The 68,534-nt window shown below is 44.6% G+C and overlaps 6 protein-coding genes and 1 non-coding gene across 19 annotated transcripts in view; 3 read left to right on the forward strand and 4 right to left on the reverse strand.

Moving 5' to 3' along the window:
* Positions 1-884: 884 nt before the first annotated feature.
* LOC119796884 (suppressor of cytokine signaling 7-like) lies at positions 885-16,264 on the reverse strand. 3 transcript variants are annotated; one of them, XR_005282526.1, is made up of 11 exons: positions 14,459-16,264; positions 13,533-13,594; positions 9,924-10,028; positions 8,194-8,331; positions 7,791-7,930; positions 7,545-7,713; positions 7,335-7,463; positions 4,795-4,930; positions 4,403-4,564; positions 2,119-2,865; positions 885-2,074 (listed from the first exon to the last, which is right to left on the reverse strand). XR_005282526.1 is itself a non-coding variant. In XM_038305649.1 (10 exons), the coding sequence occupies exons 1-9, from the start codon at positions 16,021-16,023 to the stop codon at positions 4,438-4,440; spliced, it is 2,571 nt and encodes an 856-aa protein (XP_038161577.1). In that variant the 5' UTR covers positions 16,024-16,264; the 3' UTR covers positions 885-2,865; positions 4,403-4,437. The 3 variants fall into 3 exon arrangements, 2 of the variants coding, with proteins under 2 accessions (XP_038161577.1, XP_038161578.1); XM_038305649.1 differs by having other exon boundaries at positions 885-2,865; XM_038305650.1 differs by lacking the exon at positions 9,924-10,028 and having other exon boundaries at positions 885-2,865.
* A 2,528-nt stretch (positions 16,265-18,792) lies between these two features.
* trnas-uga lies at positions 18,793-18,874 on the reverse strand. Its single transcript has one exon. It is a non-coding gene; the product is annotated as a tRNA-Ser (tRNA).
* A 1,063-nt stretch (positions 18,875-19,937) lies between these two features.
* On the forward strand, positions 19,938-25,279 carry thoc6 (THO complex 6). The gene is made up of 13 exons (XM_038305612.1): positions 19,938-20,096; positions 21,115-21,206; positions 21,288-21,352; positions 23,547-23,650; positions 23,906-23,943; positions 24,023-24,071; positions 24,154-24,225; positions 24,291-24,393; positions 24,467-24,516; positions 24,593-24,655; positions 24,722-24,832; positions 24,902-25,030; positions 25,109-25,279. Exons 1-13 carry the CDS (start codon positions 20,082-20,084, stop codon positions 25,187-25,189), a joined length of 972 nt encoding a protein of 323 aa, XP_038161540.1. The 5' UTR covers positions 19,938-20,081; the 3' UTR covers positions 25,190-25,279.
* Positions 25,280-29,067: 3,788 nt separating this feature from the next.
* Positions 29,068-40,062, reverse strand: med15 (mediator complex subunit 15). 4 transcript variants are annotated; one of them, XM_038305683.1, is made up of 19 exons: positions 39,892-40,062; positions 38,757-38,850; positions 38,545-38,596; positions 38,433-38,456; positions 38,128-38,292; positions 37,755-37,972; positions 34,635-34,706; positions 34,407-34,586; positions 34,210-34,308; positions 34,016-34,129; positions 33,752-33,867; positions 33,547-33,677; positions 33,324-33,458; positions 32,559-32,622; positions 32,411-32,477; positions 30,926-31,083; positions 30,683-30,849; positions 30,466-30,564; positions 29,068-29,429 (listed from the first exon to the last, which is right to left on the reverse strand). In XM_038305683.1, exons 1-19 carry the CDS (start codon positions 39,957-39,959, stop codon positions 29,293-29,295), a joined length of 2,160 nt encoding a protein of 719 aa, XP_038161611.1. In that variant the 5' UTR covers positions 39,960-40,062; the 3' UTR covers positions 29,068-29,292. The 4 variants fall into 4 exon arrangements, with proteins under 4 accessions (XP_038161611.1, XP_038161608.1, XP_038161609.1 ...); XM_038305680.1 differs by lacking the exon at positions 34,635-34,706 and having other exon boundaries at positions 34,407-34,565; positions 37,929-37,972; XM_038305681.1 differs by lacking the exon at positions 34,635-34,706 and having other exon boundaries at positions 29,293-29,429; positions 34,407-34,562; positions 37,929-37,972.
* A 7,790-nt stretch (positions 40,063-47,852) lies between these two features.
* Positions 47,853-59,426, forward strand: nr1d1 (nuclear receptor subfamily 1, group d, member 1). Of its 2 annotated transcripts, none has more exons than XM_038305671.1 (8): positions 47,853-48,118; positions 52,037-52,324; positions 52,506-52,594; positions 52,709-52,853; positions 53,704-54,392; positions 54,482-54,667; positions 56,117-56,327; positions 58,153-59,426. In XM_038305671.1, the coding sequence occupies exons 1-8, from the start codon at positions 48,091-48,093 to the stop codon at positions 58,371-58,373; spliced, it is 1,857 nt and encodes a 618-aa protein (XP_038161599.1). In that variant the 5' UTR covers positions 47,853-48,090; the 3' UTR covers positions 58,374-59,426. The 2 variants fall into 2 exon arrangements, with proteins under 2 accessions (XP_038161599.1, XP_038161600.1); XM_038305672.1 differs by having other exon boundaries at positions 52,040-52,324.
* Positions 59,427-60,078: 652 nt separating this feature from the next.
* Positions 60,079-66,277, reverse strand: si:dkey-225f5.4. 2 transcript variants are annotated; one of them, XM_038305673.1, is made up of 9 exons: positions 66,134-66,277; positions 65,906-65,999; positions 64,386-64,509; positions 61,506-61,663; positions 61,192-61,334; positions 60,939-61,116; positions 60,714-60,853; positions 60,442-60,604; positions 60,079-60,301 (listed from the first exon to the last, which is right to left on the reverse strand). In XM_038305673.1, the coding sequence occupies exons 1-9, from the start codon at positions 66,217-66,219 to the stop codon at positions 60,236-60,238; spliced, it is 1,152 nt and encodes a 383-aa protein (XP_038161601.1). In that variant the 5' UTR covers positions 66,220-66,277; the 3' UTR covers positions 60,079-60,235. The 2 variants fall into 2 exon arrangements, with proteins under 2 accessions (XP_038161601.1, XP_038161602.1); XM_038305674.1 differs by having other exon boundaries at positions 66,142-66,160.
* Positions 66,278-67,585: 1,308 nt separating this feature from the next.
* Positions 67,586-68,534, forward strand: part of wipf2b (WAS/WASL interacting protein family, member 2b) — a 12,283-nt gene continuing 11,334 nt past the window's right edge. For 5 of the 6 annotated variants that reach the window (XM_038305652.1, XM_038305654.1, XM_038305655.1 and 2 more), the window contains exon 1: positions 67,586-67,749. The gene's annotated coding sequence lies outside the window, so the exon portion shown is untranslated. Of the gene's footprint in view, positions 67,750-67,809; positions 68,271-68,534 lie in introns of those variants that run through there. The other variant, XM_038305653.1, reaches the window with a different exon arrangement.

Below are 68,534 nucleotides of genomic sequence, written 5' to 3' on the forward strand. Positions count from 1 at the left end.
CCTATTGGTTAAATGTTACAGTGCTGCAGTAAAGCTGAAGTTATTTTCTATTCTAATTTTAACAGAATCGTTTAGGTTAAAGTGTCATAAACAGTCATATTTGATTTCCTCAAATCTGTTGATTAGTGTGAAATAAAATGCTGGATTTTGAAGCAGCTCCCGGTCGCCTCTAGAACCAGGTTCACCTACAGAGAACCGTGGCTTGGATCCAGGATCTGGTTCTTCCAAACAGGATCCAGATGTTAGAACCAAAGGGAAGGTCTGATGGAACTTCATCATCCCAGAATGAACATCTTCATCACTGCGGACCAAGCTCAGGTCCATCTCCTGCTGCATGGAGACCAGACCAACCCAATTAAGGGAGAGACTGACCTCTGACCTGCAGGATTTGAAATCTGAAATCATTGGCTTCGTTCAAATTCCTGGGCTGCGTCCTCTGAAGGCCAGATTCAAAGGCAGATGATGTCATAGCGGCGCCAAGGTCTTTCAGACACCAAGACTTGTTATGCGGCCGACAAATGCAGTTTGGAAAAGTTGGTATTGATTCTTTTTCTGCTTTGTGTGTCAACTGACACGGTTGCTAGGCGACAGAGCATATGGCGGTAAAAGCTGCAGAAGGATAGAGCTGTTTGAATTCACAGCCAAAACTCTTCTGGTCTCCTTATTTTCACGAACTTCCAAGGATCCAGTCCAGGAAGAGCGCGTCTTTGGAGGATGCAGCCCAGGAATTCAAACTCAGCCATTGTTTGTCTGCATTGATGCTAGAAGTTAAACTGGATTAAATATTAGAAACCAAATGAAATCAAATTAATTAGGAAAAACTTTGGTCTCTTTTAAATTTGTTTTATGGCTCCTAGAAATAAAAACTTTTCTGATGCTCAGACTTGAGTTCCACCATGTTTTATTAACAGGTGATTTCACAACGACACGTTACTGCTCCCCCACTCCCACAGCAGCTCCCCCACAGTCCACATTTACAGCCTCTGACATCATGGAAGCATCCAGCCTCCAGTTCCCCCAGAGTTCGCAGTGTCTGAGTCGGGCTCATTCCAGTGAAACATAAGGATGGCGACATGGTTCTAGCCCAGTAGTCGTCATGGTAACCCTGCTCTAAGGTTTTTGGTAATGTTGCCATGGTGGCGCAGAGGTCACCTCCAGGACCCGGAGCAGAAATGTTCTGGAGAGCAGGACATCGTTCTTCCGGGTCATTTGGCGAAACTTTGCTTCCAGGCTCCACTGGTCCAACGTTCCCTCAGAACTCTGTCTAGAACAGAAGAACCGATCCACCATGGAACCGGGTCCAAACCCGAAGCTGGCGACCAGAGCAGCGGGAAACAAATTCAATCTAAAACTGGGAAAACTTCCTGCCAGAACCAGTTTCCTTTTATCAGTAAAATTCAAATCAAAACGTGAAACTTAAACGTTTTCAAATGTGCCGTCAGAATCAGTGCTGAACAGAAAGCAGCTAAAGTGCTGAAAAATGCATCCGATCCGTTTGGAGAGAATGAGCAGAAACTGCCGAAAAAAAAGCAAGGCTGGAGGTTCTGATCCCCAGTGCCCATTCACCCCGCCCACACAGAGGCTCCGCCTCCTTCGCAGTCGTACCTGAACAGATGAGGGATCAGCACCGAGGCGGTCCGTTCCAGCCTTTCACCCAAACGTTTAGGAGCATCAACAAGAATCCAGTGTGAAGACGAACAGCAGGACCGGCCGACGCCATCAGAACCTCTTCAAACCCAGACTCCTCATCACCTCAGGTTCTGGTTCATCAGGGAGACCCGAGGAGATTTTGCTAAATGGATCTGTTTCTTCTTCTGAGGTTTCTGGTTCTGTTGGTGTTCTGCCACCAGATCCAGACTGAACTATTTCATCAGGTCTGAATGAATCTGAGCGTAGAACCGGTTCTCCGGTTCTCTTTGCAGGCTGGTTCTGAACAACAACCAGCCCTTTGCTGCAGGCTCAGCTTCAGATGGACCGGGTCAGTCAGGAACGGTGAGCAGAACACCAGAGAAGGTCCAGAGATGGTTCTGGCCTGACCCAATCAGCTTCCGGAGTGGATGGTTGCCATGGCGACCTGAGGGTGTGTGTGTGAATCATTATGACCGGTTGGAGACCGACCAGAGTGAGGAGGAGACGTCGTGTCAGAACCGTTTACAGGCAGAACTCCACATGTGATCAAACGCCAGCGGTTCTGGACATTTTAAAGCCCACAAATTCAGAACCAGCAACTTTATGTCATAAAAGTCAGAGCGACGGTTCTGAAGACAAGCGACCCGTTCTGGCAGGGATTCGGACTAAATGGACCCGATCCAGAACCCTTTCGGATCTGGATCCATCAGAACCAAAGAAATAAAACATTCTGAACATCGTTCTGATTATCAGAGCTTCATCCATCCACCACGCTCTTCATCAGTAGCATGAACACGTACCGCCAAACGGCGCCCCCTGCTGATGCTCAGCAGAGGCTCCAGCAGAAAGGAAAAGTAAACATGATGGGAAACTCCGAGGTTCCCGTAGGAACGCCAGATTCCGCAGCAATCTTCCGTCTCTGGGTTTTTGGAAGTTTAAGGATCCTGGAGGCGACCGATGCGTTCTTCCTCGCCGAGCTCCCAGGAACGTCCCGACGGCGACGTACCGCCCGCTCCAGTCCGGCTGATCGGTGATGACATCAAAAAGGAGGCGGAGTCTCCTCATCCCCTGTCCCTCCGCCGTCGACTCCACATGAGCCAATCAGAAGAGGGAGGATCATCTGAAACTCGCCTGGATAGACTGAGCAGAGGGAGCCCATTGGCTGCAGTCTGAGTCCGGTTTGAATCTTTGAACGTCCTTCAGTGATCGAGTCCAGAAAACAGAGAAAGAAAAGATCTGCAGGAGGAAACCACAAAAAACCGTTAAAGGCAACGACTCAGTTCTGATACATTAAATACAATCAATTCATTTCCTTTTTCATTAAATAAGGCATAAATTTATTGATCATTGTGAGATTTAAAGCTGAAGATTCAGGTTTTATACTGTGAATCGAATATATCTGTTATATATCTGCTCCGGCTGTGATGTCACAGAGGGAGAGCTGATGTGATTGGCTGCTTTTATACTCTGTATTTTGCTGGTGAAGATCCTCAGTCAATCAGGTCAGAGTAATTCCAAAAAAGTTACAATCAATCCTCTGGACTTTGTTTCCAAGTCTGAAGACGTTTCTCTTCCATCCAGGAAGACTTTTAAATTCAAAATAGCAGAAATAGCGTTTAGTTCCAGGTTTTATCCAGCAGCCCAACAAAGCCTGGTTTAGGATTAGAAATCAAACTAAATGATTGAGTTGATCCTTTCCTGCTATCATTGCAACAGAGCACCTCCCCTATTCAGCCAGGCCAACAATTCCCTCTAACGACCCCCCTTTCAGAGACATAGACAGGTATGGGGCATTGCAGGCTAACAAAGAAGCTGAACGACCCCCATTCCAAACGGGGGGACCCGTTCATCCGTTTCTATTTGCATGTTTTCTAAACTAAAACCAGGCTTTGTTGGGCTGCTGGATAAAACCTGGAACTAAACGCTATTTCTGACATTTTGAATTGAAAAAACTTCCTGGATGGAAGAGAAACGTCTTCAAACTTGGAAACAAAGTCCAGAGGATTGATTTTAACTCTGTATTTTCCCACCGAACACGGACGTTTACCACAAAGTTTACCTGCCTTTGATCACTTGACCATTAGGTCCCTGCTGCAAACCGTCTGTGGATATGGCAAGCACTTTAACATTTAATCAGGAAATGTAACTTTTTGGAATCCAGAAGGACAAAACTACAGTTAAAGATATTAGTTCAGATCTGACTGGGGAAAGTTATGCTGCAGATATCTATAATGAATATCTGGTTTAGAGATTTTATATTTACATGGCTTGCAGTACTAATCTAGACAATCAAGTAGAGGCTAAATAGAATGTTCTAGAACTGACAGAGACTCCTGGACAGAACAGCCCAGAACTTATGGAGCAGATTTGGCCCCAAACATTGAAACCATTAAAACCATAATCGGCTACATTCAACTGGAACAAGGACAGAAGATTAGAGCTCAGCGTTCTCCTGATCTCCACCGCCAAAAAACATCGACATCAGCTGGTTCCTGGCTGGACTGATGATCCATGCTGAGAAAAACATTTTGTGTTTTTTGCCAAACTAAGATTTTCTTTGACTATTGAAAAATAATAAATAGAAATGAAGGTTTGCTGATAACAGACTGCCAGGGACCAGTGCTTGCCAAATGTTCCCAGGTCTCCCCTGGATGTTTTATAACCGTCACGGTGGGAATACAGACGCCATCTTGGCTGGTTGGATGTATATTTTAAACAATTGACATGGAAGTCGATGTCCATCATGTTGTGGGGTCGTGCAGCTGGGTCCTACCCGCGAATGGACTCCTGCGCGGGCCAGCTCCAGTGCTACGTTTGGGACTCGACTCCCGGCTGGCTGCTGGGCTCCTTGGCCTCCTTCCCGTCCCGCAGCGGGGGGCTGATCTCCTCCTCAGGGTCGTAGTAATAAAACTTCCTCAGGTAGGCGATCAGAGGCCTGCAAGACAGAGCAGGAAGCAGAGGTTAATTCGCAGCCCAGATGGTGCTGGGAGTCAGACAGCAGAAACTGAAGCTGCCTCGGCCACCGCAGCAACCTAAACGCTAAAGCTAACTATAACAGCTCAGGTTTGGATCATTTCACTTCTGTCTCTGCTCTAATTCACTTCTCCCTGGAGTCCTTCAGCAGAATGGAGGTGCCAGGGGGCGGGGCTTGCAGCGGGTACGTACGTGGGCAGCGGCAGCTCCTGGATATGGTCGATCCGGACCAGCTGTCTGATGCAGAAGCGACACAGATGCTGCAGAGACTTGACGCTGCTGAACCTGGAGACCGGGTACAGGAGCTGGACTGGAGTCGGAGGCAGACCTGAAACACAGACGCACAGTGATGGACCAGAACCTGGCAGGAAGCGGGAAGACGTGTCCTATGCTACCAGTCATCTCAATAACGTTTCTATGGTAACCGGGGTCCAAAACATGCAGTTCAGGACAGATCTTCTCTGTCCGCTCGGTGCTGACACCCCGGCTCACCCCTCATTCAGCCACAGGTTGGAAATATCTGAGAAAAAAAGCTCTGATTCTAGAGAAGCGTTAATCCAACCCTTTTATGAACATCTCAGTCATCTGGATCCAAGAGAGAGAGAAACAGATCTCAAGGTTTTAAACAGGGATAAAAATTAGAAGTTCATGATCATCAGATAGCATTCAGCCACCAGATGGCGCCATGCGCCACCTTCCATGGAAAGGCTGTCATCTAAAAACAAAGTTGCCAATGAAACATGCGGCCCCTCATCAAACCTTGACCCATCTGGAATGCCAATCTGAAATGCCTCACTAGATGCTTCATGAAAAAAACCTCACTAAAGGCCTTGTGAAATGCCTCATGAAATGCCTCACTAAAGGCCTCATGAAATGCCTCATGAAATGCCTCACTAAAGGCCTCACTAAAGGCCTCATGAAATGCCTCATGAAATGCCTCACTAAAGGCCTCACTAAAGGCCCCATGAAATGCCTCATGAAATGCCTCACTAAAGGCCTCACTAAAGGCCCCATGAAATGCCTCATGAAATGCCTCATGAAATGCCTCACTAAAGGCCTCACTAAAGGCCTCACTAAAGGCCTCTGAAATGCCTCAATAAAGGCCCATAAAATGCCTCAATAACGGCCTCAAGAAAGATCTCACTAAATGCCTCGTGAAATGCATCATGAAATGCCTCATGAAATGCCTCACTAAAGGCCTCATGAAATGCCTCATGAAATGCCTCACTAAAGGCCCCATGAAATGCCTCATGAAATGCCTCATGAAATGCCTCACTAAATGCCTCACTAAAAGCCTCACTAAAGGCCTCACTAAAGGCCTCATGAAATGCCTCATGAAATGCCTCACTAATGGCCTCATTAAAGGCCCCATGAAATGCCTCATGAAATGCCTCACTAAATGCCTCACTAAAGGCCTCACTAAAGGCCTCACTAAAGGCCTCATGAAATGCCACACTAAAGGCCTCACTAAAGGCCTCATGAAATGCCTCACTAAAGGCCTCATGAAATGCCACACTAAAGGCCTCACTAAAGGCCTCATGAAATGCCTCATGAAATGCCTCACTAAAGGCCTCATGAAATGCCTCATGAAATGCCTCACTAAAGGCCTCATGAAATGCCTCACTAAAGGCCTCATGAAATGCCTCATGAAATGCCTCATGAAATGCCTCACTAAAGGCCTCACTAAAGGCCTCTGAAATGCCTCAATAAAGGCCCATAAAATGCCTCAATAACGGCTACAAGAAATATCTCACTAAATGCCTCGTGAAATGCATCATGAAATGCCTCAGTAAGGGCCTCGTGAAATGCCTCACTAAAGGCCTCATGAAATGCCTCATGAAATGCCTCACTAAAGGCCTCACTAAAGGCCTCTGAAATGCCTCAATAAAGGCCCATAAAATGCCTCAATAACGGCCTCAAGAAATATCTCACTAAATGCCTCGTGAAATGCACCATGAAATGCCTCAGTAAGGGCCTCTGAAATGCCTCACTAAATGCCTCATTAAAATGCCTCAATAACGGCCTCAAGAAATATCTCACTAAACGCCTCAGTAAGGCCTGATGAAATGCCTCACTAAAGGCGTCGTGAAATGCCTCACTAAAGGCCTTGTGAAATATCTCGCTACATGGCTTCTGAAACGCTGCACTAAATGCCGAAGGAAATGCCTCATTAAATGCCTCTGGTAATGCTGCGCTGTGTTGCTGTTCAAACTATCCTAGATTTGTCACAGCTGTGTTTGCTGAAATGCACTGGCTTGAATTTCAAGCTCAGCTAAGATTAAAAACAAGTAAGCTTTACAAAACTTAAGATTGTTACACAAATAAAAATGACATCTGGAGATGTTCTGTAAGATGAGAGCCAATCTGACTTCCTACATTTAGACACATTCAGCAAAGCAGATTTCCAGATGTTCTGCAGCTGCGGTTCTACTGATAGAAAGGGGGCGGTTCAATTCTATTTAGTTTATTTCTATAGCTCCGATTCACATCATGTCATGTCAGGTCACTTTCCAGTTGACCAGATCATCCAGTCAGATTGATTCAAAGTTTTCTATCTAAGGAAAACCAGCTGATTGCATCGACTCATTGACTCTTCAGCAATCCCTCACACTAAGCATGCTTGTAGCGACAGTGGAGAGAAAAAACTCCCTTTGACCAGGAAGAAACCTCCAGCAGAACCAGGCTCAGTGTGAGCGGCCATCTGCCGGCTGGGCCGATCGGTGGGTTCCTACCTGGGACTCTGGAGCGAAGGAAGTAGAGGAACTTTCCATTCTTGGAGTGCATGATAGCTCTTTCGATGAACTCCACCACAGAGTGGCAGCGGTCCTCGAACTTTGGGTGGCACCACAGACTGAAGGTCCCTGCAGGACGGAACAGGACAGAGAGGTCAGGGCTGCAGTGGGCCGGCCTGGACAGCCCGGTTCTGCTGGTGTGTGACTTACCTCTGTAGTGCTCCATGCGTGTGTGGTGCGTCACCCCCTGCGACCGGAAGCTCAGGCTCAGGATGTACCGAGGGTCTGAACTGTCCCGGACCAAAAACGATCCGTCCGGCTTCCCTTTCAACTTCATCTCAGCGTCTTCCCAGTTCATGGGGCCCCAGTACCAGCCGCACTGGGAACACACACACACACCCCAATGTTAGGCCCCGCCCCTTCCCTCACTGCTCACATCTAATCAGACATACCCACCTTCTCCAGCTCTCTGAGGCTGGTGGCGAAGCTGCCAGCGTCGGGTCGACTCAGGGGGCAGCGGGGGGCAAGCCGTGGGGGTGGGTTCTGGCCGTCGGGCCGCAGCGGTACCGGGCGGGGTAAACCTCGCAGGAAGGTGTCTGGGCAGAAGAATCATAGTCAGAACTCGGTTTTGGCCAATAATCGAGTTTCCCTGATATTTTTTAAATGACCTCCAGCCCTGAGATCACTTCTCTGCTTCAGTTAAACACCCACAATCCTTTGCTGCAGCATTATCACTGTCACATGACCAACCAACCCCCCCCACCCCCCTCCCAGAACTAAACAGCAACAACCATGGGCTAGTCATAGCAGCTGTTCTGGTGTCCCTGCTCGCCCGGCCTCTGGAACCGGGACCGCTTACCGTTGAGGCTCAGGCTGTGCTGGATGGTGCTCAGGGTGGGGGGCAGGGCCATGGTTCGGGGGGGCAGAGACTGCATTGATGCTCCGGTGCTGTGCTCCATGAAGGGCCCCTGATGCTGAGGAGGGCCCCCAAAATCATCTGCAAAGCATCACAGACACAAACACAGCTGAGAGGAGGTCCAGGACCACATCTCTACATCCTGTAGCTTCATCATAGAAGCATAAAGGAAGAACTTCTCCACTTTCATCTTGATTAAGATTCAAGAACTCCTACGCTTCAGGTTGAAACCATCAGAAACGCGTTTTGAACAAACAAAAAAGACAAAACGAAACAAAAAAGAAGAAAAAAACGACTGTAAAATATTTCTTCCTCCATCAGAGCAAAGCTTCGTCTCAGAGGAACTGGGAGGATCCATCCAAGAAACAAACCATCAAGGAACCTGGAGGAACATCGGGGCGCAGCTTCAGCAATAGCCTCTGATCCATCACAGGGTTCTCTATCCAGAACCATTATCCATCACCACCAGATAGAACCTCTGGATAACCTTCATCCAGCTCTACATCCAGAGGGATAAAGGCTGATGTTCTCCTCAGAGTCAGCTTATCTGGGCTCAGAGGCTTCTATGGTGGTAGAAGGCTGCACCATGGTCTGGGTTTGGATCGTCTCCTCTGGGATGGTAGGAGGTGGTACCATGGTCTGGGTTTGGATCGTCTCCTCTGGGATGGTAGGAGGTGGTACCATGGTCTGGGTTTGGATCGTCTCCTCTGGGACTGTAGGAGGTGGTACAATGGTCTGGGTTTGGATCGTCTCCTCTGGGACGGTAGGAGGTGGCACAATGGTCTGGGTTTGGATCGTCTCCTCTGGACGGTAGGAGGTGGTACCATGGTCTGGGTTTGGATCGTCTCCTCTGGACGGTAGGAGGTGGTACTATGGTCTGGGTTTGGATCGTCTCCTCTGGGACGGTAGGAGGTGGTACCATGGTCTGGGTTTGGATCGTCTCCTCTGGGACGGTAGGAGGTGGTACCATGGTCTGGGTTTGGATCGTCTCCTCCAAGATGGTAGGAGGTGGTACCATGGTCTGGGTTTGGATCGTCTCCTGTGGGACGGTAGAAGGCGGTACCATGGTCTGGGTTTGGATCGTCTCCTCTGGGATGGTAGGAGGTGGTACCATGGTCTGGGTTTGGATCGTCTCCTCTGAGACGGTAGGAGGCGGCACCATTGGAGAGACGTTTGGAGGAGAAATGGGACAGAAGAACATCTGGAAGCCTGTGAGCCTCCAGTTCCTGAACAACAGGGACTCTAAGGGTCGGTAGAAGGAACCGGACCGTCACAGAGCTGCAGAACCTTGTCCAGAACATCAGGTACAGTAATGAGTCCATGTTCTTATAAATGGGGGAAAACTGACCGAGTTTAAAACTGAAAGAAGCAAAGAACATAAACTTCCAGATAAAACTTTCGGTTCTTCAGCTACTGTCCGAGTCTGCTGGTTGGGTTCTTCTTTAACCTAGAGAACAGGAAGCAGATCCTTACGAATGTGACTCGGTTCCATAGCGACTAAACCCAAAATATCACATCTGAACCAAACCAGATCAGTAATCAGAACCGGACCGGGACGGAAAAGAACCAAGTTACAAAGGAATCCTACCTGAGAGCGAAGATCCCACAACACAAACACAAAGAGCAGAGGACAAAACAGGAAGTGAGAGAAAAAGAGGAAGAAGAGGAAGTACCGAGCAGGCTGAGGCTCCGTCTGGGAGGGGGGGGAGGGGTAGGGGGGTGCTGAGAGGCCCCCCCCCTGCGAGAAATGTCCACATCGACCAGAGAGACCGTCTCACCTGGACAGAGCAGAGGAGGGGTTAGAGGAGGGAGGGGTTAGTGAGCAGAGGGAGGAGCTTGAGGATGAAGATGGGGATGAGGAGGCACATCTTCATCAGCTGCTGTTGGTCCTTAACAACTAAACCTCCTAACCTGAACCTCTGAACCCAAAAAAACCTGCTAGGTAACGGATCCATAACCGACCCGCTCAATTAACCGACCCGTTCAATTACAGAACCGTTCAATTATTGGACAAGTTTAATTAATGGACCCGTTCAATTAACGGACCCGTTCAATTAATGGACAAGTTTAATTAATGTACGCGTTCAATTATTGGACCCGTTTAATTAACGGACCCGTTCAATTAACGGACCCGTTCAATTAACGTACCCGTTCAATTAATGGACCCGTTCAATTATTGGACCCCTTTAATTAACGGACCCGTTCAATTAACGGACCCGTTCAATTAATGGACCCGTTCAATTACAGAACCATTCAATTATTGGACAAGTTTAATTAATGGACCTGTTCAATTAACGGACGAGTTTAATTAATGGACCCGTTCAATTAACGGACCCGTTCAATTAACGGACCCGTTCAATTAATGGACCTGTTTAATTAACGGACGAGTTTAATTAATGGGCCCGTTCAATTAACGGACCCGTTCAATTAACGGACGAGTTTAATTAATGGACCCGTTAATTAACGGACCCGTTCAATTAATGGACGAGTTTAATCAATGGACCCGTTCAATTAATGGACCCGTTCAATTATTGGACCCGTTCAATTATTGGACCCGTTCAATTAATGGACCCGTTCAATTATTGGACCAGTTCAATTAACGGACCCGTTCAATTAACGGACCCGTTCAATTATTGGACCCGTTCAATTAACGGACCCGTTCAATTAACGGACCCGTTCAATTATTGGACCCGTTCAATTAACGGACCCGTTCAATTATTGGACCCGTTCAATTAATGGACCCGTTCAATTATTGGAGCCGTTCAATTAACGGACCCGTTCAATTAACGGAGCCGTTCAATTAACGGACAAGTTCAATTAACGGACCCGTTCAATTATTGGACCCGTTCAATTATCTGATCTGCTCAATAAATGGACCCGTTCAATAACAGAACCGTTCAATTAACAGACCCGTTCAATTAACAGACCCGTTCAATTAATGGACCAGTTCAATTAATGGACCTGTTCAATTATTGGAGCCGTTCAATTAACGGACCCGTTCAATTATTGGACCCGTTCAATTAATGCACCCGTTCAATTAACGGACCCGTTCAATTATTGGACCCGTTCAATTAACGGACCCGTTCAATTATCTGATCTGCTCAATAAATGGACCCGTTCAATAACAGAACCGTTCAATTAACGGACCCGTTCAATTAATGGACCCGTTCAATTAACGGACCCGTTCAATTATTGGACCCGTTTAATTAATGGACCCGTTCCATTAACGGACCCGTTCAATTATTGGACCCGTTCAATTAACGGACCCGTTCAATTATTGGACCCGTTCAATTAATGGACCCCTTCAATTAATGGACCCGTTCAATTATTGGACCTGTTCAATTAATGGACCCGTTCAATTAACGGACCCGTTCAATTATTGGACCCGTTCAATTAACGGACCCGTTCAATTATTGGACCCGTTCAATTAACGGACCCGTTCAATTATCTGATCCGCTCAATAAATGGACCCGTTCAATAACAGAACCGTTCAATTAACAGACCCGTTCAATTAATGGACCCGTTCAATTATTGGACCCGTTTAATTAACGGACCCGTTCAATTATTGGACCCGTTCAATTAATGGACCCGTTCAATTAATGGACCCGTTCAATTATCTGATCCGCTCAATAAATGGACCCGTTTAATTAACGGACCCCTTCAATTATTGGACCCGTTTAATTAATGGACCCGTTCAATTAATGGACCCGTTCAATTATCTGATCCGCTCAATAAATGGACACGTTCAATTAACGGACCCGTTCAATTATTGGACCCGTTTAATTAATGGACCCGTTCAATTATCTGATCCGCTCAATTAACGGCCCCGTTCAATTAATGGACCCGTTCAATTAACGGACCCGTTCAATTACTGGACCCGTTCAATTAATGGACCCGTTCAATTATTGGACCCGTTCAATTAACGAAATTAAAGGACCCTTTTAATGAACAAATAAATGATGGATTTACTTTAATGGATCCATAGTTCTAATGGGTCCATTTTTCTACTTCAATGTTCTGAGGGACTGAGAATGACCAGAACTGGAACCAAACTGATAGTGATGTCATCTATGGATGGGGCCACGCCCACCGACCCAGGCCGTATGATGTCATTGGTCCCAGAGGCCATTTTCTAACAGATTCTACTGCGAGTTAAAAAGTTCTGGTTCTGTCCTGACAACATGGAGGGCGCTGAGCTCAGATGACTTATCTCAGCTAGTCCAAGGGGGGTCCGGTTCTTCTGCTGGGTTCCAGGATCCGATTCTTTTGGCCTGGATCTAAACTGCAGAACCAGGGGTGAAGCTCTACCTCCTGAGCAGACTGGATCAGGTGAAACCCGACCCATTCTGTAGGTCCAGAACTACAGCAGAACCTTCATTCTACTGATTGAACCAGAAACTATGCAGCAGGTGATGTTCTATACGGCCCATCCCTTATCAAAGTGATGAACTGGACCTCAAACTTTGTCCTTCTCTTCATAAAGGTTCTGGACCTAGATCCATGTCTTTCAGTTATTTCCCTCATAAACACCACTGGCTTCCATTAGAAGAACCTCACTGTCCGGTTCTGATGGGTAGAACTCCTCCTGGGTAGGAGGAGAATCCTGTCAGGCTGGGTTCTGTCCAGGATTAAACCTCCTTCATCGACCCGTTTGCCCGTCGTCCAACCGGAGACGTTATTCCTTCCAAGGTGAGATTATTAGTTCTGTCCACTACAATCAGTGGCCGTTATTAAAAGTGTGGAAAACATTTTTAAATCATCGGATAAACAGATGCTAAGAAAATGATGATCTTCAGAAAGCAGTGGGTTCTATTGATCATCCAGTTCTAGAACTAGAACCTGTTAGAACCAGGCCGGTTCTGACCTGGTCTACATCCCAGATGAACAGATCCACCTGAACACGCCTGGTTCTGTCAGCGCAGAAATCTGAACCCGTCCAACATCAGACGCTAATCTGAACTCAGAACCTCAGAGTTCTGAAGCTGTATTCAGAACCCAAGTCTGATTTATGGTACCAGCAGAACCTCTGTGGCCAACGGCATCAAGTGAGGCAGCCGCTGTTTGTGAGATGGAGCTAGCGCTGCGGTTACTTCCTGTTTCCTGTTCAGTTACGTCTGTGAGCTTAGCAACCGCTAACCGATCTTCACCCAAAGATCCGGTCCAACAGAAACAGAACCGTGAAGATGTGACTGGTTAGGAGCAGGATGTTAGATGAGGACAGAGAGTGAAAGCTGCCAGCCCGGGTCGGCCTGGTTCGGCCCGGTTCGGCCCGGCGGACTCACCGGTGAAAGCAGGAGTGAACGGCACCGGGGAGAAGGCACTGTGGGGTCTGGACACCTGCAGCCTGGGGAGTCAAACAGAAACACTCGTCAGGTTATGATCGCTGGGAGGGAAATCATTCAGTCACAAACAGGAAGTGTGAACAGTCAGAACAGGAAGTAGAAAACAGTCGGCTTAAAATAGAACCAGAGGAGCTGGTTCTGGAGCTCAGCAGGTTCTGAAGAAGAAGCAGAACTTTCTGCCCAGTCTGTTCCAGGTCCAGGTTCTGGTCCTTCAGTCACCAGCAGAACCTTCTTCTCCTCTATCAGGTCCAGATTTCAGCGAGAAGCAGAGGATACAGCGCCATGGCAACCAGGATGTGACATCACCGTCTCACCTGGCATGCACCTGAGGCCCCCCCCCACCTCCGCCCACTGTAAGGGAGCCAAAAACTGCTGCCATGGAGACGAGCTTCACCAGAGAAAGGGATGCTGTCGCCATGGTAACAGCAGTCTCTCTGCTGAGCAGTCAGAGAGCCGATCGCCATGGCAACAGCTGCAGGGAAAGTTGAGCGGCAGTGAAGTTTGATGGGATCCAGGCAGCAGCCGATCCTGCCCTCAGAACCAGAACCGGACCCTGACGTCAGCAGGTCCAGGTCTGAAGGCTCCAGAGTCGGACCGGGGACGACAGGGCCTACCAGGCCATCAGAACCAGAACCTGGATGCTTCAGACCCGGATGCAGCAGTCTGTAGAACCTTCTGCAGTTTGGACAGAACTTTGAATCCTCATCCTGCCACCACCGTGCTTCAGTGTTGGTTCTGATCTCCACCTCGGGCCCAGGCGCCTCCTCCCATCCTCCGACCAGCAGGACCGGTTCTGGGTGGCGACCTTTGACCTGTAGAGGAAGGTTTAGATTAAACCCCATTAGAAGTTCTTCAGAGCTCCTTACCTGCTGCTGTCCTGGTCCGTACTGCTGCAGGTGGACCCCCACACGTCCAGCAGGCTCCCGCCTGATGAGGTGGACGACGCCAGAGACGGACGCTTGTCCAGTAGCCCCCCCGACCCGCCGCTGGAGCTCTTGGTTCTGAACAACTTGCTGAGCCGGACCTTGAGGGACCCCCCCTTCCTGGACTTTCTCCGCGGGGTCTTCTCCCCCTCCAGGACCACCAGGGGGGAGGCGGGCCGCCCGGCCCCCCCGGCCGCTACGCCCAGCTTTGGGGTGGCGGCGCGGCTCTGGGGCTGGGATCTGGACTGGTGCTGATGCTGCGGGCGGGGGCCCTGTTCTGGAGGGACGCGGGTGCTGCCCGTGGCTGCTGCGGGTGGGGGGGCCTGTGGGGGTGCGGGGGAGTGGGGGGGCACGGCAGATCGGCAGGTCTGCTCCGTGCAGACCCCCGCCTCCTCGGCCAGCCGGTGGACCTGCCGCATCAGACCGCTGAGAGTCCCGGCACAGATGACGGGTCCGACTCCCCCAGGCGTCCCTCCAGTACCGCCCCCCTCCCCATCCTCTTCTGTCTTGGTGTCCTCTTCACCCCTCCCTCCCCCCTGAGCCAGTTCCCCTACCTGCTCCGAACCCAGACCCTCCAGAACCAGCAGGGCATCGCTGGTGTCACTGGGGTCCTCCCCGGGCCCCCCGGGTCCGGTACCCAGGATACTGTGACAGGAGCAGCGAGGGAGGGGGGGCACCACCTCCTCCCCACCAACTCCCACCCCCTCTCTGCCCTCACCCAGCTGACCCAGCTTCTGGGCCAGAACCAGGACTGGATCTTCACCCCCAGAGGAGCAGGACTTCCTGTGCTCCAACAGTCCCAGGCGCAGAGCCTGCTGCAGGAGGCCCGGGGGCCACTTGGCCAGGCGGTGTCTGTGACACAGGATGGGGATGGACTCAGGGTCCAGAGGCGGGACCTGCGGGGGGTTCTGTGGGCCCTCAGACCCTTTGGAGAGTCGGACCACTGGGTGCCACTGCGGGGTCTCTTCAGGGGACTGGGTCTTCTGCTCCTTCCCTCCTCCGGTAGGATCGTTAACAGAACCTGGTCCTGGTCCCGGTCCTGGTCCCGGTTCTAGTCTGTCTGCCTCCTCCTGCAGGAACCCTGCGGGCGGCTGCTGCAGTCCGGACCGCAGCAGGTTCTGGAGAACCATCAGCTGAGCCCTGGATCCATGTCCCCCCGAACCGTCCACGAACCGCTGCGCCGCTGCGGCAAAATCCTCTGACGGCGGCGACAGCGACGCGTCGGAGGTCTGCGGGGCCTGCGGCAGCCCCAGGCCGCCCTCCAGCTCCACTCTTCCGGGAAGCGGCGAACTGTAGTGCGGGGATGCGGAGCCGAGGCCTGCGGAGGGGCCGCTGGGATCCACCTCAAACCCGCCGCCGCGGTGACCCAGCGCGGCTTTCACCGACCCGAACCCGCCGCCGCCGGACCGGATCAGGCCGTCCGGCTCGTCCAGCCGGTCATACTCCGCGGCGGAGACGAGCCGCATCAGGACGAAGTCCGGAGACATTTCTTGCTGCGCGTCATTCATGGCGGCGGGCGAACGGCTCCGCTCTTACATAACAGCTGCTGCATCTCAGCTCCGGGCCGCGAACACCTGCAGGCCGGACCGGGCTGGGACTGGACCGGATCCACGGAACCACCATCAACCGACCAGGCCCGGTTAGCGGCGAGCCTCCGACCGACTCATCCTCACTGAGACAACGGGATGTGATGAAGAGGAGGGCGGGGAGCGGAGCTGCGCAGGCGGCTTCACTCATCGATCCGCGGGGACCAAGGAGCGCCCAGTTCACCATCATTTACACTTTATTTACATTATTATCACATTATTTTATACCGTTTTTATCTAAAATGACATGTTGAATATTTTAAGCTTCAATGATGTAATGAGACCAGAGAGCAAAGCTGCAATTATTACTATTAGTTTATACATTTATTAATTTCTTTTTATTTGTAAAAAAAAAAACAAAAACAAAAAATTGCAATTTAAAGTATATAGAAATATTAATGATTATTTTTATTTTTCCATCGTTTTCACTTTATTTTGTTTCTTAGTTCATTGCAATTAACTAATGGGGGGATTTATCATTAGGCAATACTAGGCAGTTGCTTAGGGCCCCAAGTTCCTGGGGGCCCCATAAAAATCTGTTCGCATGTAGAGTTAATACAACTATTCCTTATTTGTGCACATTAATTATGTTTTTGATAAAAATCCTTTGACTAAAATGCCATCAGAACGCTGATAATATTATGTGTGTCTCAGCCCCCCCTTCAGTGTCCACCATATTGGATCAGTCCATTTGCTGCACATGTTCAGAAAGGTCCAAACAGACAGCAGCAAACCATTTGAAAACAAACCATGCAAAGAGCAGTGTTGCCAACTTAGCGCTTTAGTCGCTATATTTAGCCACTTTTCAGACCCCTCTAGCACTTTGATTTCTAAAAAGCTCCTAGCGCCAAATCTAGAGACTTTTTTCTGCTACTGGAGACTTTGGAGACAACATCTAAAAGCAGCGAACTCTGCTCTCCAGAGCGAGTAGATTGGTAACCCCGCCTCCTGCTCTCCTCTATCTTGTCTGCTGTCATGATTCATGCAGCTATTATTTCATCCAAATGAGAAATGGAGAACAGATAAGCAGATCATGGCTTGTCTGCAGTGAAAAGAAGGACTGGGTTATTTACTTTGGCCTTTTTGGAAACACAGGAAGGAGCAATCAGCTAAGTGAGCTTAGTGCTTGGAAAAAATCTTTCATTCCTTTAGAGACAGCATGAAAAGTCAGCTGAGAACAAAACATAGAGAGGAAAACAAGAAGAAAAGGGACAAGAAGAGAGGGACACAACCTAGAACAGATAATAGATGTCTATTCTATTAACATTTCTACATCTGTAGAATGGGGCTGTTTTATGCGTTTTCTTCTCACTTCAAAAGGGGCCCCTTCCTGTATTTGCCTAGGGACTCAAATTTCCTACATTCACCTCTGGAATTAATGTGACATCTTTATTGGTGCTTTGAAAGTTAAATGATTTATCCTGTTTCCATCCTCTAGACCTCAGTAAAGTCTTTACAGTGAATAAATCCTAAATGAATGAATAAATGTGATGTTAGAGAGGAGAAAACACTCATACACAGGAAACCTGCAGAAAGAGGCTTTAGGATTCAAACCATGTGGGGCCAAGATTTATTTTATTTTAACCCCAAATAAAAGTGGATTTCTGCAGAAAACATTGAAACACTTTTGTTTAGTTAGTCAGTTATTAGCTAAGTCAGTGTAAATAATAAAAAAAAACACTCAAATGAACAAGGTGATTTCAAGAAATGAGTAAAATGTGTATTTATGCACACAAACGCCAGTAGGACATTTAAAAGAATAAACAGAGATATGAAGACTTACTGAGATTTATGGTCATGGTTAAAAAGTCAAACTGCTGCTGACAGGAATGATCTGCGATAGCGCTCATTGATGCAGCTCAGGTCTGCTCCCCGGGCGCCGCACAATGGCAGCCCTTTGCTCCCCAAGGGGAAGGCTTAAATGCAGAGGTAAATTTCTCCAATAAAGTTCAACTTTTATTATAAATTATTAGGTGCAGCAGTGTGGAAGAAGAGGGGAGTTTTTCCTCTCCACTGTCATTACATGCATGCAGAGAATCCTGTAAAGTCAGTGACTGAATGCAATCGGATGGTTTTCTTTAGAAAACGTCAAACCTTTAATTACTTGGATCATCTAATTGAATTTTCTCTGGAAAGTGACCTTAAATGAAAAGGTAAAGTGAATTTTCATTTATATAATTAACATTTAAATGTGAATCAATATTTTATTTTACTTAAGGATTAATAAAGTTTTTCTTTTTTTTTTTTATTAAATTGAATTTGAGCATTAGAAATTATATTTATTCTGCAAACTCTTGCAGCTTTTCGTCTCTTTTCTCTGCGACAGAGAATTCCATGGGTCAGGACTCAACAGCACCACCTGGCGGCAAAAGATATTAACTCCATCTGCACTAGTCAGTATGTGTCCTGCCCACTGATCTCTATTTATTCACCATATCTCAGTTAATAAAGTAAAATATCGTGGTTTTATTTTTTAATAGGACCTGTCATTTAAATCACATATCAAAGAGGTTTTTAGAATTTCCTTCTTTCATCTGCGGAAATTGTGATGAAATTCCGTGAACACATTCTGTGTCCTTCCTTTGCCGCAGCTACAGTTTTAATAATCCACTGTGATATAAAATAGATGTGATAAAATAGCTAAACTTAAACACAAATCTTGCATCAGAATCAAAAAGGAATTCCTCTCTGCGCTGCGAGCAGGGTTCGAACCTGCGCGGGGAGACCCCATTGGATTTCAAGTCCAACGCCTTAACCACTCGGCCATCGCAGCACGCAGCGGCCGGAAGGTCACGTGGTATATTATCGCACACATATTTATTGAGGCTGTTGATTTTCTATCTGGATCGGAACTCTGTTCGGAACTCTGTTCGGAACTCTGTTCGGATTTACGGCAGCGGGCTGTTTCCGTAAACTAAAGAAGGGAGTGGTAATATCAGCCTAGCTCCACTAGAGGGAGCCATATCTACAGATCAGAGTTAGCCTGACCGTCTCTTCATCACTTATTCAGGGTATTTAGGATTAAGTTATTGGAAAATTAAATAAAGAAATAATTCTGAATTCATAGGAGACCAGTTTTCTTTTTTAGATATCCTGAGATTCAGAGCAAGTAACTATATTTAAGTAAACCCCCTCTGTAAGGATCAATATGCCTTTGATAAAAATGAATCACTCATTTTTACTAATTACGTTATTTTGGTGATTATTAGTACTATTAACCGAAGGTAGATATGAGGGTCTAAACTAACTGACCCCCTCAGGAAATTTGAGCTTCTTTGTTTTTTTTTTAAATTATTTACACTGACTTAGAAAAAAAAATGTTTTAACGTTTTTCTGTTGAATTCCACTTTTATTTGGGGTTAAAATAAAATAAGTCCATTTGCTGCACATGTTCAGAAAGGTCCAAACAGACAGCAGCAAACCATTTGAAAACAAACGATGCAAAGATGCCAACTTAGCGCTTTAGTCGCTATATTTAGCCACTTTTCAGACCCCTCTAGCACTTTGATTTCTAAAAAGCTCCTAGCGCCAAATCTACAGACTAAATAAAAATTTATCTGCGTTAAAAAAGTGAAAATCTAAACAGGTTTTATTATTTTTAATGTCTTTTAACTGTAGAAATCATTCCTGCTGTCAATGTTTTCTGAGAAAGAATAAATAATAATCATGATATTAAAAGTGTGAATAAACGGAACAGATCCATACACGGTTTTAAACATTTTTTTTTATTCGAAAGTGTTTTATATCTTATGACCTGAGGGGGCAGCAAAGCTTTAAATGTGCCCAGAGCGCCAGAAACCAAAGAAAGAAGAAGCCAGACTGCTGGACCCCATGTCCCAGAATGCCGTGCCGTGGTGCTGACGTCATAGGTCTGCGCCCGCTTCGTGTGTTTCCCTCCGGTTGCTCTGTTCGGCTTCCATCCGTGTTCCTCTCTTTTTTCTGCTCCAGTTTTCCAGGAACCCAGCGGACCTGAGGCCAGGATGGGCCCCGTAGAGGTGAGCTTAGCTCCGATCAACATTTCTTCCTGTTTCTTTATGATCTCCGGAAAAATTAGGAAACAGAAAATCTCAAACCGGCAGCGCTGCTTCGGGTGATCTTTAGGGCGAAATAAATGACTATTTAAAATATATATTTTTTCTATTTTCACTGAAGATTATCAAAAAGCTCAATTCTGATCATTTCTGTTTTGTTTTTGTTTTTCTTTTCTTTCTGAGCTCAGAATTCTGATTCTAAACGAAATAACGGATTCTGTTTAGAAAACAATGAAAATAGGATTTGTTTAATTATTATTGAAAAATAATTTATTCTAATTAAATGTTTTTAGCCCTTCGGCGTCAGGTTAGTTTTAATGTTGAGTTCGGGCTGATTTCAGATTAATTTAGAAGTTTTATTTTGATGAAAACCTGTTGGATCAAAGGACGAACAGCACTTTGTTGCTGCAGAGTCACGTGACTTGATTCCAGGGACCTGATTGGAGCCGGGTGGTAACTGAGCATGCGCACTTGACCAAGCTCATTAAAGGCTTCCTTTTATTGTTTTAACACATTTCTACAGAATAATTATTCAAGAAAAGAGATCAGAGGAAATAAATGTTAGAAAAGCTAAACCGGTTCGGTCGGATGGTCTGATGATGAGATTAAATTTCTTCTTAGATTAGAGATTTTCTTAGAAATTTCTTTTTAGAAAAGGTTGATGAGAAAATGATTCCGTTCCTCTGATCAATCAATCAACCATGGCGGATTCTCATGGACTCATCTGGGAGCTGCTGAACACTTTTATTTTATTTCAGGCTCAGACAGAGCGAAGAAGAATCGACTTCTTTCATATTTCTTCTTTCATTGTTAGTAGGAATAATCAGATCCCAGCCGAAAACGTCAGAAACTCCCGTCAGAAACCAGATCCCTGTTCGCTGCGTTTCTCAGCCGTTTCCTTGGAAACGAATGACTAAGTGATGAAAAAGCTCTTTTTCCGACGTGTTTCTTCCTCCTCATCGCTCCTTCTCGTCTGCTGCAGCTGCTCCACATGACGGTTTTCTCCCAGAGCTTTTCTCCCTGCGGACGCTTCCTAGCGGCGGGGAACAACTACGGCCAGGTGGCCTTGTTCAGGTGAGACCCGACAGATGTCACTGAGCCGCCCTCAGCAGGGGCTCTGGCCTCATCCTGCCTCTCCCTCTGCTGTGCTTTCAGCCTGGCGGCAGCCCTCAGCCCAGACGCCACGGCGGCCAATCAGAAGCCTGTTCTGACGTTCAAAGGTGCGTTTGATTCGTGTTCCTCCTGTAGGTCTGTCTGTCGGGAGGTGAAGGTTTACGGGTGATAAATAAATTCCTCTGAGTCGACCAGAACACGGAAGAACAAAAAAGTTTCCTGCTGGAGATAAAACTACGTAAAAGTTTTACAGATTTAAAACAAATTTACTTTTTCTTAAAGTTGAATATAAAAAAATTACAATTAAAAAAAGTTTAGCTGCTTAAGTTGAAATTTTCTAATAAATTTTTTTTAAGAAAATTTTATCTGCGTTAAAAACGTGAAACTCTAAAGAGGTTTTAATCTTTTTATTATTTTTAATTTCTTTTAACCGTAGAAATCATTCCTGCTGTCAATGTTTTCTGAGAAAGAATAAATAATAATCATGATATTAAAAGTATCTTAAACCATTTTAAATAATGCGTTTAAATGCGTATTTATTTTTATTCAAATAGAGAAAACTTTATTAATCCCAGATAGAAATTAAACAGCAAACTTTATTGTAACATTTCAGAACCTGTTTAAAGATTAAACATTTTTTTCTTCTTCTGTCCGTTTAATCACTAAAGTCTTTTGTCTTAAAATGTTTTCTGGTGTAAAAATCTGTAAAAATATTTATTTGTTTGATTTTATTATCAAACCAAATTAATTGATTTAAACAGAGGTTATTTTCTAAAAACTCAGGTTCTTTTTTAAGGCTGCTGTTAAATAGTTTATTAACTGATTCATCTAAAAAAATATTATTGTATCAAATTTACGTGACTGAATACTATGATGGAGTATTAGGGCCAGGCTAGAGATTTTTTAATCTTTATTCTCATAAAGTCGCAACAAGAATAGTCATAAAATTATGAGAATAGTCATAAAATTACGAGAATAAAGTCGGAACATTATGAGAATAAAGTCGCTACGAGAATAGTCGTAAAATTACGAGAATAAAGTTGCAACAAGAATAGTCGTAAAATTACGAGAATAAAGTTGCAACAAGAATAGTCGTAAAATTACGAGAATAGTCATAAAATTACGAGAATAAAGTCGCTACGAGAATAGTCGTAAAATTATGAGAATAAAGTCGGAACATTACGAGAATAAAGTCGCTACGAGAATAGTCGTAAAATTACGAGAATAAAGTTGCAACAAGAATAGTTGTAAAATTACGAGAATAAAGTCGCGAAATTTTGAGAATAAAGTCGCAATGAAAATAGTCGTAAAATTACGAGAATAAAGTCGAGAAATTATGAGAATAAAGTCGCAGTGAAAATAGTCAGAAAATTACGAGAAAATAGTCAGAAAATTACGAGAATAAAGTCGCAAAATTTTGAGAATAAAGTCGCAATGAAAATAGTTGTAAAATTACGAGAATAAAGTTGGAACATTACAAGAATTAAGTCACAACAAGAATAGTCATAAAATTACAGGAATAAAGTCGTAACAACAATAAAGTCGTAAAATCATTAAAGTAAAGTCGTAATATTACATGAATAAAGTCGTAACGAGAATAGCTATAAAATTACGAGAAACAAATCGTATTTTATACTGACTCTTCCCAGAAGCCCTTCCTTCCCTAAAATGAGGAATGTGGAGCATCATGGGAAGTTCTACTTTAGCAGGAAATCTTTTAGCAGCAGCATCAAACTGGGCAGGATGTCAAAGTGGACTCTGGTTGCTGATTGGTGGAGCTGGTCTGATGTCATTTGCTGGGCGGAGCTCCAAGCTTTCTTTCTGAAACAGGTTGTTGTTTGATGACTTAATTCTCGTAATATGTCAACTTTATTCTCGAAATAAAAATAAAAACTCTCTAGCCTGGCCCTAATACTCCGTCATAAAACACAGAAAAGTATGAAAACCTAAAATAAAATAAAAAATCCATAAAATGGTAAAAACAGAGTGATGAAAGCTTTGATCGGTGAGAGGATCTGCAGATTTACAGACAATTAATCTGAAATTAAAGTAGATTAATTTATTATAGTTCAAGTTTATTCATGTTGTTCTGAGTTACCATGAATCCTTTATTTTAATAATCGATTTTTCATCGTCGCTTCAGTTCTAGTTTGCTTGTTTCTGCAATTCGTTCTGTTTAATGTTGAATCTATTAACGCCTGAAGCAGAAACGTTCAGACGGTTGTTTTAATGAGAACCGAAGCGGTTCTGAGTTCTGATTGGATCCCAACGAGTCTCAGCGTCCCGCCTCCTTCCCTGCAGCTCATGAAGGTCCGGTCTTCAGCCTCCTGTCCAATGATGGCGTCCTGCTGAGCGCCGGGAACGGAGAGGTCAGCGCCTGGAGCTGGACCGAACTCATCAAGAAGGTAACGCCCGCCCCCTACAGAAAGCCGTTAGTGCCAGAAACCAGTGCTGCTCCATCCGGTAACGGATCAGAACCTCTGACCAGGAGAGGCTGCGCAGTCGTCCGCGGTGCAGCCGTGATGTAAACAGTTGTGTTCGAGGACCGCAGGAAATCTGATTCTTTTGAAAGCCTGTTAGGGCGGCGCTGGTTTTTGGTGACTGACGACTTGCCATAGCGCTCAGAACCTTTGGCAGTGACGAACCTGGTGTCTCCTCAGAACGTGAAGCCGCTCTGGACCAAGAGGCCCGACTACAAGTGAGGATGACTGCGGCGCTCGCCGTCCGCCGGTCGTCAGGGGCGACAGCGTATCACGTCTCTGTTGTGTCTTTGGCAGGTCGGGTCTGGAGATCCCAGAGATCAACTCCATGGCCATCAACCGTCGGGTGAGAAGCAGAGCGTCCGAGTAGACGAGGGGGGCGGGGCGATAGGGGGCGGGGCGAGTCTGACGGTGTTTTCTGTCTCCAGGACAACAGCCTGGCGGTCGGCGCTGGAGACAACAACGTCCACATCCTGGACCTGGAGCACGGAGCCTTCAAGGTGCGTCAGCATCGTCTTCTTTTCCTGCAGCCAATCAGCCGTGTCTGATCATCCCCCCCCCACAGGCCACGCTCCAGGGTCACACTGACTACGTGCACTGTGTGTGCATGCGGGAACGGGAGGCGGAGCTTCTGTCAGGCGGAGAGGATGGCGCCGTGAGGATGTGGGGTGAGTATCAGCCGCCTCCATCGCCAACAGATGATAACGATGATGATGATGATGATGATGATGCGTCCTTCAGACAGCCGGACGGGTCAGTGCGTCCACCGCATCGAGCTCTACAAGTATGAGGTGAGTGGCGAGCGGCCGAACAGAACCGCACGGTTCCTCGCAGACAGAACCGAACCAAACCCGTCTTCTGTTTCAGAGCTGCGCCAGACCTCAGTACGGGAAGTGGATCAGCTGCCTGACCACCGACTCCGACTGGATGGTAAGTAGTCACCTGGTTGCCAGGGCGACCCCCCCGCCGCGTTCTAACGGCCTGTCTGTCCTGCAGCTGTGTGGAGGCGGGCCGTCTCTTTCCCTCTGGCACCTGCGCTCCCTGTCCCCCACCTCCGTCTTCCCTCTGAGCGGCTGTCAGCGCCAGGCCGTCTTCCACCAGGACATGGTGAGAACCGCCCGGACCGAGTCCAGCCAGCGGGCCGCCACGCCACTCACCATGTGTCTTTGTCTGTAGATCCTGGCCGCCGGCGACGGCGCCTTCGTCTCCCACTGCCTGCTGGGAGGAGAGGTCAAGGCCCAGATCCCGTGCACGGCGCCGAGCCTCAACACGCTGCAGCTGAACACCAGGAGCTCTGAACACCGGGTGGGTCCCTGAACGTGGCGCCGGCGGTCTGGTCCGGTCCGGTCCGGTCCGGTGTGCTGACGGCTGTTTGTGTTACAGATGCTGACGGTGGGCGGCGGCAGCAACCGCATCGACATCTTCACCAACCTGTCCTACAGAGCCTTCTCCCTCAGCTTCTGACCCGTCATCCGGACCGCTTCCCAGACTGTTCTGATGAGGCGTAGAACCTGAAGCCCAAATAAAACCTGATCTTTTCTTATATTTCTACAACCGCTGGTTCTGTGTGTCTGTTTACGGCAGCCCGTTACGACCCGTTCTATCAACTGGACTTGAAACCGATTCAGAACCGCTCCTTCAGCGAGCGGACTGGAACCCAGCTGTCCGTTTCCTGAGAAGCTCTTTCTCCAGGATCCAGGAGCAAAGCGCTTCAGCCTGAGAGGCGTCTGCATCAGAACCACGCGTTTCAGGAAGTCCTTTCAAATTAAAGCTCAAATAACAGAAAAGCAGAGATCTGAACTTTCAAAATAAAACTCCAGAGTTATATAAAGCAATGAAACGAGAAGCTCCCTAAATGTCGCAGACATAGAAAAAGAAGCATAGATACAAAAGGCAACTGTCAACCAGCTCCACAGGCGGCCCCGTCCAGGAAACACACAGCCAGGCAGACGAGCTCCGAGCCAGCTCCCATGTCAGAGGATGAAGAGAGCACATCCAGTTAGTCACAGTCAGAGAAACAGGACTACACTGGAAAACAGGCCGATCTCCAACATCTAGATACAAAGGTGTTGATGGCAGCAGCACAGCTGATATTTCTCTCCATCATTTGATGTAGAGATAACGAAATAAACAAATTAACCAGAGCAGGAAACAGGAAACACCTTCAGAGGTTAGCAGCAGCTAAACGCTGGCAGATGTTTACATCCATGTTCCTCCATCATAGAAACACATGATCCAATCTATGTCAATATTAAAACAGTTTAGATTTTTATATTCAGATTAAATTACAACCATTAACAGATCTATTCTATATAGATTTCTATAAATCTGAAGCAGCAACATAAAAAAATACGTTTTATTCTCATTAAACGTCCAGATGAATGAAAAATAAGCTCTCAGGGCATCAAAATAATCCGTCCTAAAGTTATAGTAAACAATATTAGGAATATATTTTCACGATCCTAAACCTATTTTCTATTCATAGACACGGCTGTGCTTTTTTATTTAAATAAGCTTTTATTATTTAGACAGGATATAAATATAAAATTTAAACTTAATGTATATTTAACTTTTTCATGTTCTGATAATTTTCCATTGTAGAAATATAACAATAAAAATGGCCTCCACATCGATGGTTCTAGCAGCATTAAAGCTGGTGTAATTATGGGCCCCAAATTCCTGGTGGCCCCCCTGCTTCCAGGACTCGGTTGGGTTGGGCTTTAGTGTCGGGGACTGAGGCAGGTGGGCTCCAGTGGGCGGGGCCACAGGTAGGCCTGTCGGGCAGCTGCAGCAGCTTGGAGGTCATGTTCCTGTGGAGCGTCTGCCCCTGAGGAAGACCAAACCAACCTCTGAGCCTTTTAGAAACACCCAGAGCCGAGCGGCTGACTATGGAGGAAAGTTTGTTCCATTATTCCATCCAGCAAAGAGAACATTTTGTTTGTTGAAATATAAAATAAAAAAAAGTAAAAGCTTTCTGTAGCACTTTAAATTTTAAATGACTTGTATTTATAAAGCGCTTCCCGAATCAGGAGAGAAAAAGCTAAAAAATAATAAAACAGCATAAATATTAGGGGTGTGCATTGGCACTGCCCTCACGATTCGATTCCGATTCACCAGGTAACGATTCGATTCAATTCGATTCTACGATGCATTGTGATGCATCAAAATCCCATTGACTTCGTGAAATCCGAAATGTGCCCAGATATCCGCTTTCCAAGCTTTTGGTGCGTTTTTAATTAGGCCTACCCGTCTATCACGGTCATCTCCCTCCGCCTCAGCCATCTTGATTGTTGTTGGTATGCCCACAGAAGTAATTGAAACATCACAAGTTGTCCATTTGAGGCCAGAAAATAAACAGTGACATAATCGATTATGGCACGTTGCCGCATCGATGCTGAATCGTGCATGCCCCGCATTGCAATGCAACGCTGAATCGATTATTGTTGACACCCCTAATAAATAGGTTTAAATTTAATAATTTTCTATATTTTTTTTGCCACCAGGAAACAGAAATCTTCCCAAACTGCAAAGCTCTCGTCTTCATTGCCAATCCAAACGCTCCGTTCCACCAGAAAAAAATGTTCCTAGGTCCAGCTGACCAAAGGAAACTCAATCTGAAACAATAAATAAAACAGAAAAAATAATAATAAATGAAACTAAAAATGAAAAAAGTAAAAAATAAAACATCACAAAAAGACAAATTTATTCTCCAAACCTGTTTTGATTAAAACTTTTTCCAGAATTTAATTTGTAGTTTGAATTTAATCAAATTTTTAGTTTACAAAATGAGTTTTTTTTTTTTGTTATTTACTAAACATTTGGCAGCAATAATGGAAGGAACTGTCCGTGGTACTGATCCAGACTTTTTTTTTATATATAACTTTATTTGGAACAGTAACAATGACTCAAACAATACAGTATAATAAAGCATAGCATAAAGTCAATCATACCTTCTAACACTTTTCTTCATATTTTTTTCTTTTCTTTCAAGTTGCGAGGTAAACAAATGTTTAGTTTATGCACTTCAGAGAGAAAAAAAAAAATCGAAATCCAAAGATATCTATAATTACATATGTAATATAACAGAATTATAATGAAAGATAAATGAATAAATAAAAATAATAAAAAAAAAAATACAAAACACACAAAAAAAAATTAAAAAAGCCAAGTTAGCATCATTCTTTAATTTGTATGGAGGGATTGCTGAAATAAATTAGAGAGGTGATATGACAAACTTTTTGCTTTTAGTTTCTGAATTTTGTCCAAGGAAATGTTTATAAGATGGATCTCCTGTTTAAATTCAGACCAGATCGGTTTAGCTTTTCCAAATCTGCATTTATGTATATAAACTTTTAAAGTGATGATAATGCTATTAATGAGATAATATTCATCTTTTGTTTTCAGATAAAAAAAAACATATAAGACAGTCTGTAATGAGAAGGAGGCGTGTTTATGAGTTTACTAGTCAGTAGAGAGCAAAGATTCACACAATTGTTTGATAGGTTGACAGCTGACATCTATTAAAGCAATAGCTACACCTGAACAACCATTTGTTCAATGACTAAAAACCATCTTATCTTCACTGTTGAGTCTAAAATTTCCCATGGGTGGATTCTGAGTGCGTCTCTTAAAGAAAAACACATTTAGCCTTCTGATTTTTGCAGAATAAAACTACAGCTTTACGCTTAACAGAGTCTTTGATCCCTCTCACCTTAAAAGAAAAAAAAGATCAGTCTTTAAATTAAGTCCTGACTGAATTATGAACAATAACAAAAAAACCAAAGAATATATGTTAAGTTCTAGGAGGCAGAGCAGCAACACTTGAGAAGAGTCCCTCTAACAGTCCAAAGAATTAAATTTCTCCATCTATTAATGATCAAACCTCTCATACTGATAACACTTCAGCCTGTAATACGCTTTCCTTGGATGTAGGCAGGGATCCTCTGAATCCCGCAGCCTTACCCTCTGTAGCCTTACCCTCCGCAGCCTTACCCTCCTCCCTTGCCTTCTCCATTCTTGGCCGCAGTGCCCGCCTGGGTTTCCAGTCCTCCTGGTTCAGATCCTCTGCAAACCGAATCCCTTCTTCTTTGCAGATCCTTGATGCTTTAGTTTGCTTCATCTCTTACATTTCCTTTATCAAACAGGATTATTATTTGTTTTCTGCAGGTCTCCCACTCTATGAACTACATCAGTGGCATCTTCCATCTTTTCAGGCTGGTCAGGGAAAATCCTGCTTAGCAGCTCAACAACTTCAGCCTTAAGGTCTTCTTTCTTTCTCTCCCTGCTCTGCTTTATAAACCCGTCTGAACTGAACACTGAGGAACCAGAGAAGGAGAACGACATTTGGCTTCATGCTGGAACTGATTTTATTCATAAAAAAGAAACATTTATAGGATAAATCTTCACTCATACTGTTCACTTTTTAAACGTCTGTGACAGAAAAACGACGGACGGCGCGTCGTGGAGAAACATCTGCGATGAGCAGCAGCCAGTCATCCTTCCAGGACTCGGTTGGGCGGGGCTTTAGTGTCGGGGACTGAGGCAGGTGGGCTCCGGTGGGCGGGGCTTCAGGCAGCGGACAGGCAGGCCTGTCGGACGCTCTGGGCCCAGGTGTTGAGCAGCTCCGTCACAGAGTGTTTGTCGGGCAGCTGCAGCAGCTTGGAGGTCATGTTCCTGTGGACCGTCTGCAGGAAGCCGTTTGCACCTGAGGAAGACCAACACAACGCTCAGATCTTCATCCTCTGAGCTTTTCTTTAATGCTACATTTGGACCAGAAACGCCACAGGCAGGAGGAGCAGCTAGTTTACACGCAAAGTCAATGGTTGAACGCGCATCAAGACGCAGCAAAAGGTCCTGCGGCGTGTTACAAGCAGCAGCTGCTGGACGCGCCACATCGACCAATCAGAGAAGCTGATCTGGGAGCTGGCAGGGAGTCAGACGCAGCAATGATGATGCAGAGCGCTATGATCACTCCTCTGAAACAGTTTATTAACGCCTAAATTAACTTCAAATGTAGAAACCTGCCGGCAGAATATGTTGGCTTTTATTATCCTGCTGCCTGCAGTTTGTAGCACAGACCTGAAAAACGCTAACATCTACTTCCAGCCGCCACCAACAGGAGGGGAAAACCCCCGAGAGGCGAGCGGGCCTGAGGCAGCTGCTGCTGGGGATTCCCAGTGACAGCGCAGCGCCGGTATGTCTACTGATGGTGGTCAGATGGTGGCACCAGCGTACAGCAGCCTGGCTTCCGTCAGTGAGCGCCAGGGCAGCAGTGGCTACAATGTAGCTCACCACCATCAGTGTGTGCGTGAATGTACTGGAAACCTTTTTCCTATTTTATTTTCTCTTCTTTTAGAGATTTTATATTTTATTTTTTTCCAGCAGGACACAGATATCTTGAAAAGGTCTCGTCCTCAGGCCAATCCAAACACTCGCTTTTGACCAGTAATAATGTGTCTAGGTCCAGCTGACCAATAGAAACGCTTCACTCTGGAGGAAAGCCCGCCCCCAGAGATGAGAGAAGGTCAGTTAAAAAGAACGCAATTTTTCTGAAACTCAATCGGAAAAAAAAATAAAAAATTGAAATAAATAATAAAATAAATGATTTTTTTTCAGTTTAATAATTAGACTGAATTACTAAATTACAACATTTAGTAATTTACTAAAAATAAAATAAACATTTGGCAGGATTAATGGAAGGAACTGTCCTCGGTACTGATTGGGACTCTGTGGCTCCTCACCGTACTGATCGCCATCGTCGGCCCAGTGGGGACTCTGGTCCGGATAGTCGGCGGGAACGCTGAGCTGCAGAGGAGGAACGCTGGGAAGGTTTTTATCGTCTGATGGACAAAAAACAAAACAGAGATGAAAAGCAGCAACGTTCGGATCCAGCAGCTTCCAGAAGCTTTTCACAGGAACCATCAGGGCAGCTTTGATCAGCCAATCACAGCGTCTCACCTAACTTGCAGATCAGGTGCACCGTGCCGTTGTTGCTGCAGAAGGACGGGTCCAGATTAACCAGGAACTTGATGTCGAGGCGCGCCACCTCCCCCTGCAGGATGTCTGGGATGGTCTGCCTCTCGTCTTCCTCATGCTTCCTCTTCCTCCCGCAGATATTAGGCCCCCTGAGGAGCAGATAACGGGGGTCAGACACAGACAGGGCGAGGCGAACCAGTGAGGAGCAGAAGGAGAGAGGCATACGTGATGGGCGGTCCGTGGATGGCGCTCATGGCCGGAGCGAAGGTCCGGTACAAGGAGTGGTTGAAGACTGGAGAGCGAATGTTGGCCATGACTGCGTCCAGCAGCGGCTGACACAGATACTGCTGCTTGGTGGGCACCGGAGGAGGGGGAGGGGTGGGCTGAAACAGAACCGAGAACAGTCTGAGGTCCAGTCAGACAAACACCGTAAGTTCTGGTCGGACTGAAGCATCAGATTCTGATGGTTTAAGATTAAAAATAAGGAAGTGATAAATTAAAACCAGGATCAATTTAGACGTCAAACATGGACGACGCAGGAGACGAGAACCCTGACAGGGCTCTTATTTTGGAAAAAACCCTGACAGGGCTCTTATTTTGGAAAAAACCCTAATCGGGCTCTTATTGTGAAAATATCCCTGACAGGGCTCTTATTGTGAAAAAGTCCTGAGGACGCTCTTATTTTTGGAATAACCCAGACAGGGCTCTTATTGTGAAAAAAACCCTGACAGGGCTCTTATTGTGAAAAAAAAACCCTGACAGGGCTCTTATTGTGAAAAAAAAACCCTGATAGGGCTCTTATTGTGAAAAAACCCTGACAGGGCTCTTATTTTTGGAAAAACCCTGACAGGGCTCTTATTGTGAAAAAACCCTGACGGTGCCCTTTTTTTTGGAAAAACCCAGACAGGGCTCTTATTGTGAAAAAACCCTGACGGTGCCCTTATTTTTGGAAAAACCCAGACAGGGCTCTTATTGTGAAAAAAAACCCAGACAGGGCTCTTATTGTGGGAAAAAAAACCCAGACAGGGCTCTTATTGTGGGAAAAAAAAACCCAGACAGGGCTATTATTGTGAGGGAAAAACCCAGACAGGGCTATTATTGTGAGGGAAAAACCCAGACAGGGCTCTTATTGTGGGAAAAACCCAGACAGGGCTCTTATTGTGGGAAAAACCCAGACAGGGCTCTTATTGTGAAAAAAAACCCAGACAGGGCTATTATTGTGAAAAAAAACCCTGACAGGGATATTATTGTGAAAAAAACCCAGACAGGGCTATTATTGTGAAAAAAAACCCTGACAGGGCTGTTATTGTGAAAAAACCCTGACAGGGCTCTTATTTTTGGAAAAACCCAGACAGGGCTCTTATTGTGAAAAAACCCAGACAGGGCTCTTATTGTGAAAAAACCCCAGACAGGGCTCTTATTGTGAAAGCCTGGCTTTGGGCAGAGGCCCAGACGCTGCGTGGCGGCGCTGATCGGACATAATTGGCCTAATGAACCTCTTGGTTCCATCGTCTCTTCTGGATTAAGTCTCTGATTTCTAATAATCATGATGGATTAACTTCACTGCTGTTTTTTATTCAGCCCGTCAGACTGGAGCTAATGATCCTCTCTGTCTTCATGCAGCAGCGAAGAACACGATGGACCCGGATTCAAAGCTCTTCATAGATCCATCAAACACAGAGTGGGTGCGGACGGCGTGGCTCTTCTTACCACGGCCATGTCGTTCTTCAGTTTCTCCAAAGCGATTTCACATTTCTGCAGCGTCTTCAGGGGACACCTGGAGGTCAGAAGAACAAAGAGGCCGAGAGTTGAAGCGGCGTCTCTGAGTGGGGAGGAGCTGCGGGTTTCCAGACGCTACCTGATGTTGGGGTCGGTCAGGATGTTCAGCAGACTCTTCATCTTGCTCAGGTCCTTCTTCCTGTCTGTCAGCAGAACCACAAACATTCACTTCAATTAAACATTAAATTTATCTTCATAATAAACAAAGGAATTTATTTTATGTTAGATTGCAGAGCAGCAAGACAGAAACTATGGAGATAATTAGACACTAAAGTTTGTTCAAAAACAATAAAAAAAAAAAATTGAAAACTTAAAAATATTTAAGTTTTTATTTAGTAAAAAAAAAAAAAAGGATTCAAAATAAACCCCCCCCAAAAAAATTATGATTCAGATTTAACTAATGATTTTAAACAATTGACCCCTCAGCATGGGGGCGGGGCTTAGATGAGCCGGGGTGTGGAATGACGACTGATTGAATAAAATAATCTGTGGGAACTGTGGGAGCAAGAACTGTCTTTAAAGCATCATCGACAGCCGTTTCTGTCGCCGTACGACTTTATGAATAAAGTTTGGCATCATTTTCAGTCACTGCTGAACGATTTTTATCAAAGTAAAGAGGAACCATCGGCATCATCAGCTCAGACCAGTGAATCAGCTCATCCTTTTAAATCAAGGTTTTTAAGTCGCTTCTATTTCCTACGGTCCCTAAATACATCAGATGGGAATATTTTCCATTTATGGAGTCGGACATAAAATCTGGTTTCTTTAACATCGTTGGGAGATTTTCGTGCTGCTGAGTTCAGGGTTTCCTCAGAAGAAGATCCGAGGTTAAAAGGTCGCTCACCTTCGTTCTTGTCGATCTTGTTGATCATGCGGCGCAGCGGCTCGATGTATTTGGACAGCTGCTTCAGTTTCTCCATGTACTGCTGCTCCTCCAGGGACGTGGCTCCAGCTGGACTCATGGCTGAGGCAGGGTTAACTGTGTGCGGGGAGAGGGTGGGGGTCACATGACCTGCAGCCCTGGTTCTGGTCCAACCTTCAAATCTCAGAGGATCTTTCTGGGTTACCTGGAGTGTTCAGGGGTCCGGGGGAGGCCACGCCATGGTTCTGCTGGGGGGTTCTGGAGGTGACAGGGCTGGGGGAGGGCTGAGGGGACGGGCTGGGCTGGAAGCCCCCTGGAGACGGCGTAGGACCGGAGCTGCAGGGAGGAAACGGGAAGAGGTTTAATGAGCAGCGGCGGGCGGCGGCGAGGGGAGTGGGCTCTGAACATACCTGACTGAGTTGGGCTGGGAGGAGGGGGGCTGTGGAGAGGGCTGGGGGGGAGGCAGCATCTGAGGTGGGGCTACCTGCACAGGTGAGGGCGATGACATCATGGGATGCTGCTGACCCTGTGGAGGCAGAGATGAGACTAAACTGGTTTCCAGTTTGCAGATCTGGTCCAGATGAAGGCGCTCAGATCAAACCAGAACGCTGCTGCTGGTACAGACTGCTAGGAAGCTGCTGAGAAAGAGGCGGAGCTCAGAGCAGAACACCAACCTGCTGGGTCATCATCTGACCTCCGACCCCGGGGGCATTGTTAGGGGGAGGGATGGGGGAGTTCAGAGGAGGCCGAGGAGGTCGAGACAGACTCTGCATGGAAGCACGGATCATCTTCAGAGGGAGACAAACAGACGTTAGCGGACAGGAAACGTTGGCCGGCCACCAAACTCCGGCTTCTGCAGAGCTCTCACCTGTCCAGGTACGGCGGCTGCTGCGGCCGCAGCGGCGGCTGCATTCAGCTGCGCCTGAGTCGCAGCCTGCTGGGCCTGCTGCAGCGGCATTGCACGAGCCTGCGGCGTTCAGAGAGCAAAGCATGCAAGCAGAGGAGAGGAGAGTGAGCCGCAGCGCAGCAGCTTCTGCTCGGATGGTGCAGAGGATCAGAACTCACCTGGAAGGCCTGCATCTTCAGGTGCTGCTGCTGCTGCTGGCTCAGAGAGTTGATGGGAACAGACTGAGCCGTCATCTGACCGGCCAGAGACTGAGGCACCATCCCAGCCTGCTGCTGGGAGTGTGGAGGCATCTGTCCAGACTGAACCTGCTGCTGCTGCTGCACCATCTGCTGCATGGACTGAACCTGGACCTGGACCTGAGCCTGAGCCTGAGCCTGGGCCTGAGCCTGAGCCTGAGCCTGGGCCTGCTGCTGCTGCTGCTGATGTAGCTGCAGCAGCTGCATCCTGTTCTGATGCATCTGCAGACACAGGAAACAGCAAACGCTGAAGGAGAGGAAGGATCTGAAACATTTGGTCTATTCAAAGCATCCAGACGTCTCACAGCTTAAATGATTTACTGAAACACAAACACTGAAACACTTTCATTTCAGCCCTAAAGTCCTGAGAGCCACAGATCTTCCGGATCTAAAATTGCTAATATAAAACGGCAGGAACCCGTTTGCACCACCAGATGGCAGTGTTGCTCAATCTTTAACCTAAAATTAAAAGAGTTTGATTTTGGATCTAAACTGATCTATTCCTCTAGGATTTGGTTCAATTCTTGCATTAATCTGCATCCCAGGAGGCAGCCAACTTACCTGCTCTGCGCCTGCACTGTAAACATTGTTCCCACACCTCGGCTAACGTCAAATATCAAGCACTTTCAAGGACCGAACCAATTCCAGGACCAACGCCTACTGCAGCATTAACATCCAACCGATATGAGCTGCAGCTCCGCCTACGCAGACATGAGCCAAATAAAAATGTTTCATGTAAACATAAAATCAGAATGTTTGATAACGTGCGTTTATATAAAAGTTACGGTCCGATTATTTTAGTTTGAGTCTGAAAATATTTTCATCAGATGGTTAAACTTTGAAATGCAATAAAATACTGAATGACATGAAGGTGTTCATGTCATCGTTCTGATTGGTTAGAGTAGATGTTGGTATCAGTTACACACGGATACGTTTAGTGACGGCGAGGTCAGGCTTTGGCTTAAACAAACTGCCATTTCCTCCGGTAAGGTTGGCCTTTTCAGGTCAATCAGCTAATCTGCAGAGAAACAAGCTCTGTGTTTCAGCTAAAGCCTGACGTACGGAAAATCTGGCAAAAACTGGATCAGTTATGTTTGGTATAAGTTATGAGCACGATGAAGAACGCTGGAACACGCTGGCCAACGTCACATATAGCAGGTACTTTGAGAAATTTTCAAAACGTCCCTCCGTATGCCAGTGTCTGCCATCCTTGGACCATCAGTTCCAGCTCAGTTATCTGATGGTTGACATCCGTTCATTCTAAGTTACTCATACAGCAATCAATAAGTAACTGTAATCTAATGCTTTTTAATGCTCTTAGAAATAATTTCAATGCCATCATCAGGTACCCATGACTAATATACCATATTTTCCTGACCATAAGGCGCACCGGATTATAGGGCGCGGGTTTTATATACCGGTACATGTCCTCTACTACGTTTAAATACCTCTGCTGCGTATTTAAAAATAGAGCGGGAGCAAAACTGAGTATGTTTGTGCTTTGTTCATGTATTTATTACAAAGTATTAATCAAACCCATCAAAGTCATCATCCTCTGTTTCTGAATTAAACAGCTGCGCTAAATCAGACATGCTAATTTCCCCTTCTTCGCTGTCAGAGTCACTTTCCGTGCAGCGCGGCTCCTCGGAAATGATGCCGGCTTTTGCGAAAGCTCGAACAACAGAGCCAGCAGACACGTTAGTCCAAGCATCTACAATCCATCCGAAAACGGTGGCGTAACTTGCTTTGCCTTGCAGCTATATTTGCTGTGATCAGTGGGAATAAAGTTGTTTTAATATGTTTTTCAGTGGGAAAATCCACCTTAAAACTGGATAATAAAAGCCAACATATTCTGTCGGCAGGTTAAGTTAATTTAGGCGTCAATAAACTGTTTTTCAGAGGAGCGATCACAGATATGTGTATCATCAGCGCTGTGTCTGTCTCGCTGTCAGCTCCCAGATCAGCTTCTCTGATTGGTTGATGCGGCGCGTCCAGCAGCAAAACTCCAACTTTTCCATCTCGACAGCAGCAGTGCGTTGGCGGCGCGTCAGATGCTTAAACGCTCCCGACTCGCTGCGCCTGCTGCTCAAAACGCGCTGCGGGACCTTTTGCTGCGCCTATAGCGCGTCAACCATTGACTTTGCATGTAAACTCGCTGCTTCTGCTGCGTCCGGTTCACACCGATGTCGAGCGGTTGAACAGCGAGCACAGCGTTCATTTGTTTCACCATGTTTTTCACATCAGCTGTGAGATGGGCACGCATGGAGTCACAGATTAACAGAGATGGTGATGAAAAAAACACCTGGTCTCCTTACGTTCAGCCACTCTTTCATCATCTCCTCAATGAGGTGGTCTCAAAAGTCCGCAGTAAAACACACATAGGGCGCGCCGCACATTTTGAGGGGAAAAAAGATGTTTATATGAGCCTTATAGTCGTGAAAATAGGGTATAAAAAACATGGCAGAATCCTTTGTAATTGTTTAACTGTCGACAGGCTGCAGTCATGTCGTTTTTTTTAGCCATTTTTGTTGAAATGAGCATTTTCCCCATTCTGTAGCTTTTTCTCCACATTGAGCTTCTTTTCCAAACATTCTGCTTAACGATTAACACATGGAGCCATTATACCTGATTTATCTAACAAAACTATTTATAAACATTTTTTTAATAAAGCATTTTAAATGCCACGATAATCACATGTAATGTATTTTAATGCAAATTAAGGCCTTAATTTAAAAAAATATTTAATGATTTTTAATGACCTACAGATGCCCTGTCATAAGTCGTGGCGTCTAGCTTCTCTAAAACCTCGGAGTAACTTCTCCTCCAGACTCATCATAGGGTGAGTGTGATGGATCCTCCCTGCATTCACGCCCACCAACAAACTTCCTAGCAGCTCAATCTGCTTTCTTTTTATCTATTCTTTTATTTTTTTGGGGGGCGGGCGGCATCATCGCTGCTCCAGAAGCAATCAGCTTTACCTGATGCTTGGTAATGCCCATGAAATGATGCTCATGCAGGAACCAGGGTCAACATTTTGGACGGTCGTGTTCTAAATGATGAAGAAGCTAAAATTCATACATTCATCTAATTTAGAGAAAACAAAAAACCTTCATTGATTAATCAGAATCAGATGAGAACCGTTGAATCTAGGATGAAGGAAACAGGCGGCAGACATTAGAAACTCATCGGCGCCCAAACATCATCAGAACCTGCAGTGCATCTGAGACCAAGTTCTGAAGTTATTCTAGTTGTGATCCAGATGAGGAGTACCTGGTTCTGCTGGTGCTGTTGGTTCTGGGCCTGCTGCTGCTGCTGCTGCTGCAGCTGCTGTTGCTGCTGCAGCACCCTGAGCTGCTGCTGTTGCTGCTGGAACTGCTGCTGTTGCTGCTGCTGTTGCTGCTGCTGCTGGAGGGCAGCATTCTGCTGTTGCTGGAACTGCTGGAACTGCTGCTGCTGCACCATCTGCTGCACCGACATCTGACCGCCCACTGCCAAGGAAGGAGGGGGAAGGAATGACCCGGTTCTGAGCCCGGAGCCTTTCTGGAGTCGGCTCAAACACACAACATGCCTAAGCAGAAAGGGAGCGCGGCCCGTTCCCACGCAGCCTGCATTCACAAAGCGCATCAACAGGAAACACACTCACTGGCTTGTGGGTTTCCAGACACCCCGGCCATGGCATGCTGGCCTAACTGCATCTGCCCCATGGCCCCCATGCCCCCCACCGCAGCGCCGGGGGGCCGAGGCCCCATGCCAATGGCGCCTGGGCCCCCTCCAACCCCTGTCAGGTTATTCAGGGCATTCATGGGATCTAGCAGAGGGTAAACAACAGACAACATTATGCAGCTCCAACATGCACAGCAGAAATCATGAGCGCCGGGAATCCGGTGGAGACGGTTCCGGGTCAGAACACGGCCAAGAACCCCTGAGAGACAGCAAAGCTCCACTCACCGGGTGCTCCCATGGCCTTCTTATCTGGAACACAAAGTCATCAGTCAGTCAGTCTACATGCTTCACTTCTACAGATTCTGATGAACAGCAGGACAACCAAAGTTTAACTCACGGATGTCTCTGAAGTGGATGATGAGCCTCGCTACCAGAGAGAGATATTCCTCCTAAAACACACAACAGGCACCATGGAGGATCATTTGTCTCTTTCTGCAGCTTTACTCACATTAGATTGATTCTCACAGGAACAACAGCTTTTAGCATAAAAAAATATAAACAATGACACTTTCCACCAATCTGTCAGCTTCATCTCCTGACGTGACTCACTCTGCTCTTGGCTTTGAGGAAGACATGGTTCTCCATGTCGGTCCCTGACTTGTGTGTGGTGTTTCCAGATCCAGCCTTTCTCATGGCATCTTCACTGAGAACCAAAATAACAGATCACACCTTAAAAACACGCAGAATATTCTACCAAGGGATCCTAACTAAATGAACATCTCTGTTGGATAATGAGATGTTCATTGGAAAACTCTTCACTGTGATGTTATTCTAATACATTTTACTAAGGTCCACATCTGTGTGACCATTTTTTATATGATCGTTTTGCTGTAAACATCAGAATTTCCCCATTGAGGGACAATAAAGGGATTTTCTATCCTATTCTAACAGGTTCTCTGGGAGACAGCTCTGGAATAAGAGAAAGAATTAAGTTATTCATAACATTTGCAAAAATAATAATAATAAAATATGTTTGATAATATTTTTAAGACAGTCCTAAAAGGAGCATTTTTTTTTTGTTCCTAATATTTAAATGTGAAACATGAGAGAAGGGCTTCCTGTGATTTAGGAGGAAAATGCTGAAAACCATCAGTTGTTCTGAGTAAAAATTATTTCAGCTGAAAATGTTTTTAGTCATTAAGTTGGTTTAGATTAAAAGCCCTGTTTATATTTTCAGTCAATTAATCATGACATAGAAACCAATGAAAGTGTAGCACTGAATAAAAACAAGCACAGGAATGTTGATAAAAATCTACAGTTTAACAAAAATGTCCAGTTACGATTAAACATAAGATTGTTATTCATTATAATTCTTAGTTTTTCTTCTAAAAATGAATATATATTTCGGATTAACACCATAACAGACTCCTCTGTTGGAATTTATAAAACATGAATTAGGATGTGAAGCTACTATTTATAGCATTGATTAGCCACAGCAGCTAAACATGCTAACTACTAAAACTGGTCTGAAAACAACACTTTTATCTCTGAAATTAAAATCCCAATAAACGCCTTATTTGTTCTCTTAGAACAAGTTTAAACAGAGTGAGATGAGAAACAAGCTGATTCTGAATTGTGTAAGTTAAATCTAGACCGTTTATGTCTATTAGCGGCTAGCTAAGCTAATGCTAACCTAGCCGATAGAAACAGAACGAATTAGGAAAAAGAGAATCAAATTTCTCACATCTGAGCAACGACTTTCTGTCGGAACTGAGGGCTCCTCCACTCGCTGTCGGCCGCAGGGACATCCATGGCTGAAGAATGACCCCAAACGGAGGAGTTATTTCTCGGATCGGAGCTTTTCTTCTTCTGTCTTCCGCTACAGGAATAACGCTGCCGGCGGTTCTTCTTCCTCTTATTATTTATTTTTATTGGCGGTTGGCAAAAAACGTTAGGTGAGCATTACCGCCACCAACTGGTATGGAGTGTGGACTACATGGCAGAAAAAAAAAAATAAATAAATAAAAAAAAAAAAAAAAAAAAAAAAAAAACTATACCCTATTATACAACCTAATCTGTTTCAAAAATTCAAATATAACCCGATATCCTCTGCTTCCTGATTCCTTCTGCAATAAATCGACAATGTCAAGTTTCATTTTCATGTCACTAAGTTTCCTTATTAACCTGTTTCTCTGTATCGAATATTTACTACAATTTAAAATGACATGTTCCACAGTCTCATCTTCCCCACAGTCACATTTCCCTGTCTGATGTTTCCCTATCAAAAATAACGATCTATTCAATCCAGTGTGTCCTATTCTAAGTCGAGAAATAATAATCTCTTCTCTCCTGTTCCTTTCTGATCTTCTCATTGGTCCAATTCTCTTTTGTATTTTATAAAGCCACCTTCCTTTCTTTTCTTCATTCCATAACTTTTGCCACCTCTCTTTTGCTTTTTGTTTAATTATACCCTTTATTTCTGTTATACAAAAACTAACATTAATGTCTACCCTTACCTTATTGGTACTCTCCTTAGCCATCCTGTCTGCCCTTTCATTTCCTTTTATCTCGTTATGTGCCGGAACCCAAACAAAATTTACCACTAGCCCCATCATATTTATTCTGTAAAGTGTTTGTTGTATTTCAAGTAATATATCTGGTCTACTGACTGACTGATTATTTTGCAAACTGACTAATGACGAACTGGAATCTGAGCAAATGATAGATTTTAATGGTCTTACCTCTTCCACCCATTGAACTGCTAAAAGCAAAGCTAGCATTTCACCGGTATATACTGAAACTCCATCACTAATCCTTTTTCCAACATTAATATGAAACTGTGGTATAATAAATGCTATCCCTACCTTATTAGCAGTATTTTTTGATGCATCTGTATATATTTGTATATAATTATAATAGTTATTTAAGTGTTCTTGTACTATATATTTATTCATAATATGATATTTATCTTTTTCCTTCTTTTCTAATAATGAGAGATCAACTTTAGCATCAGGAAGTATCCAAGGTGGAATTGCTGTTATTGGAACTGTCTGACATATATCTAACTGATTTAAATTAATTTCATTAACTTTAGTGTTTATTACCCATCCAAAGCTCTTTAATTGTTTCTTTTCCTTTTCCCATCCAGGTTTAAGCACCTCTAATGTTGGATGATCCTTCCTTTGTCCCTGTAAATTTGACCAGTAGGTTTAAGATAATTGATCCCTTCTAACTTTAAGAGTCTTTTTTCCCATTTCAACCTGTACTGCAGCTGTTGAAGATGTTTTAAAGCGCCATTACATATTCTTAAAGCCTGATGTTGGATAATATTTAACTTATGGTGGTTTGTATCTGCTGCTGAGTACATCCATAGTCAAAGACCTAATCAACCCAGTATAAATTGCTTTTAATGAATTTCTATCAGCTCCTCACTGTTCCAGCTAAACACCTCATTATATTTAATACCATCCTATATTTGTAGATTATTTTCTTAATATGTCAATCTTTCAAACCACATTCCAAGAAATTTAAAATGTTTAATTCTTTCCAAATCTTGATCATATAATTTTAAGTTAGTTTTTTCACCAACTCTTTTCCTTGTAAAAAACATTATTTTAGTTTTCTCTACTGAAAATTTAAAACCCCATTTATATGACCATTTTTCTACAACTGAAATTGCTTCCTGAAGTTTCTTTACAATAAATTCCAAATTTCTTCCTCTTTTCCACATTGCTCCATCATCTGCAAATAATGAGAATCCCATTCCACCCTCTATTTCTTTAAACATATCATTAACTATCACTGAAAATAATAACGGACTTACTATACTTCCCTGTGGTGTTCCATTTTCAATTTTACAACTCTCAGAATAATCCTCCCCTATCCTCACTTGTATTCGTCGATCTTCTAGAAAATTTTTAATCCATCGAAACATTTGACCATTTATACCCATTCTTCTAATTTTAATTAATAACCCTTCCCTCCACATCATGTCATATGCTCTCTCAATGTCAAAAAATACTGCCACAACACTTCCTTTATTCACTTGTGCCTTTCTAATTTCATGCTCTAAACACAAAACTGGATCCATTGTACCTCTACCTCTTCTAAAACCACTCTGATAAGATGATATAAGTCCCTTCTTTTCAATATAATATATTAATCTTTCATTTATCATTCTCTCCATTATTTTACATAAGTTGGATGTTAAAGCTATTGGCCGATAATTTCCTGGTTTTGATTCATCTTTCCCTGGTTTTTCTGATTGGAACAATCACGGCCTCATTCCAACTCTTTGGCAATTCCCTATCTTCCCATATCCTATTATACATTTCTAATAAAATATTTTTAGAAGATTCACTTAAGTTGCTAATCATAACATAATAAATTTGATCTTTTCCTGGAGCTGATAATTTATATTTTTTAAAAGCCCTATTCAGTTCTGTTATTGTAAACAACATGTTCAACGGTTCATTTGTATCTTCTATTTGCTGTAATAAATACTTGTTCTCCAAAATAGTCTTTTCTCTCCCTTTTTTCCCTTCTTGACTAATATTTTCAGAACTATGAATTTTAACAAAGGTATTTACCAACATTTTTGCCTTTTCTCTGTCAGTAACTGCTGTTATTTCTCCTTCATTTAATATTGGATATCCACTCGTTCTTTTAATCCCATTCATCCTTTTAATTGTTGCCCACACCTTAGAAATATCTGTCTCCCTCCCTACTGAATTACAGAAACTCCTCCAATAATCTCTTTTTGCATTTTTAATAATTCTTCTTACATTTGCTTGTAATTTCTTGTAGTTAGTCAGATTCTGAAAATTGTGATTTCTTTTTAATAATTTGAAAGCTTTATTTCGTTTCTTGATAATCTCCTTACATTCTGATGTCCACCAGGGCACCAACCTTCTTTCCCTTCCCCCACCTTTCTTCCTTATAGCCTGATTAGCAGCTTCTAAGATAGCATTACATATAGAAACATTTATTTCATCAATACTACCACTCATATCCACTTTTAACATTTTCATTTCACTACAATTCCTAAAAGTTTTCCAATCTGTTGACCTAAAACACCATTTCTTTATCCCTTTTATACAATACCTTTCTATATTTAACTTTATTTCAATCAAAATAGGATAATGATCACTTCCTATAGTTGTTTTATTGATTACTTGCCATAAACAAACACCTGCTATAGAATTTGAAACTAATGATAAATCAATTGCTGACTCTGTATTATCTCTAAAATTGATTCTGGTTCCACTTCCATCATTTAGACATACCAAATTTTTAACATCCATTATTTCTTCTATTATATCCCCATTTTGGTCATTATGATTACCCCATAATGTACTATGTCCATTAAAGTCCCCACACCATATAACCTTACCCTCTAAATACACCCCAAGTTCCTCCATTAAATCTATTGAAAGTCTTTTACATGGATTATAGAAGTTGATTATTTTAAATGGCCCATTTACTGTCCAAATTTCAGTAACGATGTATTCTAAATCTTTACCTTTAGCCAGTAATCTAAATTGAATTCCCTGTTTTATGAATGTTATACACCCTCCTCCAGATCCTCCCTCTCTGTCTCTTCTTATGCTTTCATATCCTTTTATAACAAAATCAAGATTTATTTTAAGCCAAGTTTCCTGAATACATATAATATCTAGATCTTCTTTAAATTCTTTAACAAATCCTTTAAACTCTTGTCCGTTTGCAATAAGGCTTCTAGCGTTCCATTGTAAGATGTTCAGATTTTGTCTTCCTGTCCTCCTGCCTTTCCTTCTGCCCCTAGTCTCTTATTTATGTGTTCCCAGGATATGTCCTTTTTACCAAAAAACCTCTCTGCCCCTTTCACAATTATTTTTGATTTTTTCTGTTTTTTGTTTAACTTGATCCGTACAATTTATGACATATGCAATGAACAGCAGAATATTTTCAATTGTTAGCACATTTTCCATCCCACTCTGTTTTTGTTCTGGTGTTGGATTTGACTGAACTTTCTTTATCACTTCTTTTGGCTTCACTCTTTTAGCAGCTTCTGCATAACTTATATTACTAGTGACTTTTACTTGTTCGATTTCCATTGCTTTTCTTCTGACCTCACATCCCCCATAAGTCACTCTATGTTGCCCTCCACAATTACAACAAGTTTCCTTCCCATTTTCACATTCATCATAGCTATGCTCTCCTCCACACTTTGGACATCTTTGTTTTCCCCTACATGCTGCAGCGATGTGTCCATATCTCTGGCATTTATAACACCTGAGAGGCGGAGGGATATATGGCCTTACAAGAAAGCACATACACCCAACTTTTACTCTTTCAGGAAGAACATTTGTTTGAAACTCCAACATTACAGAGAGACTTTCCACTCTTTCACCTTCAACTGTTCTCATCAATCTTTTAATTTTGCTTACTTTTCCTCCATAAATACTGCATCGGAACTTTTCCAGATCTTCCTCCACCGGAATACCTGTTATCACCCCTCTTACTACTTTATCCTCTCCCACAATCTTTACCTGTGTAATATTTTTTTTACAAATACTCTGGGCACTCATTACTTTTTTCTTCTGTTCTTCATTTCTTACTGTAACCAACAGATTTCCATCTCTAAGGATCTTAGCAAATGTCATCTCTCCAAACTTCTTTTTTAGCTCTTTCGACAGAGCTAATGGACTGAGATGAATACCTTCATCCTCCTTCCTAAACTTTATTATTAGTTTAGCTTCCTCACAAACAATCCTCTTGCAAACTGCATTATTTTCATCCGAACTGTTTCCTTCAAGACTCCGTTTGCTACTTTGTCTCTCTGACACATTCCCTTCTCTTCTCTCTCTTCCCGACCCTCTACTACCATGCACAGGAGTCCAGCCAACTAAATCCATCTCATCATCTCCTTCATCCTCACCCTGAGACGCCATAGCAGTCCAGTCACAAACCAGTTTATGCCAGCCGCCAACGTTCACCTTCTCCCGCCTTGCCTTTCTCCTCCAAAGCCCAAACCGGTTTGTTGTTTCCTAGCCACGAATGTGTTAGGCACCTGCTAAGCTGGCCCTGCCGGCGGTTCGGTGGAAGTTGGTGCTCATGTACTCCTGCGCCCCCTGCAGGTTAGATTGAGGCGCTACATGGCTGCAACTCCTGGAATAGAAACCACTGAAATGATTGATTGACTTTATTGATCTCACAGAGGAGAAATTTACTTGTTAAATCAGCTCGAATGGTCAAAGAACAAGAAGAATGAGTCAAAGGAAGAAAAAGGTGCATACAGGGTTATTGTTCAGGGTGTTTACATGGGTATTTATATAGATAGATATTTATATTTATATCAGGAGTGGCTGGTGGAGTTTCCTTTAAATAGACATAAACCAAAAACCAATCAAACGTATACTAAGTTATCACACCAGTATATTTATATGAATGCCAACAACAAAAAACATTATAGAAAGACTTTACAAAAACATAATTTCATGTTTTCCATGTTATGCCCTGAGGATTTGTGAAGGTAAATCTGTTCTGCATGGTCCAATATTGCTTCACAACCCAAAAAAATGTAAGTTTAATAATGGAGAAGCTATTAGTCAGCTTTAGATTTTATTAGTATATAAAAACTTTTTTCTGATTATGTGTTTATTTAAGAGCAACAGTGCAAATGTACAAACATCTAAAAGTAGACTATATTCTATTCTTTTCCATGTGGATCCCAGATTCTTCATTCTTCTTTGCCTTTTCTAAAAAGTGCTTTAAATCAGTCCTAGCTGTCTTTATCAATGCTGGATCAGATGCTGACCTTTGAAAAAGGAGGCAGGGAAGCAGGATAAAGCCTTAGCCTCGCTGCATGCAGTTAGCCTCGCTGCATGTAGTTAGCCTCGCTGCATGCAGTTAGACTAGCCTTGCTGCATGCAGTTAGCCTCGCTGCATCCAGTTAGCCTCGCTGCATGTAGTTAGCCTCGCTGCATGCAGTTAGACTAGCCTTGCTGCATGCAGTTAGCCTCGCTGCATGCAGTTAGCCCAGCCTAGCTGCATGCAGTTAGCCTCGCTGCATGTAGTTAGCCTTGCTGCATGCAGTTAGCCTAGCCTTGCTGCATGCAGTTAGCCTCGCTGCATGCAGTTAGCCTAGCCTTGCTGCATGCAGTTAGCCTAGCCTTGCTGCATGCAGTTAGCCTCGCTGCATGCAGTTAGCCTAGCCTTGCTGCATGCAGTTAGCCTCGCTGCATGCAGTTAGCCTAGCCTTGCTGCATGCAGTTAGCCTAGCCTTGCTGCATGCAGTTAGCCTCATTGCATGCAGTTAGCCTCGCTGCATGCAGTTAGCCTAGCCTCGCTGCATGCAGTTAGCCTCGCTGCATACAGTTAGCCTTGCTGCATGCAGTTAGCCTAGCCTTGGAGCTAAACAGGTCCTGGTTTTTTGCACCATTTCTCTCTCTATCCAATGCATTTCCAACTCCCGCGATTTGACCTGTCAATCACCCGCAAAACATCAGCACTGTGGGGGGAGGTGGTGAGTAAATATACTTCCTGTCACCTCGGGGCGTAGAGCTCACCTGTCCTTCTGTATTTCAGGGGAGCTACTGCACATGTATAACTTTTAATGAGAGTCAATGGGCTGTTAAACCTGGAAGTTATGTCCCCCAGAAAGCGGCTGCGCCTCGGAACTTCCCTTCTGGTTCTTTTCTGGGAGCAAATTATTTACTAAAGATTTTCTCACCCAGGGCAGAAAAATGTCACCAATCCGATTAAAAATGGAATGACACTTTACTAGTCATTAAAAATTAAATATTTATCTTGCACAATATATTTTGAAATATTTACTTTTTTTTCTAATTTAATTTCAAATTAAAAAATAAATAAATAAATAAAAAAAAAAAAAAAAAAAAAATATATATATATATATATATATATATATATATATATATATATATATATATATATATTTTTTTTTTTTTTTTTTTTTTTTTTTTTATGCCTTAATCAGGGTCATTAGCTGGCTGGGCGGTGCCCTAGTGCCCTCTATTGGCCACCTGCAACTGGTTTGCATGTATGGTTAGAACAATTCCTTATTTGTGCACATTAATTATGTTTTTGATAAAAATCCTTTGGCTAAAATGACATCAGAACGCTGATAATATTAAGTGTGTCAGATTTCCGGTCCTGCCTGGGGATCCTGGAAGGTGAAGGAAGAGTAGATAGCATTTGCAGGAAGGATCTACATTTTTCTTATTTTTGAATTAAGCCAAAATTTAAATCCGTGGGCTATCTCCATGGCTCTCCGGGGGTGGGGGTCACCACGGACCCCGCCCCACGCTAAAGATCAATAAAATCTATTATAGCTAAAACTGCAGAGCTGATCTACGGAAGAGAATTAGGGCCATTGAAAAAAAAAGTTAGATTAAATTCAGAATTCTGAGAAAAAAAGTCAGAATTCTGTTATTAAAGTCAGAATTCTGACTTTTTTCCCATGTTAAACTGAAATAAAATTTAAAAATCAGTTAACTTTTTTTTTTTCAGTGGCCCTAATCCTCTTCCGTACTGATCAGATTCAGTGCTGCTTGATAGAAAATCAAGCTTTCAACACAAACAGACTACATATCCCACAATCCCTCTCTGTCTGCAACGAGGCAGTGGTTTCTGCGACTCCACGTGCAAGGAGGGGCAGAAAAGTGTGTCACTGGGGCACGAGGCACTCATGGTCACGTGGCAGCAGCGTCCCTCAGCATGATGATGATGATGATGATGCTGTTGGGTCTGCGCGCAGTTTGAAGTGAGAGCAGCATCAGACAGAGAGCAGTAGCAGCAGTAGCAGGAGCAGCAGAGCCTCCCTCCTCCTACCGGCCTTCTCTCCTTTAACTTCTCTTTCACTAGCTGGGATGTTCACGCGGCGGCAGGTGTACTGGACCGAGAGCGCGTGTGCGTGACTGTACTGCAGTGGACCGCCGCCATGGACTCCAACAACAACAATAACTCAGGTAGATAATCTTCACTCTGGTTTGCTGGGATATGATGGGGAACCATGCGCGCGCACAGTGTTTAATGTGTCTTAATGGAGCCGGTTTTTGCGCGTGTCGGTGACGGTTGGTTTGTGTTTCTGAGTGGAGCCGGGGGGGCTTCGGTCCAGTCAGATTTAAAGTGTTCGGTTCTGGTTCCGGTCCACCAGCTGGCCCTGGTGCCGCGCGCACATGTCGGCCGGTCTGTCACGCGGACCGCCACCGTGAATGGGTTCGTGTTTATGGGAAGTGGGGCATGATGACGGCAGCGCGCTCGGTTTGTGGCGGACGGTCCGGGTGTGCGAGATCTGCGTGACTGTGCGTGTTCACATGGAGCGGCGCCGTGAGCCATGTGCGCTTTGTTTTCACGGAGCGGCGCGGCCTCTGATTGGCTGCTGCGGGGGACTGGGCTCATTACGCAATCCTCCCCTCCTTTCAGCTCCTCCTCCTGCAGGGATCAGGTGGAATGAGCAGGTAAATGTCACGGAGCGTGACGGAGGCTGGTCCTGATCCACGCGGGGGCTGGATCCCTGCAGACGTGACTGATCTGAGGGAGGAGATCCACGGTCTGCTGAGTCAGAGTCACTAAACCTGCTTCACCTGCAGGGAGAATGACTGAGACCTGTCCTCCCTCACTGGTCCCATCAGGGGTGATTTAGGAAATCTGGGTCCCTAGACAGGCAGGGGCTCCTCTGAATGGAGAAGCCAACATAGAGAAATGTTAATAGAATAGACATCCATTATCTGTTCTAGGTTGTGTCCCTCTCTTCTTGTCCCTTTTCTTCTTGTTTTCTTCTTGAGTTCGCTGCTTTTAGATGTTGTCTCCAAAGTCTCCAGTAGCAGAAAAAAGTCTCTAGATTTGGCGCTAGGAGCTTTTTAGAAATCAAAGTGCTAGAGGGGTCTGAAAAGTGGCTAAATATAGCGACTAAAGCGCTAAGTTGGCAACACTGCTCTTTGCATCGTTTGTTTTCAAATGGTTTGCTGCTGTCTGTTTGGACCTTTCTGAACATGTGCAGCAAATGGACTGATCCAATATGGTGGACACTGAGGAGGGGGGGCTGAGACATTATTTTTCTACATACCTGAGTAGAAGGCGATTCAATGATTTAATCCAGGGGAAAAAGAAGTGACATGTCTAAAAAGTGCTTCATCCCATCACTCCTTCTCATCTTTGACTCTTTTATTTTTCCAGTTTATATTTTTCATCTCTGTAACACAACTTTTTGTTTTTTTGAAGGATCTGTTTTCGTTTCTTTGCTTTTTCCAGCATTGGTTGGTCCATCATGTCACCTTGCTGTGTTTGTGTCTCCGTCAGTCCATCATGTCCAGCTTGGGCCTGTCCTGGTTTCAGCTTTAGTCTTCTCCTGGTCCGGTACCGATTGTGTCCCGATCTGGTTTTAGAGTCATTTAAACATTTAAAATCTGAGGTTAAAACTTTTGATGAAATCAAAAAGGTAAATTTGCTTCTCTAACAGACTACATTACCCATGATTCTTCAGCTGAGACGCGTTTCTATCTGCATGTTCGCTGCTAAACTGATCCAACAGCAGGTTCTTCAGCTTTGCTCTGTTCTGCTCTCTGATTGGCCGTTTACTGGTGAAGCATTCTGGGAATTGTGGTTCTATCTGTGCTGAATCTTGCCTCCAGCAGGTGTTTATCTGCAGGTGAACTGTTGTCAGGTATGTCTACTATCCACTCAGGATGGAGAGTTTGGTTTATCACTGAGCCAATGAGCTGCAGCCGCTCTCATGTCCCACTCAGGTGTGTTTACCTGAAGTGAAAAACACGCCCTCTGGAGTTTCTAGAAACAAAGTCAAATAAACACTAAATGTTTACGATGACATAGAAAATGTCTATATAGGCAGAAGACAAACTTTTTAAAATGTTGTGTAAATGTTTACACACTTTATCTGTTCTGTAAAACTGAGATTAAACTCCATATATCAAATGCTTTACCATTAACATGTTTTATTATTATTAATCAAATTGATCTTAACACTTTTTATAATTCTAACATTAAAAGGAGTCAGTGCGATGGAGCTTTCTTTGAAGTGTTTTTCTTCTATGGTTTCCTCCATGATGGGAGGCGGGGCTTTCACCGGTGGGACGGTCACATTGACGGGTGTGTGGGTGGGTTTGAGGATGTGGGGAACGTGAGGACGGAGGGAGCAGGAGGCGTGGCGGTGGGCGGGGCTCCCCCAGTGGGTCTCGTTGTGAGGCTGTGTGTAGAGGAGGCACGTGGCCTGGAGGTGTGACCAGAGAGGGAGCACGAGGAGGAGGCGGCTCCTCTGGAGCGGAGCGTCATCTCAATGATGGAACTCATGTTAGATCTGCAGAGCATCTCTACAGGATGTCTGTTTATGGTCACATTTCCTCACTGTTTGTTCCGCCTGACTTCCAGCAGGCGGCTGCTTTGTGACCCAGATTAGCAATGGAGGCACGCTGCTATCATGGTGGAAGCACCGCAGCGTCTCCTTTTACAGGCACTGTTCAGTTAGCAGTTTTTCTACATGAAGCCTCTAAAATGAGGCCTTAAGAAAAGCTTAAACAACCCGACAGGTCGGCCTAAACGCCCAGCAGGAGGCAGAACTTCCACAAAGGAGTAAAACCAGTGGAGTGAACCGGCAGAGAGATGCTGAGCTCCATGCAGGGAGGATAAGGAGGATGATTCACACGCAGCTCCAACACGTGCACATGTGGCACGCCTGCTGCGTCACACATCCCTCCATCTGCAGCTGGTTCCTGCTTCACCTTCAGAGGGAGGGGGGGGCTGGTGTCTGTGTGGAGGAGGAGAAGGAGGTTCAGCTTTCATCTGCTCCTCCCTCTGTTTCTAACGTTACACTAATATAGGCCAACCAGTTCATCCATCCATCATTCAATGTCTCCTCGTCTTTAGCAGGAGCTCCAGGTTTAGACCTGCTGGTCCAAACTCACCTGCTATAAATCAGTTAACTTTCTGATTGTGTAAATCACCAAGTCGCACCTGAATTGATTTGTTTCCGAACTTTCTGAGTTAATTGATAAATGAAATCCAGTCGGGAAGAACGTTTCCCAAATCGCGTCCTTTTTGCTCCAAAAAAGAGATGGACAGTTTTCAGGCTAAAACTAGCGCGGCCATGTTTGTTTTGCTTCAGCTTGCCGTTTCACACGTTCATCACCACATTTCATCAGTTAAAAGCATTTCTCTATTTGAGGCTAATTTTCAAATGTATTTTTGAAAAAGTGTAATCTGGTCTGCTATCAGGACCAGAACAGAGGCAGACGGATCCATTTAGCTACAGCGCAGTGCTGCCAGCGGCCTTCAGGGGGTGCCAAACCTGGAACTTGTCTGTTTTTCACCTTTATTTTGTATTTTAGGAAGTAAACAAATTGAGGTTATAATCGAATAAACCTGGCATGAGATCGAGGAAGATAATTCAAACTACAGCTTCATAAAAACTGCAATACTGTTCTGAATAAATGATGTTTTATACAAATGCTGAAAGTCTTCATTTATTTTTGGTTATCAGAATCTTCCAGCATTTTGTAAAAGGTAAAGTTAGCTTTCTGCCTATTGTACTTGCATGCATGTATTTAGAGAATTAAGACAAGATAATGAGTAGTTAAATAATTAAAAATGTAGATATTCCCTTCAGAAGTTACAGGTCTACCGCCCCTAGTGGCAAAAAGTTACAATTCTGCTTTAAGCCACGCCCCCTGTGCTCTTAAGCTTCCAAGTAACTCCCATATTTAATAATAACGTTTCCTTTTGCGGCTCGTTAATGTTTTATTTCTCTATTTTAAAGCCTAAAGGTCTTAATGAAGTATTTAGTAGGAGTTGGAACAGCTGAAGAGAACCAGACAGTTGATCCAGTGTTCCATCGGTTCCATCTGATGCCTTCAATGACCTCTCTCCTCCAGCAGGGGGCGTTATCTCCTACGTGGGTTCCTGCGGAGGCTCCCCATCCAGAGCCAGTCCGGACTCCATGTACAGCGAGAACTCCAACCCCTGCTTCGCCTCCTCCTCTTTACCATCCTTCCTGAGCAGCAGCTCCAGCTCGGGATCAGCAGGAGAAGACGGCTCCTCCTCCACCTCCTCCTCAGCAGGAGGGTCTCCTCGAGGCCGGGACGATGGTGGAGATGGCAGCAGCGGCAGCAGCAGCAGCTCTCAGAGGGCTTCGCCCAGCAAATCAGTGGCCAGTTTAAACAGTAAGTAGTAAATATGCTCTCATGTGCACAGGTTTTATCCATCATGGCTTTTTTCCCTCCCTGTCAGGACGACTGTTCCTCTAATAAACTGGTTGGGATTATTTGAAGCTAGATGTAAAGAAATGGCAGCAGGGGAAAGATGTCTGCCATGTTTCTGACGGTTTGTTCTAAAAACTTTCAGAGCTGAACGGCATGGTGCTGCTCTGCAAGGTCTGCGGGGACGTGGCCTCCGGCTTCCATTACGGCGTTCACGCCTGCGAAGGATGCAAGGTGAGAACCACGGACTCCCACTAGGCCACCATGTGCTCATCACTCATTGGACACTTCTAGCTGTTTTCCTCTTTTGACTCTGAGCTCGGTCGTCCTCACTGCTGCCCCCTGCAGGGTTTCTTCCGCCGCAGCATCCAGCAGAACATCAAGTATAAGAAGTGTCTGAAGAGCGAGAGCTGCACAATCATGCGGACCAACAGGAACCGCTGCCAACAGTGTCGCTTTAAGAAGTGCCTTTCTGTGGGCATGAGCCGAGACGGTGAGTGTGGGCCGCCAAATTTAATAACATGGCTTTAGCTTAACAAACCCCACAAATGGAACGTCCAACTGGCCACCATTGGCACTGTCCAACTGGCCAGCAGTGGGACCGTCCAACTGGCCACCAGTGGGACCGTCCAATTGGCCACCATTGGCACTGTCCAACTGGCCACCATTGGCACTGTCCAACTGGCCATCAGTGGGATTGTCCAACTGGCCATCAGTGGGATTGTCCAACTGGCCACCAGTGGGACCGTCCAACTGGCCACCATTGGCACTGTCCAACTGGCCACCAGTGGGACCGTTCAACTGGCCACCAGTGGGACCGTCCAACTGGCCACCATTGGCACTGTCCAACTGGCCACCAGTGGGACCGTCCAACTGGCCACCATTGGCACTGTCCAACTGGCCACCAGTGGGACCGTCCAACTGGCCACCATTGGCACTGTCCAACTGGTCATCAGTGGGATTGTCCAACTGGCCATCAGTGGGATTGTCCAACTGGCCACCAGTGGGACCGTCCAACTGACCACGATTGGCACTGTCCAACTGGCCACCATTGGCACCGTCCAACTGGCCACCAGTGGGACCGTCCAACTGGCCACCAGTGGGACCGTCCAACTGGCCACCAGTGGCACCGTCCAACTGGCCACCAGTGGCACTGTCCAACTGGCCACCATTGGCACTGTCCAACTGGCCATCAGTGGAACCGTCCAACTGGCCACCAGTGGCATTGTCCAACTGGCCACCATTGGCACTGTCCAACTGGCCACCAGTGGGACCGTCCAACTAGCCACCGGTTGAGCTGCTCAGGTTCCTCCTGTCTGATCTTCTCTCTCTTTCATCCACAGCTGTTCGTTTCGGTCGGATACCGAAGCGAGAGAAGCAGAGGATGCTGGCTGAGATGCAGAGCGCCATGAACAACATGGTGAACAACCAGCTGCAGAACGACTTCCAGCTCGCAAGTCTGTCCTCTTCCCCGTCCTCTTCGTCCTCTCCCTGCCCAGGTGTGACCATCGCCCCCCAGCCTCAGCCTTCAGCTCTCCCAGTCGCTCCTTCTCCACCCTCACCACCTCCGGCACCAGCTTCTTCCTCTCCTCCATCGCCGCCTCCTCCTCCTCCTCGTCCTCCTCCCTCATGTCAGAGTTCCTCCTCATCCTCACCCATCCCCGGGACTGACTCCACCATCGACGCCATCGCCCGCGCTCACCGTGAAACCTTCTTGTATGCACATGACAAACTGACCAATCCCCACGATCCACCTCATCAGCAACTAAACAGCCACGCCCACCACCACGGGGAGGCGGAGCTTCGGACCATCAGCTGTCATAACGGCTTCATTTCCAATGACTGCAGCCAGAACGATAGCAACAGTCATCAGAAGAGCTTCAATTGGCACCTGCTGCAGGATCACAGCTCCACGAACAATCACCATGGCAACAGGGGGTGGAGTTTGAGTCCCTGTAATGTGAATGAAGGACGGAGTCCTGTGGCTAAGCGGCAGAGCTGTCCGTTGAAGAGCCGGCCTGGGATTATTCTGGTAGGTTCCAGTCTGCCGTCGCCTCCACGCTGATTAAGCCTTTTTTATTGGACTTGAATTTATTTCTGATGTTTTTATATTGTTTGCAGGCTTGTCCAATGAACATGCAGCCTCATGCAGACCCTTCAAAGAGCCCTCAGGAGATCTGGGAGGACTTCTCGCTGTCTTTCACCCCTGCTGTCAAGGAGGTGGTGGAGTTCGCCAAACATATCCCAGGATTCAGCGCTCTGTCCCAGAACGACCAGGTCACCCTGCTGAAAGCGGGAACCTTTGAGGTTCGACTTTTCAACATCCACCGCATCAGTTTAGTTTAACTTCATTTTATACCAAACACTTTGTTTCTCTGCTTAAAGTTGAATTAAAGAACATCTGAAAAAAAAAAAAAGAATTAATTTAAACCAGCAGGTGGCACACTCGCGCTCACCTGCTCTCCTTCGGCACTGAAATCGCTACTTTTATTCTGCTCCAGTCCGTGCAGAGGAGGCTTAAGGATGATTTTACCGGCTGGAGGGTCCGTGTTTGGTTACGGGGCCGCAGTGGGAGAGCGCAGAGCGCCGCCAAGCAGCACATTTAGCCCCATAATGCGACTCCCACCTATAGCTAAAACTCGCACACCATCTGGAATATTACCAATTTTAAATTAACTATTTGTTGTCATGCAGTGCAGCTCTGCAAAAAAAACTAATGATTTTACTGCCTCTTATTTTTTATAATGAGGAACTTTCATAGATCAGAACTGGTAGAAAAGTAGATCTAAGCCTGGAAGTCTATGATCATAAATCACAACCATAAAACAGCAAGACAATGTATAACTGTACTTACAATAACTATCTGATGATATAAACTAAAGGTCACCAATTAGTTCTAAAAACATCTTTAGATGAAGCTTGTTGATCCTGGAGAACCACTGAACCAGATTAGCTCCTTATAAGGAGTTTTCAGTCTGTTTCCTCCTGCAGCTGCAGCCACTGGTCTGTCTGACTGTTGATTAGTTTGGTTTATGTTACATTTCTGCTCCTCATCTTTAGTGAAAGAAACACGTCCACCACACACCAAACATTTATCACAATGATGAGCCTGATTCAGATCAAATGATTAACTCGCTCACCATCACACAGGGCAGCTGACACCTGTTCTTATAACGAACTTCCTCGTCTGTTTCGCTAACACCTGTTTCTGTGTGTAGAGAATTAGGGACATTTCCGGGGACAGGCAGTCCAAACGGGGACTGTCCCCAGAAATCAGGGACGTCTAGTATAGTTACGATCCATTAAAATGATAGATTCAACATTAGCATCACCTGCACAACCATAGCCAATATCAAAATGGCTGTTTTATCAATCTGCGTTCTCGTGAAACGTCATCAGCCTCAGCCCCACTTCTGTTCCAATTCACTAGAACAGCAGACCGAGAACGGACAAAGTCCCCGGATGTTGTTCTGGCCCCTCCCTCTTTACCCAGCATGCATCAGAAAAGACTTGTCCGTTCACCAGACTGACAGCTGCAGCTGCCAGGGCTAATGTTAACCCGTCTTATATATGTCTTCGGTACTTGTTGATGGCATTAAAATGCTTCATATGAGCATTAAAAAGCATTAAATTAGTTACTCATTCCTGTTTAAACCCTGGTGAAGATTAGTTCCTTGTATTTCCTGCAGCTTTGTGTAGAAATAAAAACTGTACTTTAACAACATGAAGGTAAAAAATCAACCAATCTGACTCCAGGTTCTGATGGTGCGCTTCTCCTCGTTGTTCAACGTGGCGGAGCAGACGGTGACCTTTGTGTCTGGTGCCACCTACTCCTTGGAGGAGCTCCAGGCGATGGGGATGACTGACCTGCTGACGGCCATGTTTGATTTCAGCCACAAACTGGCTTCCCTGGAGCTGAACGCCGAGGAGCTGGGGCTGTTCACCGCCGTGGTTCTGGTGTCTGCAGGTAAAGAGCTGATGCCTGTCCGACCAACGCCAGGGTGTAACTTAGTGATGAAAGCTGGTGGGGGCGCTCTAAGGGTGGGGGCTGATGGACCTAGAGTTACTTCACCCAAATGCTTTAATTAGGTTTCTGTATTTTCCAAAATGAGCTCAAACATATATTCATTAAATGCTTTCTTATTGTTGAGAACACAATAGAACCACAGTACTCTGACATTTATTGTATTGTAGGCCCCTAATAAGGCACTGGGTCAGGTTTCTGCACACGGGCAAAGAGAAGGTTCAATGTCCAAACCTGTTGATTGTCCTGGATGGTTTATTTTCTATTTCAGCCAGAAATTAAGTTCAAACTTTTTCCTTTGCTCTGGTAAAAACCAGAGACCCCAAAACCCAAGATGGCTGCTGCTCCTTTCCCAGGCCCCTACGCTTATAGAAAGTGGACTGATCCACATCACTTCCTGTCACACTTTAGAACAAAAAATGAGGAAGAAAAATAAAATAAAACAAAGAAATAGAATCAACAATTAATAACCTGCAAATAAACTCTGTAAATAATACAGAAAATATACATTTAGGAATCAACTCATAAACTTTTTAGTGCATTTTATATATATATATATATATATATATATATATATATATATATATATATATATATATATATATACACATTAATGTTTAAAACAAAAAAAAACGAATAACAGCTGATTCTGATGCCAAAATTGATCAATCGTGCATCCATAGAAGTACAATTTTCAATTCCATCCATCCAGAAAAACATGAATATGCTGCATTTTAAATATATCATAGTATATTTTTTTTCTCGTAAACTTTGTGGTAAACTTGGAAAATATATTTTATTACATGTTGCATATCCCAGTAAATCTGTTTCCCCTTTAAATCTGCAGCTCTCCCTGCTTCTCTCTGTTTAAAAAGATTTATGAACCTCTTTCCTAATATAATGATGCCAGGAACTAGATTTCCAGATCTGTAGAAGCTCTGCAGCCTGATTCTATCTGTTTATTTTTAACCTGTAACTGTGAGTCATGGTCCTCTGAGAAGAAAAGCCATTTTTTAACTGGTAAAGAAGAACAAACTGTTTTCTTCAGCTTCTTCATTATAATAATAACTTGTATAAACTTATAATCTGTTGCTGTTTTTAGCTGAAAAAGCTCCGTATGTCTAACTCACAGATTCTTCTTTGGCTTCTTAAATTTTTTTCATAAACCCGTCTCCTAACTTTTGCTTAAACATCAAAGGACCTCCTGTTTAATGCTGCTGTGCGTCTCTCCTCCTTTAATCATGTAGCTGCTCTATACGCAGTGAAATGAGACCGTAGATCAGATGTCTCAAAGCCACAGATCTGATGATGTCACACCGAGAGGCGGGACACGGTTAGCGGCAGCAGTCACTGTTGGCCGAAGTACGTGAGCAGACTGTGGGGACATGTCCACAGCAGTGGACCAGCTGTCCTCCTCCTTTACACCATATTTGCACCGGTATCACTACCAGTGAAAAGCCACAGTATGATGCCACCTCTACCGTGCCGGACAGTTGGTGCAGCGTCCTCATCTTGGAGACACTTCTTGACTTTTTGCCCAAACACCTTCATCTTAGTGTCGTTTGAGCTTCAGCCTCAGCGGCTTGAAGGTCTAGCTTTAGAGTCGGAGCTTCTTTCTCCTCTCAGTTGATGGTGAAGTAAACTCTGAGCCTCAGTCTGGTACTAAACTATGAGTCTGTTGGTTCCTGAACATCTCTACCAGCTTCCTTCCATCTCAGGAGGAGCCTTCAGCTCAGGGTTTCTGACTCGTCTCTGTCGTCCTTCACAGATCGCTCCGGGATCGAGAACCTTTCGTCTGTGGAGCTTCTCCAGGAGAACCTGATCCGAGCGCTCCGCGGTTTGGTCAACAAGTCGACCGGCGGGGGCGACGGCGTCCACCCCTACATGGACTCACCGCGGTTCACCAAACTGCTGCTGCGGCTGCCGGACCTGCGCACGCTCAACAACATGCACTCAGAGAAGCTGCTGTCCTTCCGCATCGACCCCTGACGACCTCACATGGCGTCCCCGTATCGAAGGCATGCTCCCCGCCAAATTAAGAGTCTGCTTTGTCAGCTGCTCCTAAGGAGAAACTACTCTGATTCCCACTTCCTGTTGGGAAGTCATCATCCTTGATGGCGCTCCACAATAAACCTCCAGATTTCCTCTATAAAGGGAGGGGGAGCAGAACGGAGACAAAAATCCTGAACTTTCCAAACCTGCTGAACTTTACGGCAGACTGGCAGCAGCGGCGGATCCAGAAGCTCTGCAGACTCTGACTGCATCAGAACTTCCTGCACAAAGTGCTTAAAGACAAACATCCAGGTCTTCCTGACGGTTCCTGAGGGATCCGCTCAATCCTGGTTCAGCTCTCTGCCTCGTCGACACCAGCAGCCAATAGTGAGGATGCTGCATTGACGGACAGCTCCGTGGACCAATGAGACGGCTGGATGCAGAGGGCTGCTGATCTTCAGCCTGAAACCTGTAAATAACATCCAGTCATACTTGAAGTGTTGATATTTGTTACTCGTTTGTGTTCTGAATAAAATACTGTATGAATTTGAATAATATGGATATTATTATTAAAGAGTGGTGCACAAAGCTTTTGTTCAGCAAGAAAATCTTTGTATATCTGTATTTTAATCTGTTTTAAAGACTGTTTATGTAATACTATAAATTCTAACTGAAGATGCTGATCTGTGGCTCCTTTCCTGTTTTTACCGTTTCACCTGAAATCAGAGCAGCTCTCAACGTTTTATTACTTTTAGCTCATGAAAATAAGTTTTAAAGAAAACTCAGATCTGCAGTTAAACCAAATTACTGATCATAGATGATGAAATAAAACAGGATTAAAAAATAAAAGAGATAAAGCTTAATACAGAGCTGTGAGGAGACAAACAGCGACCCTTGCTGGCAGCTATACAGATTAAAATAAGGAAAAAGGTATTTAAGAAATAAAGGGAAAAATGTGTTTTCTTTTTTCAGATGTTGCTCTTTCTAATGTGCAAAATGTGATTCTAAACTAAACAATTGAATGTAAACCAATAAAATTCCATTAATTAATTGGTGTAAAGCTTTTTTATTGCAACTGTTAAACGTAAAAATGGGAAACATGAACACAGAAGGTCTACGGTGGAAATATCTAATAAACCTCATTAATCCAGACATATAAAAAAAAAAAACATGAGCACAGATGTTTAAATTTATTATTTATATATTATCTATTTCATAGCAAAGGCTGTAGGAAAGTAAAGTTTATCTTCATTTTAAAAATATGGAAGTTGTTTGTTAATTCTTCTTTTGGTACAGGGTAGATTTGACCCTGAGGTTCTGGTGCCTATCCACTTTCGGCCCCCCTCAGTGTAAATTTTTTGCCTGGCCACCCTTATAAAAACTTTCTTTCTGCGCCTCTGGGCAGGGGCGGATTTAGGAAATTTGGGGCCCCTAAGCAAAGACAAGTGGGGGGCATCAAACAGACCCATTCTATATAACATGAGCTGCCTGTTGCCTGTGTCAGAACTGATGTTAAGGATAAGGAATAGTTTTATGGGGCCCCCAGGAATTTGGGGCCCTGAGCAGCTCTTTAGTTTAAGACATACTGTATATGGAGACATGAGGATATTAGCAAACTTTTTAGTCTTTAATGGTTTTTATTCTATTTTTTAAAGAAATTAATTAAAAGTATCTGTTAAAGTTGATAAAATAAACACTGAGCTGCAGCCCTTTTATTATTTATTCTGTTTGGATCAAAGTCGACATGAACATGAAGCTGGTGTCAAAGAGGAGCAGTCAGAGGTTCACAGGTTTAAGGTCCGGCACGACACAGACGGTCCCAGGAAGAGCAGGACAGGACCAGACCGGACCGGATCGGTTCAGATCAGAGGACTGGTGCTGAGGAAAACCAGCCAGTTGGTCAGGGAGGGGTTAGCAGTGTGAGGCTGAAACACAGACAGACAGAAACGGTTAAAAACCTTCTCTGCCAGTAGAACCAAACCGCAGACTCCTCCCTCTGGCTCGGCCTGCAGCCAATCAGAAACTGCAGCCGGCTGTGAGGTGATGGAGGATGGGAGTCCATCACCTTGAGTGCCGCCGTGTCCACGGGATGTCCGTCCCGCCGTACGCAGCGCAGCACAGCTCGTCCGTGTCTCGGGTAGCCCTCCTCCACCTCCAGGTGACACACCAGCGACGCAGACTTCAGGTAGACCAGCAGCCGCTGGGCGGGGCACCAGTCGATGGCGTAGCTGCAACAGAGAGGCGCCAAGTTAGAGCTGCCTGCTGCTGAGGAGGCAGCTCTAACCGGACCAATTGGAACCATCAGAAGCGTTAGGACCCAAGTGGACGGGGCCTCACCAGGACCTCAGCGACTGTATCTCACAGAGCAGCTCCGCCTGCCCCCGGTAGCCCTTAAGGACAGCCAGCAGCTGCGTGCTCAGCTCGCTCCAGGAGCCCGACCCGCAGCCCTCCACCAAGCCGGCTGCCTGCTCGTCTACCTGTGGACCCAGAGGGCGGAGCATGATACAGGAACAGGAAGTGACATCATCACTGTGATTTGCAGTCGTAGTGTTTCTCCCCTACCTGCAGGAGGAAGCGGTCGTCGTGGCGCCAGCTGACCGACAGCCTCAGCGGCTCGAGCTCATTGGACGAAGGATCGGAGGGGAAGCGTGGCCTGATCTCTACCAACATCTCTGATTGGTTAAAGGAGATGAGCCTGATCTCCATCACTTCCTGCTTGGCAACGACGTGTTCCTGCAGCCTATCAGGAGCCAGAGAGGAGTTACCAGCCAATCAGAGCGCTGCCTCGGCAGACATGTGACCTGACTGCACTCACGTGTCTCTAAACTGCTGCCATGAGAGGAGCTGACCGAGCGCCGCCGCCGCCTCGCCTCTCAGCTGCTTCAGCTGCTGATCACATGACAGCAAAGCATTCTGGGCCTTCAGCAGCGACACCGCCAGCTGCTCCCGCTGTCGCCGCTGGAGCAGGAGATGAGAGGAGGGCAAGGAGGTGAGGAGAGGAGAGGCAAGGAGAGGTGAGGAGGAGAGGCGAGCAGGAGAGGTGGTGAGGAGAATAGGAGACGAGATGAGGAGGCGAGGTGAGGAGAGGAGAGGTGGAGAGATGGTGAGGAGGAGCGGTGTGAGGCTCACCTTGCTGTGCAGAAGCTGCAGGAGCTGAGTCAGCCTGCGTCTCCTGCTGCTGATCTGCTGGAGTCGCTCCTGCAGGGATCTGAGCAGCTCCTCCGTCTCCTCCATCCCAGAGCTAAGCTCCGCCTTCAGAGCCTTCCACCTGCTGCGAGCGCCGACCTCTGACACACAAAGACGAGCAAACACACACACCTGTGTTGGTGAGACGCCGCTGAAGGTCGACCCAATGATCATTGTTCCAGACGAGCGGCTCAGCTTACAGCTGATTGATCAACCTTTAAACTGCATGACTGGAAAATAATCCTGCAGGAGACCAGCCTCCTAAAGCAGGCTGATGAAAGCAGGCTGACGACATCAGCTCAGCTTAACGAATGTAGGATGATGACATCAGCTTAATGAAAGCAGGCTGACGACATCAGCTCAGCTTAACGAATGTAGGATGATGACATCAGCTTAATGAAAGCAGGCTGATGACATCAGCTCAGCTTAACGAATGTAGGATGATGACATCAGCTTAATGAAAGCAGGCTGACGACATCAGCTCAGCTTAACGAATGTAGGATGATGACATCAGCTTAATGAAAGCAGGCTGATGACATCAGCTCAGCTTAACGAATGTAGGATGATGACATCAGCTTAATGAAAGCAGGCTGATGACATCAGCTCAGCTTAACGAATGTAGGATGATGACATCAGCTTAATGAAAGCAGGCTGATGACATCAGCTCAGCTTAACGAAAGCAGGCTGATGACATCAGCTCAGCTTAACGAATGTAGGCTGATGACATCAGCTTAACGAAAGCAGGCTGATGACATCAGCTCAGCTTAACGAAAGCAGGCTGATGACATCAGCTCAGCTTAACGAATGTAGGATGATGACATCAGCTTAATGAAAGCAGGCTGATGACATTAGCTCAGCTTAACGAATGTAGGCTGATGACATCAGCTTAATGAAAGCAGGTTGATGACATCAGCTCAGCTTAACGAATGTAGGATGATGACATCAGCTTAATGAAAGCAGGCTGATGACATCAGCTTAATGAAAGCAGGCTGATGACATCAGCTTCATGAAACCAGCCTGATGACATCAGCTTCATGAAACCAGCCTGATGAAAGCAGGCTGATGACATCAGCTTAATGCAAGCAGGCTGACGACATCATCTTAATTTAAGCAGGCTGACATCAGCTTAATGAAAGCAGGCTGAGGACATCAGCTCAGCTTAACGAATGTAGGCTGACGACATCAGCTTAATGAAAACAGGCTGACATCAGCTTAATGAAAGCAGGCCAATGAAAGCAGGCTGACGACATCAGCTCAGCTTAACGAATGTAGGCTGATGACATCAGCTTAATGAAAGCAGGCTGATGACATCAGCTCAGCTTAACGAATGTAGGCTGATGATATCAGCTTAATGAAAGCAGGCTGATGACATCAGCTTAATGAAAGCAGGCTGATGACATCAGCTTAATGAAAGCAGGCTGATGACATCAGCTTAATGAAAGCAGGCTGATGACATCAGCTTAATGAAAGCAGGTTGATGACAGCTCAGCTTAATGAAAGCAGGCTGATGACATCAGCTTAATGAAAGCAGGCTGATGAAATCAGCTCAGCTTAATGAAAGCAGGCTGATGACATCAGCTTAATGAAAGCAGGCTGATGACATCAGCTTAAAGGAATAATAAAAACAAACATTTTTATTTCATTATTTACTCACTCATCTGACACAACACTGTGATAACCCTTTTTTGTTTATTTGCAAATGCTCTGGAGATCCTCGCACTGATTATCTTACTCATGAACATCAAAATAATGGAGGTTTCAGCAGCGCACCATGGAGAAGAAAGGTCCATATAGTCAAAAAAAGCGTTCAATATTCCTTCCTATGCTTCAAATCTTTAATCCTGTTTCCTGACGGTAAAACAAAATTTCCCAATCAAACTGGAAGGTATTTAGAATACGTTGTTAGAGCATAAACAGTCTGTATAGGAAATTCTAATAGGCCCCATCTTACACATTTTTATTGCAAGTCACGACAGAACCAATCTCGGAGTAATGGAAGTGATTCAGATATTTCTGCCGATAATGCAAGCTTAGAATAATGGATGTTTTTGTTTTTACCACTTCCAACAGAAAGAAACAACGAAAGAAAAATGTTTGATTCATAGTATTGATAAAAATGAGTTTTGCCGACTAACACTGTATATATATCTCCCGCTATGTAAAATAACTAGCCTATGGTCAATAATTCGAAATACTTATACACCTGTGATTATAGCTCTAACTACAAGTTTAAAATGACTTGTTTGAGTAAAATTCGGGAATGTTCAAACCCACCAGACCTGGATTTACATTATCAGCAATATGGAGAATATTATTTGTGGTTTTGACTTCTGTCTGGGCGTGCTAGAATTCCATGATTAAAATGCAAGAAGGGAAAATTCTTTGCCAATCTATCAGATGCATTTGAGATATCAAAAAGTACTCCAGAGTGTTGTTCAGCATGGAGGTGAGTAGAAAATGAAGGCTAATCATGTTTTGGGTGTACTATTCCTTTAATGAAAGCAGGCTGATGAAATCAGCTCAGCTTAATGAAAGTAGGGTGATGACATCGGCTTAATGAAACCAGGCTGATGACATCAGATTAATGAAAGCAGGCTGATGAAAGCAGCTTAAGTTTTAAGGCCGATACAGGCCGATACAGATAGGGGGCCGATTATATCGTGCATCCCTAGTTTTTTTATGTGAATAAAAATATTCCCATGTCTTTATTTATTTATTTTTTTTTGTTCATCCCCGTCGGATCTAAACTGGATTCAAACACCAAATGTTTTTCTGGGCTTAGAAACGTTTGCATCATGAAAACCTGGATGGTGCGGCAGGTACCTGGCTGCGGGGGGCAGGGCTGTGTCATCAGTTGCTGGGCAGATTCCAGGCCCTCCAGAAGCGACACCATGGAGTCCAGAACAAACAGCTGACGCCACAGAATCTTCTGCACACGCCGACTCTCCTACACACATTCATGGAAACATGGTTAAAACAGTTAAGCTTATTTTAGTTCAGACTATCAAACTGCTTGTTACGGTAACCTGTTAGGGCCAAACTGCTGTGTAATTACTGAAAAACATGTGAGACGTCCCACTAACCAACGACAAGCAACCGACATTCTTATCAACTCTTATTACAATAATAATAAAAACAACATTGTTTATTATCATTATATTGGATATTACTGCCACACAACAACAAGAGTGATAACTTGCTTTTGTTGCTGTTTTTGGAGATGCTGCTGGATAGACATCCTCCCACTGAATTTATCATTAAACTCAGAACCACAAAAATATGATGGAGGAAAATATTCAGCAGCGTCACCATGGAGATGAAGTTTGCTTCCAATTAGGGAAATGAGATGAAGTGCGATTCCACTTAGTTTTTCCATGCCTTCAGAATCTTTAATCTGTTCTACCGGTAAATAAAAAAAACTACAACACATCTCCCAATCAAACCTGGACTAGGTTATTCTAAAATACTTGTAGAACAATTAAAAACAGGTCTCTCATTTGTGAAACTTCAATAAAGGCCGATTTTAACTCTTTTTTTATTGTCAATGTCACACTAGACACCTAATCTCTTGGAGTTTTAATGCTGTATAAGATTGATAAAAATATTATGCTGCTGCAACTACTACTGCTTACAATTATTATTGGATGTTTTTTTGTTTTTTTAAGAAACAAGCACTTCCCACTACCAGCAATAACATTATGTCCTGTTCTTATAAAATTAATGTTTTATTTCAATAATATTGATAAAAATATGTATATTATACACTATTATATATACTAATGCTACTGCTTATAAAAATAACTAACATATATATCAAATAAATGTTTCTGAAAATAACTTCTCACAACCTGTGGATCTATCAGCAATACCATAATCTGTACAAGTGTTAAAATCTGCCTTTATTGAAGTTTCACAAATCAGGGAAATGTTTCAAAAATCCCAGACCTGGTTTGAATTATTCCACCAATAGTTGAGAATAATCTAGTCCAGGTTTGATGTGTCTTGGCGTTGTAGTTTTTAAATTAGAGCAGATTAAAAATGCTGAAGGAAGGCAAAACACATTTTCGATTCGGAAGCCAACTTCAGTATCGTAGCGTTACCATGGAGATGAGCTCACATCTTTAATCTCACATTTCCTGGACTGGGAAAAAAAATATTTTATAAGATCTGAGGTATTTTTGAAAGGCTTTGGTTAAAATGTGTAAATATTCAGGAAATAAAAAAAAAACAGATAAGAGTCTGTCTCATGTTGGTTTGATCCTTTAAAAGGAATAAAATAAACTCTGACATGTTTAGAGCCATCAGGCTTTCAGCAAACACAGCGGGAGGAAGAAGGAACTGACCGTGAGAAACAGAACCACCCCTAAAGCCTCCGAACAGTCCGGTTCGGACTCATCGCAGGGCTCCAACAGAACCGGGTCACAGCGCTGCAGAACTCTGTCCGACAAACAGAACCAAACAGGCGGATTAAAACAACACTTTTAATGGTTCGGCTCCTTTAAAGTCACGTTTTAAGACAGCTAGAATGTTTAAGGACATAGAATAATGTTTAAACCTGAGAGGAAACTTACTCTCGGACCTTCGCCATTTTTGTTTTCAAATCTCCGCGCCTCCTCCTCCTTCTTCTTCTTCTGCTGTTTAATGGTGGACGGTACATTTGAATGCGAATTACCGCCACCTACTGGTATGGATTGTGGGACAAAATGACAGTATTCTAACCACTGATTATGGAGAGCCATTTCAGCCAAAATTAAATAAATAAATAAATGGGTGAAATAAATAAAAAATGAGTAAAATAAATCAAAAATGAAGAAAATGAGTGAAATAAATAAAAAATGTGTTAAATAAATAATTTAGCTTTTTCATTAAACCAATTTTTAATGTATTTATTTTTCAGATTATCTATTTCTCAATTTCTGTTTTATCTATTTTTATCTTTTTTTTTTACCCATTTTTCATTAATCTATTTTTTAATTTAACCATTTTTCAATTTCCTTTTTCCATTAACCCGATTTTCTATTTCCCTGTTTCATTAATCAATTTCTCATATATCCCTTTTTTTACTTACCCATTTTCTTTTATCTATTTTTCATTTACGCAAGTGCGCATTCATAAGAATCTGGTTTGGTCTGCCGCGGTTTCCGTAGACTCGTGAACGCGCTTTTAGGAAATCCTATACACTACTGTCTATGCTCTAAAAACATTCTAAATGACTTCGTTTCGAGTAAATTCTGGATGCTACCCACTCAGGACACTTGGAATACATTGGACGAGCAGTATGGAGGAATATTGACACGTTTTTTGTGGACTTTTATGGACCTTTCTGCCTCGGGCGCCATAGACCTCCATTATTTGAATGTCAACAGACAGCAAGAAGCCTCCCAGATCTCCAGATGCATTTGAGATATCAAAAAAGTACTCTAGAGTGTTGTTCAGCATGGGGGTGAGTAGAAAATGAAGGCTAATCATGTTTTGGGTGTACTATTCCTTTAAGGCCGCATAACAAGGAGTCTTGGAATCTGAATCTGGCCTTCTAAGGACGCAGACCATCAATTCGAACAGAGCCGCTGACTAGCCCACCCTGCTCCCTGGGCGCCGCACAATGGTAGCCTCTTGCTCCCCAAAGGATGGTTAAATGATAATTTCTAATGTGAGATCAATAAAGTTCAATTATTATATTAGAAACAAAAACGGCTGCAGAAAAAAAGAAGTTAAACTCATAAGTTATAATGGAGATGAATGATAAAATTAAAGTAGAATGAAACAAAAATCACCAAGAAACATTCAAATACTGAATAAAAAATAAATGCAGATGAAAGTAATTAACTAAACTATGGACATGTTTCAAATATGTATGTAACGAATACAGAGGAAATAAAAAAATACGAAATTACTGCAGAAAAAATAGTATTTATAAAGCAACAGGAGAAACTGAATTAAAAGAAAAGCAGTTAAAATACATGCAAAGTGCCGTTATCATGGGGAGCTGCAGAAATAAATAAAACATTAAAAAAGCAGCAGCTCTGATCACGTGACCCGCGTCACCGCAGCGCTGAAGCTAACGGTCCACGGAGCTAGCGGGGTTCTGCAGCATCCGAACCGAACCGAGACCCAGTTTGGGCCGCTGTGGCCAGTCAGCACAGACCCACCGCTGGGAGGATGAGCTAACCGGTGTAAAGGCTCTCAGGTAGGAAGAGGCAGCCTCAGCGGAGCGGGATGTGGCGGGGATGCTGCGGTTAGCAGGCGGGGCTAACGGTGGAGCTAGCTGCCCGGGGATGCTGCGATTAGCAGGCGGGGCTAACGGTGGAGCTAGCTGCTCAGGGATGCTGACAGGTTCTGGGTATCTGGAGCAAGCAGTGGGCGGTTCTTTAGGGTTTTGATCTGGATCAGGAGGTTTTTAATGTGAAATGTTTATCATTAGCTCATCATTTATGTCAACATGTTAGCTTAGCATCTTCGGTGGATTCAGGCCCACTTTAGCTAGACTAGCCCTGCTAAACGATCATGAAATGAGCTGATCAGAAACTGGAACCAGAGAAGGATGCCTGGCGGTTCTGATTCTGTTCTGTTTGGGTTCTAATCCGGGTTTACTGACTCGGTTTCAATTGGTTCGGCTGCTGAAAGAGTGTTTTTGTCCCAGTTTTTATCATCTGCCAGCCATGAAACGGATTTTATAAGTGGACCAGGTTCGGTTTGAACACGGTGAAGGTGGGACATGGTTCTGATCGGTACCGGGGGGACATGTCCCGGTGTGAAATGTTTTCCTATTCCCGATTAACCAATTAAGATAATTCAATAAATTGCTCCATATTTTAACTGGTAGTTTTTGGTCTGAGTTGGACTGTTGGACGGTTCCTCTGATGGATCAGTAGCAGAACCTTTGGTTGACCAGGGTTCCTCTGATGGATCAGTAGCAGAACCTTTGGTTTTCCAGGGTTCTGCTGTTGGATCAGTAGCAGAACCTTTGGTTTT

This window comes from Cyprinodon tularosa, unplaced genomic scaffold (genome assembly GCF_016077235.1).
Source record: "Cyprinodon tularosa strain WSP-4 unplaced genomic scaffold, ASM1607723v1 ctg560, whole genome shotgun sequence".
NCBI classification, from domain to species: domain Eukaryota; kingdom Metazoa; phylum Chordata; class Actinopteri; order Cyprinodontiformes; family Cyprinodontidae; genus Cyprinodon; species Cyprinodon tularosa.

Bases quoted from the DNA above. Each gene is read 5' to 3' on its own strand.
- si:dkey-225f5.4 (XM_038305673.1), bottom strand. From the start codon at position 66,219: ATGTACCGTCCACCATTAAACAGCAGAAGAAGAAGAAGGAGGAGGAGG. The intron at 61,664-64,385 runs GTACCTGCCGCA...TTTGTGTGTCAG, and splicing joins GCCCTGCCCCCCGCAGCCAG to AGGTCGGCGCTCGCAGCAGG. The intron at 61,335-61,505 runs GTGAGCCTCACA...CTCCTGCTCCAG, and splicing joins TGCAGCTTCTGCACAGCAAG to CGGCGACAGCGGGAGCAGCT.
- nr1d1 (XM_038305671.1), top strand. From the start codon at position 48,091: ATGGACTCCAACAACAACAATAACTCAG. The intron at 52,325-52,505 runs GTAAGTAGTAAA...AAAAACTTTCAG, and splicing joins ATCAGTGGCCAGTTTAAACA to AGCTGAACGGCATGGTGCTG. The intron at 54,668-56,116 runs GTTCGACTTTTC...ATCTGACTCCAG, and splicing joins TGAAAGCGGGAACCTTTGAG to GTTCTGATGGTGCGCTTCTC.
- thoc6 (XM_038305612.1), top strand. The intron at 21,207-21,287 runs GTGAGACCCGAC...CTGTGCTTTCAG, and splicing joins GGCCAGGTGGCCTTGTTCAG to CCTGGCGGCAGCCCTCAGCC. The intron at 24,656-24,721 runs GTAAGTAGTCAC...TCTGTCCTGCAG, and splicing joins CCACCGACTCCGACTGGATG to CTGTGTGGAGGCGGGCCGTC.
- LOC119796884 (XM_038305649.1), bottom strand. From the start codon at position 16,023: ATGAATGACGCGCAGCAAGAAATGTCTCCGGACTTCGTCCTGATGCGG. The intron at 7,464-7,544 runs GTAAGTCACACA...TCCGTCCTGCAG, and splicing joins ACGCATGGAGCACTACAGAG to GGACCTTCAGTCTGTGGTGC. The intron at 4,931-7,334 runs GTAGGAACCCAC...TCTGTGTTTCAG, and splicing joins CCTTCGCTCCAGAGTCCCAG to GTCTGCCTCCGACTCCAGTC.
- med15 (XM_038305683.1), bottom strand. From the start codon at position 39,959: ATGGATGTCCCTGCGGCCGACAGCGAGTGGAGGAGCCCTCAGTTCCGA. The intron at 34,309-34,406 runs GTGAGTTCTGAT...TGAACGCCGCAG, and splicing joins TGAAGATGCAGGCCTTCCAG to GCTCGTGCAATGCCGCTGCA. The intron at 33,868-34,015 runs GTTGGTGTTCTG...CTGCCTCCACAG, and splicing joins GTCAGATGATGACCCAGCAG to GGTCAGCAGCATCCCATGAT.